Genomic DNA, 71095 nt, shown 5'->3' with positions numbered 1-71095 from the left:
ATAATTTAGTTTAATACTAAAATTATAGTTAAAATTTAAAAAACATGTAATTATATTTAATCAATTAAATTTGAATATTTTCAAAGTTATTTATCTACTAATTATTATAATAACACTTTTATATTTTTAATTATTTTCATTTATTTATTTTTATAAGTGATAATATGGAGCCTTTTAAGGAGAATTTTTTTTTTCTTGAAATTGCCACTTGTTGCCTCTAAAAAAAATTAACTTACTGAGTAATAAAAATTGACTTTCTTAACATGTTATTATATTAACATTTTATTTTTTTTAATCATAATTAATTTATGGTTTAATTAATAAAAAATCTGTTTTTTTTTTCAATATTAATTTTCATAATTATCATAAAGACCATTAATTTGTAATTATTTATTTCCTTTAATATTTGGCCAACTATTGAATACATTGAATAGGTTACTATTTTAAATGGCCATTCATATAAGCCATCATTGATTTATATATTAAAAAGAATTAAATAATTTATTACACTAAAAATTAATAAAAGAATGTACTACTAAAATAAGTGAAAAATTATTAAATTAAATTAGTTAAGAGAATTTTGAATAATAATAATAATAATAATAATAATAATAATAATAATAATTTGTCTTTATTTATAAAGACAAATTAATTGAAAATAAATTTAGATAATAATTAACATATTAAATTAAAAATAAAAATTATATATTATCATTGTACGTAGCAGCATGGATATTCCGCTAGCATATATGTAAAACAGTTAGGTATTTTTGAAAGACTAATACGTGGCATTCTCTTGTTATTATCTCGTGGCATTCTCTTTTTAGATATTATCACGTGATATTTCTATTATATGTAAGTTATAATTCATTTAATAGTTACCTTCTCATTGATATAATAAGTAGTCATTATTGTAAGTTAAGTTATAAGATATTAATATATATTTATATATTTATACATATTATATATATTTATATTTATATTATTTTTTATTATGAAAATTTTATTAAAAAATTTGAGAAATGAAAAGTAATAAAAATAAAATATGAAATAATTAACATAAAAAATTTAAGATATTATATTTTTTTATATTGTAAAATAAAAATAAAATATGTATAAATTAAAATTATTAATAACTATTTGTATTAGTACGTACAATTTCTTAATTAATCATAATAATAAAAATTTATATATTAAAAAAGTACACAACAGAGTAGAACTGAACAAGCCAAAACTAAAGAATCAAACCAAATAAAAAAAATTAATTTAATTCAATTTGATATCAAGCTGACCCAAACCATATTGGCACTCCATGAGCCTTACGATATATCCATGTTCCTTTCTTTAACACATGTTGTCGATGCACATTGTGTATTTCTCACCCATAACTGAGTTGGTGAGTGCTTTCTCGCGATATTCCTCAAGTGAGATCAATCCATGGTTATCAATAGATAGAAATGTGCATTCCATCGGTTTGAAATCAAAACAAATTTGAAAAATTTGAAAATTAATTTACATATGATAGACAATTCAACCAAACCAAATTAAATCAAACCAAAATTTAAAGCTTAATTAAATAAAAATAAATTTGATTCAATTTAATTCAATTTACTATTATAATTTATAGCAATTAAATGATGTCTATAATCCACCCATTTCATCCTGACAAAATAAAACCATTAATTACATTTCTTTTAAGCAATTTCAATAATTAAATAAAAAATGAAACCTAATAATTTAACAATCGATACAAAACCAATCACTTTTAATGGTCAAATAAAATTACTCTCGTAAATGAAAAATAATATTCAAACTGTTATAATTTATATGATAGCTGATTCGAATTTATTTTTATTTAAATTATTTATTATTTTAAAATTTATTAATTATAAAGTTTTGTGTATTAAATTTAATTTTTATATTAATAAATTATTTATTATTATAAAAAGTAATAAATAAATATAAAATATTATAAATAATAATTAAACGAATTATAACGGTCATTCTTATATAATAAAAAATATATATACACATTACAAAATAATTATTTGTTAAAAATTATATTTATTTTTTATTATATAATAAATTAATAAATATATATTTAATTTAATAATAAAATAAATAATATAATATACACCAACCCAAAGGGGATGAGTTTTACAGATCGATAGAGTAAAACGTCACTGTGTACGTGTTTTTAGTTTTTAAACCTCTTTTTTGGCCGATATATATTTCGATATCTTCAGTGTCAGTGTCACACTCACAGTTCGCTTGACTCTAAGACCACTGTTGCTCTGTTGCCCGGTAAGCCTATTTTTTCAAATACCGCTTTCCGATTCTTCTATACTGCGATCAATCCTTTTTTACTATCGGAAGCTATTTCTCTGCTTTCAATGTGTTTCTGTTCAAGTTTGTTTTGATTCTTTTAGGGTTTCTTTTTTCCTTTTTTTTTTTTGGGTTTAATGAAAACTACATTCTGCTTGTTTGGTATTTTTTGGCCCTTTTCAAATTTTGTTTTCTTTTTTAACTTTAAGTTTTGGCTAGCGTTTGGTTGCCCAGAAAATGAAATGAGGAAATGAAACTGATTATCGATAGTGGTCTTTTACTTTTCTTGGCTTTACTAAACTTTGGTAGAGCTGGGATTTTGGTTTTTTGAGTGGAAAATGACTGGTTGAAAATGTTTTTTAGAGGCTAAGTTGAAGGTGTCTTTTTTCTTCTTCATTGTTCCAGGGAGGTGTTTGTGTGTGTGTGTGTGTGTGTTTATTTATTTATTTATTTTTTTAATATTCTTGTAATTTGGGGTTCTGAATGTTTGAATTGGTTTTTTGGGGATTTTAGGTAAACTTTGGTATTTTGTTATCTGTAAATCTCTCTTGGTACTTTTGTAAGGACTAACAGACTTTTAATTAACCTCCTCTTTGGATTATTGAGTGCAGTATGTTTTTTTTAATGTATCGAATCAAATCATATGGAATGGTTTTTATTGTTAACATGTTTGGAAAGATAGTGCAGTATGTTTTTTTTAATGTATCGAATCAAATCATATGGAATGGTTTTTATTGTTAACATGTTTGGAAAGATAGTATTATATGGTATAGTTTTTATTGTTAACGTGTTTGAAAAGATAGTATTGTATGGTGCCGTCTTTATTGTTAAAGTGTTTGAAAAGATAGTATTGTATGGTATGGTTTTTATTGTTAACGTGTTTGAGAAGATAGTATCCTATGGTACGGTTTTTATTGTTAAGTTGTTTGAAAAGATAGTATTGTATGGTACTATTTTTATTGTTAACGTGTTTGAAAAGATAGTTTTGTATGTTATGATTTTTATTGTCAATGTGTTTGAAAAAGATAGTGTTGTATGCCATGGCTTTTATTGTTAATTTGTTTGGAAAAGATAGTATCGCATGGGATGGTAAAATAAATATGAAGATTACTAAAATACACTTTATTACGGTTTAAACATATAAATAGTTTTAGAATATTTATTTAAATAAAATATTAATTTATAAACAATGTTATTATAATAATAATAATAATAATAATAATAATAATAATAATAATAATAATAATAATAATTAAAGACCTATTTAATTTTTTTAATTAATCACTAAATATACCTTATAAATCTATAATACTTTCATCGGAGAATGAATTATGCAAGGATAAAATGAGAATACAAAAATTTAAACCATTCCAAACCACTAATTTGGTGGTTCGAAAAATTGTGGTCAAATGAGAAAAATGATTGTTCCTTTTAAAATCATTTTACAAACTCATAATGAAAGGGAAGGCACATACTTGTTCTTTTGTCAATCATCATCAATTGCGATCATCACTGGTCAATAGCCACCACAACTTTTGCTATTCTGTTATCAAAACCAAGTTCACAAATATATTCTTCATGGGCCCAAATATTAACCAGCTCAAGATATAATTAAGTTTCTTAGAAAATGTTTTGCATAGAAAGTAAGCCCTTTTGGATTGGATCCTTGAGTAATAGAGTTAAAATTTATATTTCTGTTTGTTTCCGTTTTTCATTTTCAAGTGTTCCAATTTTACTGTATTATTATAATTTATTTTGAAATTATCTGCTAGTTACCTTATAATTTTGCATAGAAAAAAGTGCGTTTAGTCTTGCTCTTCTTAATCCCCCCTTCTTATGAATATGGGAAAATGTAATAACTACATCTGATGTTTCAGAGCTTCTTGCAAGCTTAGTTACCATTCAACATGGCGCCAAATCCCCGAGTTTTGAAGGCCTTTCGTGCAATGAAGGCTATTGGCATAAATGAAGATAAAGTGAAACCAGTTTTGAAAAGACTTTTAAAATTATATGACAAGAATTGGGAACTTATAGAAGAAGAGAATTATAGTGTTCTTGCAGATGCCATATTTGATGAGGATGATTCTAAGGTGCAATTCCCTTGTTTTGTTACCTATTTATCATGATTACCTGCCTTTTATTCTGACAATTTTCCTTTGATGTTAATCTAATCTACTAGGTGTCGGAGGAGAAAGAGAATGTTAATGTAAGCGATGCTGTGTTTTATATTTCTTGTTCTAAAATTTCTGCTTTATCATCTGTCTTGTCTTTTTTAACTAGCAGGGAGAAAATTTTGCTGATGAAGCAGAGGTGCATGATGAACCTGAACGGCCATTAAAACGATTGCGACTAAGAAGCCAAGAAGGGCAGCCTTCTTCATCTCTTAATATCAGCAATTCTATTGGGGGTGGAACTTCATTAAGAACACCTAAATTGGAGGATGAAGAGCTGCAGGGCATAGATTCTCTGCAGAGATCACCAGACGTGATGAAATTGCAATCTGGGCCTGATTATGATACTAGAAATATGGGAAAGCGACCAGAATCACCTATTCGTTTGGGAGCACAAGGAAGCTCTAACCCATCTTTGGACAGAACTTTGCCTTCTGATTCACAGTCTCCTCAGGTGCAGCATTCTTACAAGGGAAAAGAACCTTTGTTACCTCAGGTTGCTCCTAGAGAGAAGAGACCTATTGTAGGGAGGCCATCTCAGGTGGTGCGGTTCAAAGATCACGTAGTTGATCCAGACAGTGTACCAGTGCCCAAACAAAAAGTGCTTGATTCTCATGCTTTGATCAAGCCTAAAGATGAGCCATTTACTGATGACTTTCCTCCTGATGACTTACCTCGTTATGAGGTTCCTATTGCGGTGATCCGACCAGGTAAATCAATTTTATCAATAGAATCCATAATTCTGATGGTAATATTGTTAACCATCAAAGGTACAGTATATGTTGCATGTTGAGGCTGAAATGATGCCTTTGTTAGGAGGTTATTCTTGTTTTCTTCTGTAAAATCGTCAAATGAAACTCTGATTTGTTCTTTTTTAATGTTTTGATTTCTATTTTTTTTCTGCGTTTGCAGATTCCTTAAGCAAAGATAATAATTCAGTTAGGATGTTTTTAAAAGCAAAGCCAGATGATCAGGAGCCTCCAGCATCCCATTTTGTAGCAGAAGAAGATAGACGTGATGGCATTCCGGCTTCATCAAATAACACAAGAACCAACTCTGAGCTTGCAGCTGTTCCAAAGGACTCTCCTGCTAACTTAGAGATTGCTTCATCATCATTGGGAGAGGTGAAGATTTCTTTATGTTGCAACTCTATGCTTGGAAGACCAAATTTTCACATGCCTAGTCAAGATGAACTTCTGAAATCAATGCAGGAGAAGTGTCTCCAGTCCTATAAAATTTTTGATCCCTACTTTTCTGTCATGAAAATTCTGAAAGATATGTGTGAGTGCTTCCTGGAATTGGCAACTGATTCCTCTCATGAATCGCAGGAAAGGTTAATGAACGTAACACTATCTGTTGATGCATTGAAGAGATCAGCTGCTTACAGTGCTTTGGGAGTAGGGGGCATTGGAGGAAGTGATTGTATACCAGTCAATATTTCAAATGGATCAGTTGATAGCCATTACTTTTCTGAGGTTGGGGCACTTCAAATTCCAGGGGAAATACAACCTTTAAGTGAGGACATACATTGTGTTGTGAATGGTTCTGTTGAAAGTAATGGGGGACAGGAACTGAGAGGCCCTGACCCTGAGTCACATAGTTTGGTGGTTGTTCCACAGCATCAGCTCACTCCTGAGGAGCTAAGATCTCTTCAGCAATTCAATGACATAACTAAGGGAGAAGAAATAGTTGAGATTTCATGGTTAAATGAAATCAACAATGAGTGTCCTCCATCTTTTATCTACATACCTCAAAACCTGATTTTTCAAAATGCTAATTTGAGATTCACTCTTTCTCAAATTAAGGCAGAAGATTGCTGTGCTACTTGTATTGGTGATTGTCTATCCTCAAATACAGTTTGTGTTTGTGCCCATGAAACTGGGCACAAGTTTGCATACACATCAGAAGGCCTCATTAGAGAAGATTTCTTGGAAGAGTGTATATCTATGACCCGTGATCCTCAACGACAACGCTTTTCTTATTGTAAAGCTTGCCCTCTTGAAAGATCAAAAAATGATGAGATCTTGGAACCATGCAAGGGTCACTTGAAGAGGGAACATATTAAAGAATGTTGGAGTAAATGTGCCTGCCAGAAGCAGTGTGGCAATCGAGTTGTGCAGCGGGGTATAAGGTGCAAATTGCAGGTGTGGATATGGTCCTGCTTTTCTAAATTTTTTCGGTACTGATATTCGAGAAATATCATCTATGTTCCAGTGATATGATAAGTGATAAATATGATCCTGTAATGTATTTCATGAATTTATATTTAAGTGTTATTTAAAATTTATACTGCAAAGACATGATAGTTATTCCTAAGAGGTCTCCTTTTGTACTGATTGATTTTGTGCTTTAGGTTTTCTTTACACCTGAAGGAAAGGGATGGGGACTTAGAACCCTAGAAAAGTTGCCAAAAGGGACATTTGTGTGTGAATATGTTGGAGAAATACTGACCATCAAAGAAATGCACGAGAGAAACATACAGAGGACAAGAGGCACCAACAATGAGCGGCATACCCATCCAGTTTTATTGGATGCATATTGGCGCTTGAAAGGAGCTTTGAAGGAAGAAGAAGCTCTTTGTTTGGATGCAACATTCTATGGGAATGTTGCTCAGTTTATTAATCATAGGTAACTCCGTAAAGTTCATGCGCTTTGCTTGGATCATGTGGCAGTGCTTATTTCTTTTTGTACTTTTTAAACTTTAGTTGTGTTTCCTAATTTTAGACGTTGGTTTTTGGGGGAATTCAACTTGCTATATGGAAAAGAGAAAATCTTTTTGAGTTGGCCACTCCTGATAAATTTTTTTTCCTTCTGCTAGGTGCCTTGATGCAAATTTGATTGAGATCCCTGTTAAGATGGAGACCCCGGATGATCATTATTATCATGTATGAGTTCCTGCATTCTTAGTTTGCATTATTGTTATCTTTTTCATTGGTGATTGGACATAATTTGTTATATTCTCAATGATAAGATGTCTTACATAGAACCAATTGTTGTGCAGCTTGCCTTCTTCACGACAAGAGAAGTAAATGCCTTGGAAGAGCTGACTTGGGTGAGCAATACTAGTTTAATTATTCTTATTGTTCTGCTCAGTTGTGCATATCTTGTTCCTTAGTTGCTCTTCAGTAATATTATGGCATGGTTCAACTGTGTCATGAATGAAATGAGTTTTTCATCATGTTTGCCAAGTTATGTTCTATTGGCATGTTATCATTTTTTCCATTTGAAATGATGTCAAATTTCAAACTTCTGCTTAAATTATGAAGATATCATGGGTGAATATTTCTGTCTTTTGGGCCAATTGTCAGTGTTGGCTTTGTTTTACAAAGATTTTAAGTAATTGGAATTTGGTTTGCACTTTTGTTGTATGCTTCATAGATATCTGATGTGTTGGGTTTACTGATACAATTTTTAGTTTGTTCTGAAAACTTGAGAGTCATTCTGGTGCAAAATCAACATATTCTGATAGAATTTGTCTCAGGTGCTCAATTTGGCTTCCTTCTTCCTTCAGTCACACCATATATGTGCTTGTGACGATAACAACACCTCATTGGTGGAACCATCTATTTAAACATGTACAAGAATATTTCAGTTACCATTTTGCCTTGTCAGACAATGTTCAGCACTTCAGCTACAATCTTCTAAAGTTGTTATGAATAATATTGGACACAATAATATAAAAAGAGTAGAATATCAATTAGGTTGCCAGTGGAACCATCAATTTAAACATTTAGAAGCATATATGATCACCTATTTGACCTGGTTTGACAATTTGACTTGTCTGAAAATGTGAAGCACAAAACATTGCTTCATTATAATTTTTGATGTATGGGAGCTGTATACTGTATCTGTGGAAAAATAATTATATTGTAAAACAGAAGATGATACTTTTCTTAATATTGCTTAGCCCCTGTCAGGTCTTTAGTTTGAACTTCCTTAGCCATCAAGCATGCTTTTCAGTTTTCAGCATGATAAAAAAACAGGTTTCCAGCTGATTTTATGGTTTCACTCCTAAAGTTTGCCCTTAATCATGTCAGCTAAGTTGTAGTCCTCATAGCGTTTTTGATTTGGATGATATCTTTGAGTTTGTATTGAAAACCCAAAATATATGCTTGCATGCATGATTTTCCGATATAGATAGATCTTTATCATTTTCTTTAAACATATAAACTGTTTGTCATTCCCTTATCTGTGTCATCTACTTCAAATATTTCACATGTAGACCTATCTCTAGTTGCAGCATTGAGTATTTTTTTTGGTTCTTTTCTAAATCAATATTTGATATATCTCCAGGATTATGGTATTGACTTTGATGACAATGATCATCCTATGGAGGTGTTCCGGTGCCTATGTGGCAGCAAGTTCTGCAGGAACATGAAACGTCCAATTAGTAAGTCCATTCCAAATCTTTATGAGGCTTTATGTTGCAATTTGGAAACTTCACCTTTTTCCTGAAAGTAATTATTGAGTTTGAGCTTTGAATGTTATGTGTATTTAAGCATTTGCTAGGCTTGAGATCCAAAATTATTGTTTTTTAGTTACAATCATAGTGATGCTGCTATGAGTCTCCGATGACTAGTTAGAATGTCAAATCAACCTATAAACAAAGAAAACCGTGAGGTCGGTTGCCTATTGGCCAACCGCCAACATAAGTTAGAGATTTGATTGAGAATGGGAAATTGAATAATACAAAGTTTCAGTAGAAAAATTGGTAGAGTAAATGTTCTCATATTTATAGACCATGGGCTAAAGAGCCGTTGTAGCTGTCTGCGAGAGCCTATGAATCTACCTTGATTGTTGACCTTGAACTGCTGATATTTGGTAAGGTTGATGCTCGGCTTGTCAGGCGAGTGTCCCTTGTTTCTTGCTGAGATACCTCTTGCTTGCATTCGCTCGGACTAACCAGGCTAGCATTCAAAAGCTTAGTTTAGTTAGTCCGAGCTAGGTGATGTTCGGGCTGCTCTTTGGTTATAACTTCCTCACTTTTAACCTTTTGACTGAGTTTTGACTTTTGACTGCCATGTTGGAATCTTCGACTGCCATGTTGGATTCTTTGACCGAACATTGACCATTTGACTCGATTTTGGGCAGATAGTATCATTAGTCCCTCCTGAGCCCCTTTGAATCTTTAGGTTCAATTATTGTGTTCGTCCAGTTGCTTTTGCAGAGTTCCCTTGAAGCACGTGATTCGAGATTTATGGTGTCAAGGCCTGAGAATAGCTATCTAGCGCACTTCTTGCATAATGTCTCTTCGATATTGCGCATTGCCATAATTATTATCTCAAAAACACCAACTTGGCAGCACTTTTTGGCGGCTGAAAATTGTGAAATAATGGCATTTATTGCTCCACTCTTCCATTATAAATACCTCGACACTCTCGTTTCTTTCATTTTTTTGCTTTCTGAGTTTTTAGTTCTCAGTTTTCTATATTCTTCTTTGTTATTTCTTAGATCCGATTGCTTCTTTCTACTTTCCAACAACTTCACTAGGCTCCACTGTCCTTCAAGTAATCTATTATTTCTTCCTTTTCCTTTTCTTTTTGCCATGACTGAAATCATTGAGAATCGGGGGTCCAGCGCTACCCAGCAATCGTCGATGGTGGTTTACAGTGGTGATTCCAGCAATCGTCGATGGTGGTTTACATTTCGTTGTTTAGGATCGCGAAGGGACCCCTTGGCCCAATCACCGTGGACATTGCCGAGACAACTGCTGAAACTCCTAGTGTTCGGAATGCACCGAGCATGGCTTCCAGTGTCGGTGAGACTGTATCTTGCTTTAACAGTTGGGATCTCCTTCGGCTTAGCAAAACCTATGGAATTGACAAAGATTGATTTTGGATATTGTTTGCCAGCGGGAAAGGACGGGCGGGCCGAACTTTTCTTCAGCCGGTGAGGATATTGATCTATGAGGAACAGCTAAAGTTGGGCTTAATGCTTTCGCTCGACCCACTTAATATCAAAGTCCTTCAATACTACCAACTTTCTGCACATCAACTTCACCCGAACTCATGGAGGATGCTATCCGCATTTTGAGCATTATGTCAGAAGAAGAGGTTACATGCGTCCGCCTAGATTTTTGCATTATTCTTCCAACTGAAGACCAGGGAAAACAAGAAGTATTGACATTTTCATGCCCGGAAAGGGATGGGGTTGTTTGCCGACCTTCCATCATCTTTAGAAAAATGGATAGATAGATTTTTTCTAATGGAAGATACTCTGGACGAGCATTGGGGCGGTCTCCAGGTGAGCTGGAACTGCTTTGAAAATAAGAGAAAGGGGAAAATGAGGCACAACTTTGAAGAAAATGCCGTAATAAAGGAGCTGAAGGCCATTGTTCAGCATGACAAGATTTCAATTGGTGAATTGATCGAAGTCGAAAGCAAATGGTGGGATGCCACATATGTGACGGGGGATCTAGTGGAGGCCGAACATTAAAATAATATATCGATAGAGGGTAATAACTTGTGACTTTGTCTTTCATTAATTTTTCTTACTGAGATTCTTTTGTTGGTACAGAAATGTCGAGTCGGGCAAAGAATATTGAGAAACTCATTGGGAAGAAGAAGAAAGCTGGGCGAACTCTAGCTAAAGAGAAAGAGATTGATACTCCTGCGTCAAAGAAGGCTACGATCGCTACTCTTTTGACCTCGCTAACCTCCAGCAAGCAACAAGCTGAGACTCCAGCGACTGCCTCGGAGTCGAGAGAAAGAGAGACACAAGCGCGCGATCCTCCCCAACATCCACCTCAAACTGTTGAGCAACTTTTGGATGGGCAGTCTGTTGTGGATAACCTCAAGCTTGCCAGTTGGTTTGGCAAGAGATACACCCTCCCCTTAGATCGAGCTCGATTGGAGGGCGAGCATGATGAGGAATTGGCGCTCCGAGCGATATCCCTTCAACTAGAGCAGATTGCATGTACCCAGCTCTTGAGGGAGAGGGCTGGGTTGCTGCGAGGACATATTGGCACTCAAGAGGCAGAGATCACATTGCTGAATGAAATGGTCTCTGTCTTTGAGAAGATGATTCAGGACTTGGAGGCCGAGCTGCAAATGTCGAAGAAGAGGTCCTCTGCCCTCGAAGGAGAGCTGCAAATGTCGAAGGAGAGGTCCTCTACCCTCGAAGGAGAGCTCCAGGGCGCCCTGGAGAGGCATACTGTTGAGCTAGCCGAGCTGAGGAAAAAGGTTAGGGAGCTGGAGGCCGAACTTGCCTGCTCTGGCGACCAGTTGGCCAAGATCTACATCAAGGTCCAGAATGACATTTTGGTTGAGCTACAGAAACGATACCCAACAGATGACTTCTCCTGGGTTGAAAATCTCGGTGGGGCCTAGGAGGAGGAGGTTGAGCATGTACATGGGCAGAGGGACAAAGATGAAGATGTAAGATAGCTTGGGACTTTGATTCGAATAAGACAAATTGCTAATCAATTTGCTTAAGTAGGATAGCTCGTAATCAAAGTTCGAATGAGATAAATTCAAGATAAAAAGCAGAAGTAAGATTGCTTGGAATTTCAGCACAAATAAAATGAAGGATAAAATAAATAAGTGATATCGCTCGGTATTTTTGTTCGAATGGCAAAGCATTTTGCTTTAAGTAGTGTTGCTTGTAACCTTTTTTTAAACTTAATTATAAGCAAGTTGATTTGCTGAAGTATGATTGCTCGTAATCAAATTTCGAATAAAATGTACTACAGGATAATGTGATTAAGTTAAATTGCTCGGAATCTTTGTCCGAATCTAACGAACAGCAAAATATTTTGCTCAATTAGGATTGCTCTGGACTTTTATCCTAAATAATCTCCAAAATGTTTTTGATCAAGTAAGGTTGTTCGGAACATTGATTCAAGCTTTACTCGGCTAATTTTCTGCTTAATTGCTTTGCACGCTATAATTGTTAATGGGCTAGGTACCCTTTAATTTATTTAGTCTAGCGGACTATCACCCTGGATGATGTGTTAAGTACCGTTAATTTAATTAGTTTGGTGGGCTATCACTTTGAATAAACCAAGTACCCTTAATTTATTTAGTATGGTGACTATTGTCGTGGATAGGTTAAACATCCTTAATTTATTTAGCTTAGCAGACTATCGCCGTGGATGGGCTAAGCACTCTTAATTTAATTAACCTGACGGACTATCGGCGTGGATGGGCCAAGTACCCTTAATTTAAAACAATAAGATATTCAAAAAATTATCTTTATTGATAATATTTGCGAAGGTTACATATATTCCAAAGCTTGGGGCAAAATTATGCCACTAACTTTGTCTAGCTTGTAAGAGCTTGGGCGAATGATTTTTGAAACAACGAACGATCTGACCTGGTTTCTTCCTAGCTTTTCAGCCTCGGCAATACCGCCAGTGACATCGTCTCTTTTTAGCACTAACTCTCTGACTATAAATGCTTAGCCTTTGACTTTCTTACTGTACATGTTGATCATCTTTTGTCTGTATGGTGTCATTCGAACAAAAGCTTGATTCCTAAACTCTTCTGCTGTATCAATGTTGAAATGCTGATTTTCCTCTTGTGAAGCTTCCTTGGGTGCTCTATTCGGGCAGATAGCACTCTGATTTCCGCAGGAATTACTGCCTTTGACCTGTAAGCAAGTGATGCTGTTGTGAGTCTTCAATGACCAGTCAAAATGCCAAATCAGCCTATAAACAAAAAAAAGCCGTGAGGTTGGTGGCCTATTAGCTAACCACTAACGCTAAAGTTAGAAGTTTGATTGAGAATGAAAAATTGAATAATAGAAAGTTTCAGTAGAAAAATTGGCAGAGTAAGCATGCCTGACTGATACTTGATTTTCATATTTATAGACTATGGGCTAAAGAATCGTTGTAGCTAGCTGTGAGAATCTTGCATTCTCTGCTATTGTTCCGACATTCTTGCCTATGAATCTACCTTGATTGTGGACCTGGAACTGTTGATGCTTGATAAGGTTGATGCTCGGCTTGTTGGGCGAGCATCTCTTGTTCCTTGTTCAGATAACTCTTGCTTGTGTTCGCTCAAACTAACCAGGCCGAGCATTCAAAAGCTCGGTTTGGTTAGTCCGAGCCAAGTGATTTTTGGGCAGCTCTCCGATCATAACTTCCTCACTTTTGACCTTCTGATTGAGCTTTGACTTTTGATTGCCATGTTGGATTTTTTAACCTGGCATTGAATATTTGATTCAGTTTTGGGCGGGTAGTATTATATAGCCTACCAAAATTAACTTGATTAGTGCTTTTGGTTGATTAAATGTATCCAAAGTTGGTAATTAATTATAACTTATTAGAGTACCAATATGGTGTGTAATTAGTTGAGAAACCTGTGAATGGAAGTTCTGAAGGGAAACCATTATTGTGCAAAACATTGCTGATGTGCATAACCTTCCTCTACAATTGATTAGTTTGTTAATTTTTGTGATGCTTCTGCTTTTGGTCACCCAAATTCTGCTTTTGTTTCCCCACTAATGAACAGCCCTCTCTTTGCAGGGTCTAAATCTGCATTATGATTACTAGATTCATGGGGATTATGAGACTTGGCCCTTTTGCTGTGATGTTCTCTCCCTTTAACGAGGAAAAGTTCATCGGCTGGATTTTCCTGCAACTCTTCTCAGTTCTAGCAACTATTGCGTCAACTGATACAGATTAAGGTGTTATTCTGTGAAGCCAGGGGGGGGCATTTTGTACTGCTACATAAATCTGTTATGGATATGTACATAACAAGCATCTGTTTTTTTTTTTTTTTTTTTTTTTTTTTTTAGTCTCAGACAATCCAGCTTCTCAAGTTCTGTTCTTTTATTTTTTGGGGCGAGGGTGGAGAAGGGGGCCAGGGATTTTGGAAAAGCTGGTGTTAGACATCCATCACTTGCTCTTTATGCTCTATATAATGAAGCAACTTGATAAGATTCAGGAATTCTCCTGAATACCAACACGACCAATATGAAGTTTAGATTCCAATAAACCTTTTGGAAGGTTTATTATTGATGCATGCCAAATTGCCAATCATTCTGTCAAATTCTTGACAGAGTCCTCTTATGTCAAGAGGTGAAAGTAATTAATCTATATTTTTAACTTATATTGGACAGCTTATTAGCTGTGGAAAAGGTATACAATCATTAAAAATCAATATCCACCGAACCACATTGGAACAAGAATGTCAGTAGTCTGGATTTATCCGCATCCAGTAGATGATTATGAAAGTTGAATGGCTAGATAGAATAAAATTTTCAATAAATGGTAATCCTGAGGGGTGAAAGAGAAGCACTGGAGAAAATTGTTTCTCTACTCCACTATAGTTTCTTCATCGGTAAGCATCTTTTTCTTGTTCAGAAACCGAGTGCTAGCCTCGTTCAAGAACGAGTAAGGAGATCAGGTCATATTTCTTCAGTCGCTGTTTCACCTCATCGCTCACAAAGGGTGACACAGAACCATCTTCGTAAGAAGCGTAGGGTAATCTCTTCTATCTGTTTGGCTTATAGGTATGGAATTCTCTTCTCTTGGTGTGAACTCAAAATTGGCTTGCAAGTTTTCGTTGTCCCATGTGCTTGACCAATCCATCTTGAATCCTTTGCTTCAGTTTAGAACTTCTCAAGGCAATCAATCTCAAATATCAGGGCCTGTCACGACCCAACCTATGGGCCGGACCGGCACTAGGACCTGGGCCAGCCTAAAGCCCCCGAGGTCCGTAGTAAGCCTAACTATTCATTAATCCAACTCTAAGGCCCATTTGGGTCCAATATCAAGAAATCAACCGGACAGAGTCCGGCCATAAAATGGACCTACCAATGGGGAGTTTTTAGCTCATTTCGACTTTTGGGCTAGATTTTTCGAAAACCGTGAATTCCACGAGAAAACCAAGGGTACCAACACGCTCCACTCGTCGAGAGCTTCGCGGCGACATAAATTTCAAATTTTTCCGACACCGTTTTTCGGTGGGTCCCACGGAACTTCGCAGTGTTTTTCCGAGCATTTAATGAGCTTAGAAAATTCTGAAAAATTTATGTACTAACCCCCGTGTTATGGGCTTCGTGTAGGTATCCTCGATTCGCGGAAATTCGACAGTTGACCAGGTCTGCGAAATTCCGGCCAGACAGACCCGTTACCGGAAAAGTCTCCGAATTGGACCGAGGTTTTGGCTAGCCCCCCATTTTCAGATGTCCCGAGCGCGTTTCCGAAGTCGGAATTGGCAAAGGTAAACCCGAACCTTGCTTTTTCGTAATTTTCTAGTGCTTAAATAGGATTAAAAATCCATAAAATATTCGTGGTAGCTTAGAAAATTATGATTCTTTTTGCAATAGCTTAGTAATATTGCTAAGGACCGCGGGGCAAAGTTTTAGAATTTTTAGAGTTATTTGGGCAGTTTTTGCAAAAATGGTGAATTATAGGGACTAAATTGAAATTTTACATGTTGTGATGGATGATTGATTTGGTGGGCCCAGGAGGGGCTGTGTGATGTGATTGAGTTGTGGACATATGGATTGTGAATATAGAAGTGTGTTTTGAGCCCTTTTGCAGGTTGGGTAGGTCCTAGGTATAGGAGACTCATCACGGATTTTGACGACTTAGGACGCAATTGGTCTTTTCTTGAATTGTATTGAGTCAATTATATTAAATAATTATAATATAATTGTCAGGTGAGTCGGGACAGCCTTCTTCCTCCGCCCAGCCGCCTCAGTGACCACTGTCAAGTCTGTGAGTAAAATATTAATTTTAATTGTAATTTCACTATTATTATATGTTCAAGCATGCCCATGCATCACTTATATGCATATATTTATGTAGTTAAACTCTATGCACGATTTATGTTGCATTGATAACTGTTAAAGTGCCATGATGTTGTTGTGGTAATTTGGAGCAGTGTGCGTGTGATGTGGTGTGGACTATGGACAGGACGGGTAGTCAAGGCTTGAGTTCTTCGCTGGGACCCGATCCTTCGAGGGGTAGTCACGGCTTGAGTTCTTCGCTGGGACCCTCGATTTGGTTTATTAAGTGAAAGTCCGGCTTGAGTTCTTCGCTGGCACCAGGTTGGATTTAAGAGAACTGTATAGGGGATCAGCTCCCATATATTATGATTGATGCTACAGGGTGCGTGAGTGCTCCAAATTACCTTTTTGATGTTATGATGTGAAAATGTTGTTGATGTTGCATTTTACTCTACAGGGTGCATTAGTTTTAGATAGTTATAGAGATTATGGTTAAAATTGATATTTTACTCTCTGAGTCGAATGCTCACTCCTGTTCAATATTTTTCCAGGCCACAGGAGGATATTTTTGAGGTTAACCTGCTTCCTTTCCTCGCAGGTTGTTTATCAATATTTGTGTAATTTTATTTACTCCTAGAATTTCCGCATGTGTTAGAAATGTTTATTTGATTTAGGTCTGTAACTAAATTATTATTGCGTACCTATAAAATTATTATATGCATGTTTGATGGACTGGATGAGGGAGCTGAGTTCTCATTTATCATTATGATGATATGAGTATGTGGAGGGTGAGCTGAGCTCCCCAATGGATTGTTTATTGTGTTTACAGGTCGGGTGAGTCAAAAACTCCCCGTTGGTAGGTCCATTTTATGGTCGGACTCTGTCCGGTTGATTTCTTGATATTGGGCCCAAATGGGCCTTAAAGTTGGATTAATGAATAGTTAGGCTTACTACGGGCCTCGGGGGCTTTAGGCTGGCCCAGGTCCTAGTGCCGGTCCGGCCCATAGGTTGGGTCGTGACAGGGCCAGTGTGCTAAAACGATAGATTCATCATCCTATTCCAGCGACTTTGGTAAGTAAGGAATTGCACTTTTTTTTTTGGATAAAAAGGTAAATTTCAATGGGTAAATTTTATAGACATTATTTTAACTAAGGTATTTAAACTTTAATTTGTAATATAAAACTCCCTAATTTTTAATTTTAATAGCATAAAATCCTTTAATGACTTTTGGTAGTTGATTTTTAGGTTATTTATTTTTTACATGATATTTATCAATTGATAAATTATATTTTCATAGATTAATAATAAACAGATTATGAATTATTGAAGTGTCAATTTGTACAATTTGAATAATTAAAATTATTGGTAAATTTAATGAGTGTCAAATTAATATAGAGAAAAAATAAATTTTATTATCACAAGCATCACTTCAACCAAATTAACTTATGAACTGCCTACAGAATATTATAAAAAGAGTTTCATGTTAGTTAAATTAAAAATTAGAGATTTTGTATTACAAATTAAAGTTTAGATATTTTTGTACTAATCTTAAAATTTCAATATATAAGCAAATTTAGGATAAATTTTAACAATCGTTCCTGAATTTATTTAGTTATAACATTACAGTCTCTCAATTTAAAAATATAACATAAACCCCATTAGCTTTCACATTTTGCACAGTAAAATTTCTCTAACCTCTAATTATTGATTTTTCAGTTAGATACTGATCTGAACGGTTTCAACATAAAGTTTAGTTAGTATTTCTCTTTTCTCTTTCAAATCATGTGTAAATTGAATTATTCTCTCTCCATAGATAGAATAATTTTTCATATGTAAAAAGAATAATTTTACATTTTACATAAGAGAAGAAAGAGAAATATTAATAAAATATTATGTGAAAGCTGTTCACATTAATTTTTAATTAAAAAATTAATAATTTAATGTTAGAGAGATTTTATTATATAAAATTTAAAAAATTTTATATTATATTTTAAAATTAAAAAATTATAATATTATAGCTGTATAAGTTGTCGGCCACTTGTTAAAATTTATCTAGCAAATTTAGGAATTCAAATGCGGCGTGGTGATATATCAAAACGGCAACGTTCGACAAATACTCCAAAACCCTAGAGCAAATATACGCGACAGATATAATATATACATAAGACATCATTTCTGCCTGACCAGTGAGCCAAGAGCTTAGAGGGCACACACAGCCGATAAAAATGTCGAAGCGAGGTAGAGCTTGATTTTCCTACATTTTCTCATCTGCCAAAGAAGAAATTATCACACTATATGTGATTATTATCATTTTTAAAAGTTTTTGTTGATATTTTTCAGGCAGAGGTGGATCTGCTGGGAACAAGTTCAGGATGTCGCTGGGTCTGCCAGTTGCAGCGACGGTGAACTGCGCCGATAACACTGGAGCGAAGAATCTGTACATCATTTCGGTGAAAGGAATCAAGGGCCGCCTCAACCGCTTGCCGTCGGCTTGCGTTGGAGACATGGTGATGGCCACCGTGAAGAAAGGGAAGCCGGATCTCAGGAAGAAGGTCATGCCAGCCGTCATCGTCAGGCAGCGCAAACCCTGGCGCAGAAAGGATGGCGTCTACATGTATTTTGAAGGTTGGCTCCCCTTTCAGATACAACTGCCCGGTTGCTGCTTTTCTTGATTTGAGATTTTCACTTTTGTGTCTGGTAGATTCCGCGTTTAATAGAACATTTTGTGGAGATTGAGCATACTAGCATTTTTTTAGTTAATTTTCTTGTTGCTTCCTTGATAATGGAGTGGCCATTTTAATTTATTAGTCACTGATAATAATGAGAAGCATATATAAAATAAACTGCCAGTTTTAAACAGCATGATGTGCTTCATAGCATTGTGCTACCTGCCTCCTGGTAAATTCTCCTATCGCTGTAGGTTTTGTCCTTAATCAGGATTCATGAAATTAAATAGCCTTTAAAAAGTCTATTAAGTGAACTTGGTTTTCTAGTATGTGTGAAAATTAATGAAGTGCATTTGGGTCATGCTCCTCTCCTTCATAGGTTGCGTTAGTTTTCTTTCTGCTAAAGACTTGCTGCTTCCATTTTTTAAGCTTCCATTTATTCTAATTGGTGTTTGATCGAGTAATCTTGTTTGTCATTCTGCATTACCTGGACAAAAGAAAGACAATTAGATTCATTGCTTCCATTTGTTTTCATTCTGCTTTTGTGTATGTGGTGTAGGACTTTGTCATGGGAAGTAGTAGTATTGGCTGCACGTTTAATTTGGTGCTGTTATTTATGTTGGATACTATGCTTTTCTGTATTCTGCCGTTTTCTTAAAAGAAATTTCTTCTCTTAAAGGTTGAAAATTTTTAAAATTCTAAATCCAAGCTTATTGTTTTTGCAGACAATGCAGGTGTCATTGTGAATCCCAAGGGGGAGATGAAAGGTACTGCATTTTGTATATCATGATAATAGAACAATATCATGCATTGGTTTGCTGATACAAACCATTAATTTTGATCAAAGCTAGTTACGCATGCCACTAATTTATTTTCGTTTGTTTGCATTGTAAATAATTTATTTTTTTTGAAAATGATTGTAGGATCTGCTATTACTGGGCCCATTGGCAAAGAGTGTGCTGATTTGTGGCCAAGAATTGCTAGTGCTGCCAATGCTATCGTCTGAGAGTGAAGAACAACTGACTTGTTTTCATAGTTTGTTTGTGGCATTAGGTTATATGATGCCCTGGATGTATTATTTTGCTTTTGAGGTTTCTTTTATGTTAGGGCAGAATGAAATGTGTCGGATAAGCAATTGTTTTCCTTTTATAAATTTATGTTGGCGTGTTTCAGATGAGAGATTGTTAAGATGTCATGATCACTCTAGCCACTGGACTAGGATGCTGAAAATGATTTATTTAGATCAAAACCTCCTGGCATCTTCTCGTTGCAGTAGTGTAATGGGGATGACTCGGCCCGATCCATCATGTCTTAAAGCCGGTGAGGTTATTATGGATCAGTCTGGAAATGCTGGAGCTTCTGGGGCTGTCTCTTTGGTTGGCATCTGGCACTGGCAGGGTCCTCCAAAAGGGTGCTTTCAAGGTCAACGTTGATGGTAGTTTGAATGGATCTGTGGGTATTAGCTAATGCTGGTGGGTTTGCAAATGATCGTGAACTTGGATTCCTGTGAAATTCTTGCACCAAATCAAGCCAAGGATGGAGTATCAAGTGGAGGTTAACCTTTATAGTACTCGCAAATTTTGGCAATTGCTTGTCCATTCACATTTAATGTTGATAAGTATTTTCCAGATTCTTGGTGTGGGCAGTCGAGGTTCTTGCTGGGAAGTTGGAATTCTGTTCGGTGGTGATGAGGGCCGTGAAGGTTGTTGCTACTGGCTACTAGTAAGCAATTAATAACGTATGCTCGTTAAAATCCAACTTGTCGCGCGCTCGCTCGCTTGGGCTTGGGATGAGGTAAAACGACTGTCGTTAGTTTTAGGTATTATTATGGCCCATTTTTCCTTCTCTTATTTTCGAAAAATGAAGATTTGACGTTTTGTGCTCCCATTCCCCGCCTTTAAACATTTTGATCAAAGATTATCAAACAAAAGATAACAGGGACCAAGAATCAATCAACGAAAACTAGGGGTGGCAAAACTTCCAAAGCTCGACCTGTTTGGTTTCGAACCTGATTAATTTTGTTATGATCTAACTCTATGAGTCAGATTGGCATTAAAACTTGGATCAACCTAAAATTTTTGAAGTCCGTAATAAGTCTTACTATTTTCAGACTCATGATTGCATCAAAATAATGCCTAAAAATAAAAAATAAAATAAAATAAAATATTATAAATTTATTTGGGTTAATTCAATTTGATATATATTTGAAATTAACTAGGGCAATCAGCTCAATCCTGATACCCAATAAGCATAAATCACATAAGACTATTAATGCAATATATTTATAAAATAGAGTTACAACAGACTTTTAAATATAAAATAATTAATCAAAAAATAAATAAATAAAAATTCCTAATTAACAATATTGTACCATTTGGGGAAAAATATAAGTTAGACTCTGAAACAAATTACTCCTATGATCTAAGAAAAAAATTATTAAAAATGAATGAGTATTTTACTCAAAGAGTTTAGATGTTAATTACATATGTAATTTCTGCAACTATCTAAAATTAATGTAACTCTACCATGAAATGCACATCCAACAAACAATTTACCTATACTCGCACGAGAAGATAATTTGGAACTATTTATGCACCTGGTGTATTATATCAATGTATAAATATGGGAATTGATCTCCTATACAGTTTTCTCAATTCAAATGTCGCCAATGAGCTTAACTCAAGATAGACTTTTGCTTAAATCTATGTGTAGGGATCAACAAGATCAACTCAAAATCGTGCCCTACTCTAAATTTCTATATCCATAAGAACTAGGTTTCAGCAAGACTAGCTCAAACCGTGACTACTGTCTAATTCATATCCATCATATACCATATGTAACATACACACACAGCTTAAAATTATCCTCAAGGCACAAATATAAGTAATTAATAGTAATTAAATATGTAACAATTGTAACACCCTCACTGTAGCAATTCCGTACATTCTACTGTTCAGGTAATCGGTGTCGGTCCGGATAGTTAAAACGTCTAGAAAAATATTTAGACTAAAGGGAGAAGCTATAATTAACTCAAATATTAACAAGAAAAATATAAGAAAAATTTTAGAAATAAAATACAACCAAGTTAAATGAGCCGGTGCCCTAGCGATGGGTAACCCAGTGGGAAGTTGCGGTCTTGGCGACTAGAAGCCCTAAACCCAAGGGGAATCCTATGAAATAATTTTTGAGATGCCAGAAAAGAGTTAAGGCGCCCTAAGTAGCATTAGAATGCTAAGAAATGTTAGGAGAATTTTTAAGATCGGTACAGATAGTTTTGGCTTCTTAAGCCAAACGGAGGGCATTTTGGTCATTTCGTCTTTAAAGATGATTTTTGATCAACTTGTCCAATTAAGTAAATAAAATATAATACATAAAATGTGAATAAATATTACTAAAAATTAAATTAAAAATGATTGAAAAGAAAAAAGAAGAAAAAAATTGAAATGGAAAATGGAGTTATGACATCACCTAGATGATGTCATAAATGTGAAATAAAAATTGTCCACCAATTGGACTTCAACAAATACACTTAAGAAGACTTAAAGAGGGATAAGAAAAGAAAAAAAAAGTCATCTTCCACCTTGGGCAGCCGAACCATAGAGAGAGAGAGAGAGGAAAGAAAACCACCATGGAAGCTTTGATCAAGCTTGAGTTCACCCACTAAATCACCCGAAAACCCTAGCTTCCCTTTACAAAAATTTATCCTTATACCTAGTGCAAGTCTTGGACAGCAAAAAGAAAGAGAAAAAGAGGAGTTCTCAATCTTTTAGAATTAGCTAAATCAAGGTTAGTGCCAATTAATCTTAATTATTTTGTGTATATATCATGGAGAACATGAATTGAGTGTGAAATTAAGCTAATTTAAATAAATTTTGCATGGTTAAATTTCACCAAATTTTGGTAGCCTTATGGTACATTAGAGTTTCTTTTAATTTGAATGAATTATAGTTGTACATGGCTGCCATTGAACATGAACTTGATGCCTTAACTCATTGATTGCATATATATGAAGCATTGAAGTTGTTGGAGTTAGGGTTTAGGGGAAAACTTGGGACTTTGTTCATGTGTTGGTGAGTGAAAGTTCTAATGGTCAATTAGTGACCATTTGACTAAGTATAATGAGGAATTGAAGTGAATTGTAGCTTTGGATTTGAGGTTGGATGTGCTGCCTTGAGTACCCTACAGGTCTAGATGTGAGTCCAGCATGTTTGGGCAGCTATAACTTGGGTTGTGTAGGTTCAATTGGTACAAGGCCAATTGGACATGAAATTAGACACATAATGGCATAACTTTGATGAAGGAAATCTGTCCAGAAAATAAACTTAGGATACCCTAAAAATTGACCAAATTCGGATAGCACCAATTTTACCTGGGCAAAATGACCAAATAAACAATGTTCATTCATTTGGTCATAACTCAGTGTAGAAAGGTCCAATTGACCTAAAATTTATATCAATGGAAAGCTAAGGCAATTTAGAACAACTTTCATGTGGAATGCAAACTCAAATTCTGGACTTAATTAAATGAAATTGCTAGCCAAAGTTGGACTACAAAATCTGGCAGAACCAAAAATTGTTCAGAAATTCTGGATAAAGGCAATCCGATCAGTTATGGTGCAATAGCCATAACTTGAGCTAGAAAACTCCAAATGGGGTGATTCAAAAAGTGAAATGTAACTAGACACAATAAAGAGCAACTTTGATTAAGAACACTTGGCTAAATTCTTACTGTATAATGGCCTAATGGAACAGTGAACTCTAACACTCAAAAACTGAAAATTTGATTTATTCTCCATTAGTTAGAAGTATGGATTGACAACTAATGCCAACACTTTTGGAAACCAAAATCTATGTGATTAAAACTCATGTAACCATTATATATGAGAAAGTCAATATTTTGACTTAAATGACCAAATGAATAGTAACTTTACATATTAAATACAAATGTTCAAGAAATAACTTTGTAATATGCCCTAGTAGGCCTAGTGTGATTGGTTTGGATAATTTGATATGCCAATAGGGTTCTGATAGCAGTACTGCATATGACTTCATGCCATTCTGTGATATGATAGCCTATGGCTATACTGATTATGATGTTATACTTGGCTTTATGCCTTATTGCTTTTATGACTTATTAGCCATTATGTCTGCACACCGGGAGACACATTATGACCAATGGTGTGACGGCTCGGGGCATCTGGTACCCAGTGCTAGTTTACCCATTTATCCAGTCCAATCAATTTGTATAGGTTACTTGGGCATGGAAAAGTATAAATGTAATTGAATTGATTATTAAAGGAAGTAAGGAAATTAAATATCAAGATAAAGAGCAAGTATGATTACAATAAAAAGAGGCTCAAAATCATCAAGAAAACGATTAATAAAATGCTAGAAATAGTTAATATCATAAGATGTAATTAGCCTTCGACTAAACAATAAGTTAAGAATATTAGCAACAGAAAATATTAGCAATTAAATAAATGAGTAAGAATATTTAAAATAAATTAGATTAGTTATTTAGCAGAAAGAATTGAAATAAATTGGAACGATATAAAAATTTAATTATTATGAAAGAATTGAGCGCTTCTGAAGATGAATAAATTAGAAAAAATGATACTTAATACTAGAAGTATTATATGAAATTATATTAAATTCTAGAGTATCCAAATTTTGATCCATTTCTTTTTTATTGTATATTATTTTTTTGTTATATTATTACACCATTAAGCAGCAATGCTTAGCGAGATAGATTTGTTTCCTCGCGCAAGTACTGAAGGTAAAGCCTAGTGAATATTAAACAGAGATTTTGGAGTTCTGATATGCAGAAGTGTTTGAAGTATTCAATGTTGTCACCTCCTCAGCAATGCATGTAGATAGGGCTCATATAGGTCATAATTTATATGTTGTATAAAATGCTTAGTTATAGTATTGTAATGTAGATTATGAAAATGTAATTAATAGGTATGTGATGTAAATTAATAAATTGGTTAGTTCATATGTGATTAAATTGTATATTATGTAAATTAATGAAGATTTAAAATTTTCATATATGAGTTGAGCATAAATGGGAATGTATGGAAATGGATATGAATGAAATTGTATGGATTTGAATACGGAATTGAAATATATAGATGATGCATGAAATGATGAGATTTTTTTTAATTTTATTTAAAAATATTATTAAAAATTTTAAACAGGTGAATAGTAAAACACGTCAAACGATAATAAAATAGGGGAAATTCCGTTAGTTTCTCCGTCGAAAAATAATTGATATTAAATTAAATGAATTCAAAATTTTTAAAGAAATAAAGTAAAATAAGTTAGGGTACTCTGGCACCGAATGTGACATGCCTTGCTCGGCTACACTGTAGTCAGGTGAGGGGTGTCACAACAATAATAGTGCCTCTAATTTATTTAAATAAGTATGTAAATATATTTATAAAATGTATGAGCATGCCAAAAATATAAACAATATTGAAATTACAAAAATAATCAATATTCAACTTACAGACTAGTCGACTCGACTGTAGCTGGTCCAGCTAGAGAAAAGAAGATGGCAGACCCAATCATCTATATAGGCACACAGACCTCTATCAATTAAATTAAATATAAAAAGCAAGAAATTAATCCTAAAGTTTTACCGAAATTTTGGTAGAGTCTCCTCTAAAATTGAATCTGACCTCCTGCAAGACAACTTAAACAAACATAGCACATAGGGCCTCAGGCTCACAATAAAAATTTCACATGCCCATCCGAGGCTTACAAGAACCTAATCTAAGTCAAATCATCCAAACTCTAAGTCGTTCTAACTCCTCTACGGTCTAAGCAAATATTTTCAATATTTTAAAAATTATAAAAATATTATTGAAGATCCTCTAACTCATCCTTGTAGTAATTAAATTCATTTTACTTAATTATACTCAACCAAGAATATTTTATAGATTTAACCAGCTAGTTTAATCAAGACAAAAACTATTCAACCTGAGTTAGAAACTATCTTTGCAAATTTTCCTATCTGAAACGCATCCGAAATGTCTGAAAATAATTATCTTAAGTGATCACCTTCTGGAATTGCCTGTTGGGCATCCAAACGAAGTGAAAAACTTGGTCCTAAGCGCTGATAAGCTATTGCCAATCCGATCACACCTAAACAAAGCCTATAAATTATTTATAATTATCATAATTTTGGGTGTCATTCTCTCCTCGCGCTTGCTTGCTGGAAAAAGCCTACTAATTCCGTTCAACGTCTCCAGGTGGTTGTCAGAACTCGCTTGGGTTGCCTGAAGACTCACTGGTCGTGGATCATGGTGGCCCGCCATAAAACATGGTGAAAAAAGGAGAAAGAGAGATGGGGAGAGAGAAAAGGTGGTTGGGGGTGGGGGTCTACACGTTTTGGATTTCATTTTTTATTTTTATTTTTTTTTTTAAATCACTTCACTGAAATCACGCTGCTAATTGAGCAGCAGTTGTCATTTTCAATTTTTCAAATTTCTTTCCTTTTTATTATATATATATATATATATATATATATATATATAATATAATTATAATATATAAAAATAATTCTTTTAACTTTTAAAAACATAATATTTTTTTTAAACACTTTTATTAAATTCCTAATCAAGATGTATTAAAATACTATTAGTATTTATAATAAACTTACTTAATAAATTAATTAAACATAATAATATTAGTAGGAACAATAGTAGTAATTATACTAAATTTAAAAATATCAAAACATAAAAGTATAATTAAAATTCAATATTTCAAAAAATAAAATTTAAAATTTCAAAATAATCTTATAAAATATATTAAGATAACTAAATAAATAATATTGAAGCAATCAAATATATAAATTATTTATTCCTCAATTAAAAATAAGATTAAAAATAACTTAATCTTGTAACATAATTTATCAACTATAAACTAAATAAACTTATTAATAACTTTATGATAAATTATTTAAATTAATTATACAATATTAAAATACTATCAATATTTATAAAAAGAATTTTTTAAAAAAAAAATTAGAGTATTACAAATTTTTTCTAACCTCGTAATGATCCTGATTTGTGAGGGACGGGATGAGAATATTTTTTCTTTACTCCGAACTCTCGTGATCTGTCTCGTATAGTAATATATTATTATTTTTATTAAAAAATAATTTATTTTTTTATATATTTATATATATTTAAATATTATAATTTTAATAAAATATATAAATATATTATTAAAGTAATATATAAAACTTGTGTTTTTAATTATATTTTATTTTTTAATAAATAAATTTATATTATATAGAAATGGTAAGAGCGACTCCCACTCCTGATCTATTCTGTTTCCATTCTTATCGAAGACATGAAAGTTGTATAGCTTATTGTGGGGTTGAAGATTACACAGGGCAACAGATAAGCCTTTTTGCTTAAACTGTCTAAAATATATATATATATATATATATATATATATATATATATATATATATATATATATATATATATATCATGTCTCTGTGGATGCTAAATATTTTTTCAAAGAGTCAACAGTAATGCCGATAGTATGATCGTTGGCATTGTTTACTGTTAGTTTCCTTATTGGCTAGGGTATTAAAAAATTAAAAAAAAAAGTGCGGCAGAGTTTGCGTGACTAATAAATTTAATTAAATAGCTTTAATTTAATAATTTAATTTAAATTTTAAGATAATTTGATTTTACATTTTTAAACTTTTAGTTATTTTAATTTAGTTTAGTTTTAGAGAGAAAAAAAGATTGAACCGAATTACTTTATTTATTTTTAAATTAATTTATTTTATAAAAAATTTATGAATTATATGTGATTATATATATATATATATAAAATTTATTTAATTTATTTTATTAATGAATAGTTATTAGGTCCAAACCAAGGTTAAAATGAGATTAAATAATTTAAAAATTAAGTCTAAATTAAAAAACTCATCAAAACTTAAAAATCAATCGATTTGAACCAAACTGAAATAGAGCAGTTCGGTTCAGTTTGATTTTTTTATTTATTTTAGCTTGATATAATTTTTAAAATATGATAATTAAGTTTTGATGATTTAATTTAATTCAATTTGAACTGAATGCTCAGCTCTAGTTGACTGCACTATGACAAAAAAACAGAGTTACCTACACTAAACGTAGGCAATTGCAAGAAATCTTGCTAATCAATAATTAATTAATTAAAAAAATATAATTATAACCAAATTTAATTATAATTACTTAAATTAAACAAAATAACAAAGCAAAGGTTTTTATATTAAAATAATAAATGTACTCATTTTTTTATGATTTACAAAACTAAATTATTATTCTTATAATAAGTTAAAATTATTATTTTTGTATTTTTATATTATTAGTGACCGTAGCTAAAAATTAATTACAATTACACATTCATAACAAATATTTTTTATTTTTCAAATAATTATTAATACTTAAAATTTTATATTAATTAAATTTACTTGATTATTTTCATTTTTATCTACTCAATTAAATTTAAAATTAACATTAATTTCAATATTGCTCTCTCTTAAAATTTTTTAAATATTTTTTAATATAATATTTATTATTTAAATATTTAAGTATACGTGTTGTACATTATTTGTATTCGTTATATTTATGATTTAATTTTCTTTATATATAATTTTAGAAAAATTTCTATGTTAATTAATTAATAAACCTTAAAATTAATAAAAATTTTCTTTCAATAATATAACAAAACTAAAAAATAAATAAAAATCTAAATTAAAATTACGCTAACATTCAAAAATTTTTTTTAAATAAACAAGATGTATTCTTATCTATCAATAATATCTTTTATTTGACCTAAGCCATATTCAAAATATATTTATTATTATTAGGTATAATATTTTTTTACTATTAAATTTTTTTAATTCATAATTTTTTAAAATTTAAATTAGTCGTGATAATAAAAATTTTAAAACTTTTAGCTTTTTACTATTATAGTCAATTTTGTAATTTTTAAAATTTTAGCTTAATTTTAAATATTTACTGATTTTAGTGAATGGTGAAAATTGAAATAAATTAGTCATAAAAAATATAATATATCAATTGATTGTAAAAGAGATCAACAATTAAAATTACACCATGTTAGCTAGCTGATTCTATTAGTTATTTTAACCATATTATCTCTATACATACCAGTGGTACGTGGTATATACTACTTGATTTTGTCAGCATGGCCATTTTTACCCTGATTTGAGAAATTTTTTTCCCATGCACACACAAATGGGAATTTTTTTTTTATACAATTTTAGTAAAAAGCTCGCAATGCGTGGTCATCTAAATTAACAAGTATATATGTAATTAAAATTCCTAGATTTTGCCTGCAAAAGATTTATGACTCGTTATCAAGTGAGTTTCTTGGTACCTATTCTTGTATGGTGTTTCATTTGTGTTCCTTCTTGAAATCTTTTGATCAGTGGTTTCATCCAATGTGACTTATGATTTTATGTATCGAGTAATAGTTTGATATGCCCTTTGCAAAACTCCTTTGTGAAGTGGTGGTTGTTTCTGTGGAGTTTGATTCCAATCTAAATTATGCCAAAATAAGATTTTCTATGTGGGTCTACAGAGAATTACTTATTTGTATTCTGATTTCACTTCTTGCTTATATAAGAAAAACTAAATCATAATATCATGTGGGATGGTTTCATTTTTTATTATAATTTTATGATGCATCATTTCATCTACCTTACGTTTAGCTTGATTTGATCCGATAGCTAAAGGTATATTACTTAGTTAGTGGATGTCAGGTTCGAGTTCTTACTTTTCCAATTTCCTTATAAACAAATAGATTGTCTACCTCACAAAAATATTTTTCCAATAATCTTTGTGGTCCCTTCAGAGTAAGCCAATTATCAAATGAAAAAGCCATAAAGTTCTTAAACACATGAGTGTGATTATTTCAGGTCTCTCTCACTTTTTAGGTATGGACGGTGTGAGCCTTTATGTCAAGAGCAAACCTCATCTTACTCTTTTTTTCACGGATGCTTCCAGGTAACTTCACCAACCATGAGTAAAACACAAGGAAAACCAGGAAACAGATAAACACTAGCTCCTTTTTGGAAGAGTGGCCAGAGTAAAAGTGCATACACATCATCACAATTGACATTACATCAATAGGTGCATGTCTCAATCCTTTCTTCATGCTGGGCCCCAAAAAGACTAGTGGTTGAAGCAAAGTTGAATGTTCCCTTGATGATAATGTATTTTGGCCCCCACTAATGGGAGAGTGACATCTGATAATGTCATTGATAATGCTGCCTACAAATGGGCTTTGATTCTTGAAAGCTCAAAATATGGTTTTCTCTTATTCTTGTAGAGAGTTCTATTTTTATCTTGGCATTGAGTCGAGAAAGAAGCTAGCAATGAAAATTTTGTGGCTTCGAAGTGTAAAGAAAAACCAGTTTCAGAAGTGGAGAAAGAGAATTGCAAGCACTGAGTCTGCGATTACACTTGGTAATGCAAAAGGTCGAGTATCATTTAGTTGTTGCTGTGGGTCGTTTGTCTTGATCAGGCAACTTGTATTAAAGCTCAGGACAAAATGGAAACAAGCTTTGGGGTGGCACTGGCAAAGGAGCAGTGTTCAATACAGCTATGCCTATGATATTTACAGCTATTCTCTTAACTTTGATGATGGTCTCTACCATGGCCATCTCCCATCAAAGGGTTCCCAATGAAAGTTTTATCTCCTTTTCAGCAATAAGTGATCTGGTTATTATCACTTGGTTCACGAGTTCATTTGTCATATAAACAAAAGTTTTCTAAAGATACTGCAGTGGGTATTTTCTTAATCAATCTGTTGCCCATTACTTTGAGTCATATATAGTTTCAATAATGTTACTTTGCTTTACTGTAAGAGTTTTTGATGGCTTGTTGTATATCATCTGATGAGCCATGTCGTTTTAATTTCAAGCACTTTGGAGAACATTCTGTTCTTGTTTTCAATTGTTCTTCATTCCTTGCTGTTGTTCTTTGTTTAAAGATTTTGTTTATAGAAATGGATTCCTGATCCAGTTCTGTATTTTGTTGCACCATTTCCTCATCCTTGGCTGAGCTTAACAATAGCTATCCTATATAATATCACGGTGATAATTTATAATTACTCGAAGTACTGAGTAGAAGATACCGAAATTGAGAAGTGTATGTAGTAAAATATTCTAATGAAATCATATTTTGAAGATCAATTAATATAATTTTTAAAATATATGATTTTATTCGTAAATAATAATAATATTTAGAGACTAAGTATATAGTAAATTTTATTACAAATATTTTGGATTAAGAGATCTATCAGTTGATGAAATTAAATCTCATAAATTTAATTAATGCAATTATTAACATGAAATTATTAAATAATAAATAATGATAATACTAGTCTCTTCCTTTCAACAAATTATACAATAAAATTGATATATGTATAATAGTTTTATTGTAACTGTTAATTATGATGGGTTTCACGTGAATTTCACTATGATCAACGATTATAATTTTATATATATAACAGTTTCATCAAATAAAAAATCATTTCTTTAATAAGATAACTCATTTTTCATATACTCATATCCTATTTTCCTTGAAAAAGAATTAGGGGCGGAATTAGAAATTGGTTATTGGAGACTAAAAATAAATAATAAAAAGAATTTATAAAAATAGAGGAATTAAAATGAAAATATAAAATATTAAAGATAAAAATAGAGGAATTAGGGCCACTCAGGGGGTGTTTGGTTTACCTGTTGGGTTCAGCTGATAGCTGATAGACACCCAAACAGGTAAATTGTGGTGTTTGGTAAGCTTAAAAAAATACACCGATAGGTGATGGGCAATCGATATGATACCCATCACCGTGATTGTATCACTCTATTTTAGAAATTGTTTCATCACCATAACTGATCTGTTTTTATTTTTTATTTTGACCATATTATCCTTTTTTATTTAACTTGAAAATTAATATTATTAATATTTTTATTTTTTTATTTATAATTTTAATATTTTAATTAATGTATTTCAACTTTGTTAAAATATTTTTTATTAATAACATAAAATATAAAATATTTATTTATATCCAAAAACTTAAAATTAATTATAAATTTTTCTATTAATAATAATAATTATTTTATTATTTTATCTATATTTTTAAAATTATTTAATTATCTTAAAAAAATAATTATTTTCTTATTTCAATAATAAAATAAATGATATAATATAAAAGATTAATAATTATATATTTATTTAAATAATATAATATATTAATTTAATAATTATATATTTAATTTAATAATAAAATAAATAATATAATATAATAAATTTATAATTTTATATTTATTTAAATAATAAAATAAATTATATGATATATACCCTTATTAGTCATTTCACATATTAACATATTAACAGCAACAGCTAAATATAATTTTACCAAACACTTAATATAAAAATTATCATCACTATCGCTATCACTATCACTAACAATAATTTATCACTAATTTATCAGTTGTATTCAACAGTTAATCCAAACAGGCCCTCAGTCACTCACCGTGCCACCATCCATTACTTTAGGTCCTATTTAGGATTGAGTTGAGGTTAGAGGTAAAAAATTACTTTTTAAAAAATATCATTTTAAATATTCTCAATTTTTTTACTTATTTAAAATTATTATAATTAAAATATATCAATTAATATATTTAAAGATATATTTTTTAATGATATTAAATAGGTTTTTTTATTTTTTATCGATAAAAAATAAAGGATACAGATTGTATTTTCTATAGAGAGTTAATGAATGATAATTTTATAATTTAAAAAATTAAAATAAAAGATAAATTTTATTTCAAATTCACCTATACTTTACAATTGATAATTTTTTTTTCTATAAATTACAGTCATCTCTTAATGAATGATTGAAATTCTCATAAAAATTAATTAATTAATATAAAACGGAGATGATTTATAGTGTTTATAGTTAAAATATTGATAAGTTATATATTTGACCTAATAATTTAGGTTTTTGGATTGCTCAAATGCCATTTTGTATTAACAATTCGGCCATAAGTTGATAGCTCAACTTAGACACAAATAAATTGGTTTGGCCATAAGAAGATTAGCTAGTTCGGCTCGGCTACAAGTATATCAGCTTGCTTAGTTCAATATAAATAGACAGATTCAGCCATAAGTAGATCTGCTCTGCTATAAGTAGATCGACTAGTTTTATTCAGCTACAAGTAGATTAGTTAGATCGATTCAACCATATGGAGACAGAGAGCTCATCCAAACGGGTAACTCAACTGGACACATTACTGAGGATAATGCTTACGTTTTCCAAATAAGAATATATCCCCTCAGAGAATATTCTCCACAATTTATCATAGAATATGCCAAGAAATATACTCTATTATTTTTCCTATATATATGGCTAAATAATCATTTTTTAGGATTTTTTTTAGGTTTTTGGATTGCTCATATGCCAAATTGTATTAACAGCTCGATCATAAATAGATCAGCTAGCTCAACTTAGACACAAATAAATCTACTTGGCCATAAGAAGATTAGCTAGTTCATCATTTCGGCTACAAGTATATCACCTTACTCAATATAAATAGATGATTCAACCATAAGTAGATATGCTCTGCTATAAGTAGATCGATTAGTTTTATTCAGCTACAAGTAGATTGGTTAGATCGATTCAATCATATGGAGATAAACAGCTCATCCAAATGGGTAATTCAACTGGACACATTACTAAGGATAATGCTTACGTATTCCAAATAGAAATATACCCCCTCAGAGAATATCCTCCAGAATTTACCACAGAATATGCCAAGAAATATACTCTCTTATTTTTCCTATATATATGGCTAAATAATCATTTTTTAGGATTTTTTTTTCTCTCTTTCTATCTCCCTATTTTTTAAACCAACTTTAATTTGAGTATTGGAGGGTTATCATAAAAAATATTCTAGTAGACCTTTATTTATTTATTCTTTATTTTATAAGTCCATACCCTACATTAATTAATCTCTTTGAGATTTAATTCCATCAATTAGTAGGCTTTTTTATCTAATTTTGATAGTCATGGGATTAATACTATCCAATTTGCTGTTTGTGTGTTTCTATTCTTTCATTATGTATTCTTATTATTCGTGAGTTAATTCTCATATTTTGAAAATTATATTAATTAATACACCAGATTTAATTTCATCAACTAAATAATTCATGTCTAATTATTTTAATTAGTCACAGACTAACAATTTAATCTCTCACTTTTATTTCTCTTTTTCTATCTCTCTTCTATTGCTTTTTCAATTTCACTCAAATTTTATTTCTTTTCATACTCGTCATTGGATTTGACACTTTAATTTCATTGTTAATTCGTGAACCTTACTCTTTTTCATTATTAGTTTTTTTTTTTTCAGTCTTTTCTTTTGACAAGATTATAGTCTAGTTACCCTAGTGAAAATGGAAGCATGTGACCCTCTGGCTTGTAGGTTTCTCTAGAGCCACCCACCATCCATTATTTTAGGTTCCATTTAGGATTAGCTCTTTTTTTTTTAATAAAAAAAACAAGGGATTAGGTCTACTTTAAGAATAAGGTTAGAGGTAAAAAAATATTTTTTAAACATTTTAAATATTATTAAAAAGTTATTTAATTATTTTATTTATCATAATTAAAATATATTAAATTTACTTTTAAATTATAATTTAACACTCTTTGATTAATATATTTAAAAATATATTTTTTAATAACACTTCTCATAACAATATTAAATAAATTCTTATTTTTTTTATCGATAAATTTTTTATAAATTACAGTAATTTCTTATGGTAAAATTGAAATTCCTGTCAATTTCTATAAAAATTAATTAATTATTTAAAAAATAAAAAAAATAAAATGAATGTTGATAAATTAAATGTGACAATAATAATAGCAGCAATAATGATCATTAATGATGCGTAATAAATACAAATTTCAAGGATCCCAAGTTCCCAATCATTGCGTTTGAAATCTATATTTAATTATTTTTTTACCAAAACAAAATAACAGTGATTTTTTAATTCATTGAATTACTGTTCATGTGATAGATATTTATTATAAAAATAAAATATTTTTAGCATAAAGATTAAAAACTCAAATCTTAATTAAATAATACAAACTTTTATTACTTTAACAACTCTATTAGTAGAGTATGAATTAATTTTAATTTTATTTTAAAAATTTAATATGGTGATTTAATGAAGCGTCATATTTTTTTTATTTTTTTATATTTATAATAATTTAAAATTTAATAAAAAATCATAGTAAATTTATTTTTTAAAAAACAAAAATTAAATAAAAATAATATGATTAACATAATTTTAGTATTAAAAAATACATTTAATGAGATTTTAATTTATTAATTACATTTTCATTTTAAATTATTCAATGCTAATTATTAAATATTGAGCGTAATAACTAAATCAAATGAGTAAATAATTAATAAAAAAGTTGTCCATTTTGCTTAGTTTGCTTTCTTCTTCAGACAATAAAATTTTCCACCGTAAAGTAAAAGCACGAAAGAAAAGTATAAAACATTAAACGACAAGAGCCCGTGTTTGACGGCAAGAACGGTGCGACTGCTTAATCATGCAATTTTTCTTTTTAAATTAGCTTTCATTATCATTGAAATTCAAAACTTCCAGATATTTAAAAAAAAATAAAATAAAATTACTTAACACTCATTTTTTTTCTTTATTTTTTAATATAAATAATTACTGCTCTATAAATATTAATCATATAGTTATCATTTCATAATTATTAAATTAGACCGAATTAATTCATTGAATCGATAAATTAATAAATTAATTTAAATTTATAATTAAATTAAATAAAAAAATAACTTAATAAGATTTGATCAATTCAGAGATGAAATTAGTGAATTGATATGACCCAATTGATCTGATTGATTCAATTATGTAACACCCCTGATTTTTTATATATTATTATTGGGTTTCGTGTAGGTATCTTTAATTCGCGAAAATTCGACGAATGTCAGTGAATTCCAGGCGATTCAGGACCGGAAAAATTCTTCGAATTGGATCGAGGTTTTGGCTATCCCACCATTGTCAGACGTCACGAGCGCGTACCCGGAGTCGGAATCGGCAAATGTAAACCCAAACCTTGCTTTTTCGTAATTTTCTAATGCTTAAATGAGATTAAAAATCTGTAAAATATTCGTGGTTGCTCAGAAATTTATGATTCTTTTTGCAATAGCCCAGTAATATTGCTAGGGACCGCGGGCAAAGTTTTAGAATTTTTAGAGCTTATTTGGGCAGTTTTTGCAAGAATGATCAATTATAAGGACTAAATTGAAATTTTACATATTGTGATGGATGACTGATTTGATGGGCCCAGGAGGGGCTGTGTGATGTGATTGAGTTGTGGATATATGATTTGTGAATATAGAAGTGCGTTTTGAGCCCTTTTGTAGGTTGGGTAGGTCCTAAGTGTAGGGGAGACTCTGCCAGATTTTCAGCACGACTTAGGACGTATTTAGTCTTTTCTTGATTTGTATTGAGTCATTTGTATTAAATAATTGTAATGTAATTGTCAGGTGAGTCGGGACAGCCTTCTTCCTCCCAGTACCGCCATGATGATTTTTCAAATCAACTGTGAGTAAAATATTAATTTTAATTGTAATTTCGATATTATTATATGTTCAAGCATGCCCATGCATCACTTATATGCATATATCTATGTAGATAAACTCTAGGCATGATTTATATTACATTCATAACTGTGAAAGTGCCATGTATGTTGTTGTGGTAATTTGGAGCAGTGTGCGTGCGTTGGCGTGCGTGTGATGTGGTGTGGACTATGGATAGGACGGGTAGACATGGCTTGAGATCTTTGCTAGGACCCGGTTCTTCGGGGTAGACACGGCTTGAGTTCTTCGCTGGGACCCCGATTTGGTTATTAAGTAGAAGTCCGAGTTGAGTTCTTCGCTGGCACAGGTTGGATTTAAGAGAGCTGTATAAGGGATCAGCTCCCATATATTATGATTGATATTATTGGGTGTGTGAGTGCTCCAAATTACCCCTTTTTACTGTTATGATGTGAAAATATTGTTGATGTTGCATTTCACTCTACAGGGTGCATTAACTTTAGATAGTTATAGAGATTATGGTTAAAATTGATATTTTACTCTCTGAGTCGAACGCTCACTCCTGTTCAATATTTTTCCAGGCCACAGGAGGATATTTTTGAGGTTAACATGCTTTTCTCCCTCGCAGTTTGTCTATTAATATTTGTGTAATTTTATTAACTCCTAGAATTTTCGCATGTGTTAGAAGTATTTAATTGATTTGGATCTGTATTATAAATTATTATTTTGGACCTGTAAAATTATTATTACATGTATGTTTGATGGACTGGATGAGGGAGCTGAGCTCCTATTTATTTTTATGATGATATGAGTATGTGGAGGGTGAGCTGAGCTTCCCAATTGATTATATATCATGTTTACAAGTCGAGTGAGTCAAAAACTCCCCGTTGAAAGGTCCATTTTATGGCCAGACTCCGTCTGGTTGATTTCTTGAAATTGGGCCTTAGAGTTGGGTTAAGGAATAGTTAGGCTTACTACGGGCCTCGGGGGCTTTAGGCTGGCCAAGGTCCTAGTGCCGGTTCGGCCCATAGGTTGGGTCGTGACAAGTTCAATTTTTTATTTATTTTAGTTCGATATAATTTTTAAAATATAATAATTAAGTTTTGATGATTTGATTCAATTCGACTTGAATTGAATGCTCAGCTCTAGTTGGCTGCACTATGACAAAAAAACAGAGTTACCTACACCAAACGTAGGCAATTGCAAGAAATCTTGCTAATCAATAATTAATTAATTAAAAAAATATAATTATAACCAAATTTAATTATAATTACTTAAATTAAACAAAATAACAAAGCAACGGTTTTTATATTAAAATAATAAATGTACTCATTTTTTATGATTTACAAAACTAAATTATTATTTTTATAATAAGTTAAAATTATTATTTTTGTATTTTTATATTATTAGTGACCGTAGCTAAAAATTAATTGCAATTACACATTCATAACGAATATTTTTTATTTTTCAAATAATTATTAATACTTAAAATTTTATATTAATTAAATTTACTTGATTATTTTCATTTTTATCTACTCAATTAAATTTAAAATTAACATTAATTTCAATATTGCTTTCTCTTAATTTTTTTAAAATATTTTTCAATATAATATTTGTTATTTAAATATTTAAGTATACGTGTTGTGCATTATTTATACTCGATCTAAATTAAAATTACGCAAACATCCAAAAATTTTTTTTAAGTAAACAATATGTATTCTTATTTATCAATAATATCTTTTATTTGACCTAATCCACATTCAAAATATCTATATTAATATTAGGTATAATATTTTTTTACTATTAAATTTTTTTAATTCATAATTTTTTAAAATTTAAATTAGTCGTGATGATAAAAATTTTAAAATTTTTAACTTTTTATTATTATAGTCAATTTTGTAATTTTTAAAATTTTAGCTTAATTTTAAATATTTATTGATTTTAATGAATGGTGAAAATTAAAATAAATTAGCCATAAAAAATATAATATATCAATTGATTGTAAAAGAGATGAACAATTAAAATTATACCACGTTAGCTGATTCTATTAGTTATTTTAACCATATTATCTCTATACATACTAGTGGTACGTGGTATATACTACTTGATTTTGTCAGCATGGCCATTTTTACCCTGATTTGAGAAATTTTTTTCCCATGCACACACAAATGGGAATTTTTTTTTTATACAATTTTAGTAAAAAGCTCGCAATGCGTGGACATCTAAATTAACAAGTATATATGTAATTAAAATCCCTAGATTTTGCCTGCAAAAGATTTATGACTCGTTATCAAGTGAGTTTCTTGGTACCTATTCTTGTATGGTGTTTCATTTGTGTTCCTTCTTGAAATCTTTTGATCAGTGGTTTCATCCAATGTGACTTGTGATTTTATATATCGAGTAATAGTTTGATAAGCCCTTTGCAAAACTCCTTTGTGAAGTGGTGGTTGTTTCTGTGGAGTTTGATTCCAATCTAAATTATGCCAAAATAAGATTTTCTATGTGGGTCTACAGAGAATTACTTCTTTGTATTCTGATTTCACTTCTTGCTTATATAAGAAAAACTAAATCATAATATCATGTGGGATGGTTTCATTTTTTATTATAATTTTATGATGCATCATACCATCTACCTTACGTTTAGCCTTACGTTTAGCTTGATTTGATTTGATAGCTAAAGATATATTACTTAGTTAGTAGATGTCAGGTTTGAGTTCTTTTTTTTCCAATTTCCTTATAAACAAATAGATTGTCTACCTCACAAAAATATTTTTCCAATAATCTTTGTGGTCCCTTCAGAGTAAGCCAATTATCAAATGAAAAAGCCATAAAGTTCTTAAACACATGAGTGTGATTATTTCAGGTCTCTCTCACTTTTTAGGTATGGAAGGTGTGAGCCTTTATGTCAAGAGCAAACCTCATCTTACTCTTTTTTTTCACGGATGCTTCCAGGTAACTTCACCAACCATGAGTAAAACACAAGGAAAACCAGGAAAAAGATAAACACTAGCTCCTTTTTGGAAGAGTGGCCAGAGTAAAAGTGCATACACATCATCACAATTGACATTACATCAATAGGTGCATGTCTCAATCCTTTCTTCATGCTGGGCCCCAAAAAGACTAGTGGTTGAAGCAAAGTTGAATGTTCCCTTGATGATAATGTATTTTGGCCTCCACTAATGGGAGAGTGACATCTGATAATGTCATTGATAATGCTGCCTACAAATGGGCTTTGATTCTTGAAAGCTCAAAATATGGTTTTCTCTTATTCTTGTGGAGAGTTCTATTTTTATCTTGGCATTGAGTCGAGAAAGAAGCTAGCAATGAAAATTTTGTGGTTTCGAAGTGTAAAGAAAAACCAGTTTCAGAAGTGGGGAAAGAGAATTGCAAGCACTGAGTCTGCGATTACACTTGGTAATGCAAAAGGTCGAGTATCATTTAGTTGTTGCTGTGGGTCGTTTGTCTTGATCAGGCAACTTGTATTAAAGCTCAGGACAAAATGGAAACAAGCTTTGGGGTGGCACTGGCAAAGGAGCAGTGTTCAATACAGCTATGCCTATGATATTTACAGCTATTCTCTTAACTTTGATGATGGTCTCTACCATGGCCATCTCCCATCAAAGGGTTCCCAATGAAAGTTTGATCTCCTTTTCAGCAATAAGTGATCTGGTTATTATCACTTGGTTCACGAGTTCATTTGTCATATAAACAAAAGTTTTCTCAAGATACTTCAGTGGGTATTTTCTTAATCAATCTGTTGCCCATTACTTTGAGTCATATATAGTTTCAATAATGTTACTTTGCTTTACTGTAAGAGTTTTTGATGGCTTGTTGTATATCATCTGATGAGCCATGTCGTTTTAATTTCAAGCACTTTGGAGAACATTCTGTACTTGTTTTCAATTGTTCTTCATTCCTTGCTGTTGTTCTTTGTTTAAAGATTTTGTTTATAGAAATGGATTCCTGATCCAGTTCTGTATTTTGTTGCACCATTTCCTCATCCTTGGCTGAGCTTAACAATAGCTATCCTATATAATATCACGGTGATAATTTATAATTACTCGAAGTACTGAGTAGAAGATACCGAAATTGAGAAGTGTATGTAGTAAAATATTCTAATGAAATCATATTTTAAAGATCAATTAATATAATTTTTAAAATATATGATTTTATTCGTAAATAATAATAATATTTAGAGACTAAGTATATAGTAAATTTTATTAAGCACTAATGGAAAATTACAAATATTTTGGATTAAGAGATCTATCAGTTGATGAAATTAAATCTCATAAATTTAATTAATGCAATTATTAACATGAAATTATTAAATAATAAATAATGATAATACTAGTCTCTTCCTTTTAACAAATTATACAATAAAATTGATATATGTATAATAGCTTTATTGTAACTGTTAATTATGGTGGGTTTCACGTGAATTTCACTATGATCAACGATTATAATTTTATATATATAACAGTTTCATCAAATAAAAAATCATTTCTTTAATAAGATAACTCATTTTTCATATACTCATATCCCATTTTCCTTGAAAAAGAATTAGGGGCAGAATTAGAAATTGGTTATTGGAGACTAAAAATAAATAATAAAAAGAATTTATAAAAATAGAGGAATTAAAATGAAAATATAAAATATTAAAAGATAAAAATAGAGGAATTAGGGCCACTCAGTCACTCACCGTGCCACCATCCATTACTTTAGGTCCTATTTAGGATTGAGGTGAGGTTAGAGGTAAAAAATTACTTTTAAAAAAATATCATTTTAAATATTCTTAATTTTTTTACTTATTTAAAATTATTATAATTAAAATATATCAATTAATATATTTAAAGATATTTTTTTAATGATATTAAATAGGTTTTTTTATTTTTTATTGATAAAAAATAAAGGATATAGATTGCATTTTCTATAGAGTTAATGAATGATAATTTTATAATTTAAAAAATTAAAATAAAAGGTAAATTTTATTTCAAATTCATCTATACTATACAATTGACAATTTTTTTTTTCTGTAAATTACAGTCTTCTCTTCATGTATGATTGAAATTCTCATAAAAATTAATTAATTAATTAATATAAAACGGAGATGATTTACGGTGTTTATAGTTAAAATATTAGTGAGTTATATATTTGACCTAATATTTTAGGTTTTTGGATTGCTCATATGTCAAATTGTATTAACAGCTTGGCCATAAGTAGATCGGCTAGCTCAACTTACACACAAATAAATCGGCTTGGCCATAAGAATATTAGCTAGCTCGGCTCTGCTACAAGTATATCAGCTTGCTTAGTTCAATATAAAAATACAAATTCAGACATAAGTAGATCTGCTCTGCTATGAGTAGATCGACTAGTTTTATTCAAGTACAAGTAGATTAGTTAGATCGATTCAACCATATGGAGACAGAGAGTTCATCCAAATGGGTAACTCAACTAGACACATTACTGAGGATAATGTTTACGTATTCCAAATAAGAATATACCCCCTCAAAGAATATTCTCCATAATTTATCACAGAATATGTCAAAAAATATACTCTATTATTTTTCCTATATATATGGCTAAATAATCATTTTTTAGGATTTTTTTTAGGTTTTTGGATTGCTCATATGCCAAATTGTATTAACAGCTCGATCATAAATAGATCAGCTAGCTCAACTTAGACACAAATAAATCTACTTGGCCATAAGAAGATTAGCTAGTTCGGCTCAGCTCGGCTACAAGTATATCAGCTTACTCAGTTCAATATAAATAGACAGATTCAACCATAAGTAGATATGCTCTGCTATAAGTAGATCGATTAGTTTTATTCAGCTACAAGTAGATTGGTTAGATCGATTCAATCATATGGAGATAAACAGCTCATCCAAATGGGTAATTCAACTGGACACATTACTAAGGATAATGCTTACGTATTCCAAATAGAAATATACCCCCTCAGAGAATATCCTCCAGAATTTACCACAGAATATGCTAACAAATATACTCTCCTATTTTTCCTTTATATATGGCTAAATAATCATTTTTTAGGATTTTTTTTTCTCTCTTTCTATCTCCCTATTTTTTAAACCAACTTTAATTTGAGTATTGGAGGGTTATCATAAAAAATATTCTAGTAGACCTTTATTTATTTATTCTTTATTTTATAAGTCCATACCCTACATTAATTAATCTCTTTGAGATTTAATTCCATCAATTAGTAGGCTTTTTTATCTAATTTTGATAGTCATGGGATTAATACTATCCAATTTGCTGTTTGTGTGTTTCTATTCTTTCATTATGTATTCTTATTATTCGTGAGTTAATTCTCATATTTTGAAAATTATATTAATTAATACACCAGATTTAATACACCATATTTTTTTTTTTATTTTTTTATATTTATAATAATTTAAAATTTAATAAAAAAATCATAGTAAATTTATTTTTTAAAAAACAAAAATTAAATAAAAATAATATGATTAACATAATCTTAGTATTAAAAACTACATTTAATGAGATTTTAATTTATTAATTACATTTTCATTTTAAATTATTCAATGCTAATTATTAAATATTGAGCGTAATAACTAAATCAAATGAGTAAATAATTAATAAAAAAGTTGTCCATTTTGCTTAGTTTGCTTTCTTCTCCAGACAAGAAAATTTTCCACCGTTAAGTAAAAGCACGAAAGAAAAGTAGAAAACATTAAACGACAAGAGCCCGTGTTTGACGGCAAGAACGGTGCGACTGCTTAATCATGCAATTTTTCTTTTTAAATTAGCTTTCATTATCATTGAATTTCAAAACTTCCAGATATTTAAAAAAAAATAAAATAAAATTACTTAACACTCATTTTTTTTCTTTATTTTTTAATATAAATAATTACTGCTCTATAAATATTAATCATATAATTATCATTTCATAATTATTAAATTTGACCGAATTGATTCATTGAATCGATAAATTAATAAATTAATTTAAATTTATAATTAAATTAAATAAGAAAATAACTTAATAAGATCCTATCAATTCGGAGATGAAATTAGTGAATTGATATGATCCAATTGATCTGATCGATTCAATTATTTAATAAAATTAAATTTTTTTAAGTATTGATGAAAAATTAAATTTAAAATCTTATTAAAAATTTTTAAAATTAAAATCAATTGAACTAACTTGATAATTATGTTTTTTTTTTAATTTTAAGATATTTATTTTTTAATATATAGTTAATATTTTATAAAAATTAAAAAGATAATTATACATTTATATAAATTTGTATGTATTATATTACTTGAAGATTTTTATATAAAATTTAAAAACACTATTAAAATTTATTAAATATAACTTAATAAATATTAAAATTTAATTAAATAATTAAAATTTAATTATTATATTTGTTTATTTGTTTATATTTATTATATTTAATTAATTTTTAATGACCAACTGGTTTATTGATAGAATCACTAATCCATTCACTCAATTTCTGTAAACTTCTGAGCTTGATTTAATAACATTGATTCATTTATAGAAATATTTTTATTTTATTTGCTAATAGTGTTTTATTTAAACATATTCAAACTTTATAATTATAAATATTTTTATTTTAATTAATAAATTTATTTTTAATATTTATAAAGTATTATTTATATTTTAAAAATAAAGAGAGAAATCTTTTAGGAAGAAGATATTTAGGTAATTTTATCTTTTAGTAATTAAGAAATTTACTTCAACAGTTAAAAGATGTAAAGAAAGCTTTGTAATACTAAAATTGAAGTTTAGAATTTTTTGTAATAATAAATTGAAATTGAATTGCTACTATGGAATACCTCCTAAAGTTTATGGACTACAAGTGCAAATTACCAAAACTCATTGATTACTTAATCATGCAATTTAGCATTTAAGAGCTTAAACGCCATTTATTTCCAAAATTAATAAATAGAAAAAAGTGCTTAAAAGCCTTTTATTTTGCATAATTTCATTATGAAGAATTTAAAAAAAAATTGCAAAATATTTTTATTGTCACAAACGTAAATTTCTTTACAATTTAATTTTTCTATAATATATAAAATTAAAAAAAAGAATAGAGACAAAAAAGTATGGTTAAATTAATAATGACAAATTACCCTTTATTTTAATTGGATAAAAAATAACATATAATTTATTATTACTTAGAAAATCTTTAATTTAATTAGTTATATTAAATTTTATTTAAATTTAAATTTTATAAAAAAATTGAATAATTAAATTAATGAATATATATTCCAAAGTTTTCATTGGCCAAGAATGAGTATTCTTCATGTTAATAAATCAGTTGCTTAATTTCTTCTGTATAAAGTAATAAGTTATGATTTGATGGATTCATCATATGTAGGTGATCAATCATGTTGTGTCTAAAAACTTAAGAGATTGGTTGGGGTAACTTGACAGGAAAGTTCAAATTTTCACAAAGTGTGAATAAATCAATCTTATTTGATTAATATTTTAACACAATTTTTTGAAAAATCAAGTCATAAATTAACTTATATAAGGATAAGTTGCTTTTTGAAAAGTGAATTTCCCCAAAAGTAAATAATTTAAACCAAATAACATTTATTAAGAGTGTGCAGGAAAGAAATCATTAGATCCCATAAATTATGGTATAAGCTCTAATGTGACAGTAGGGAAGGCACGCACTAATGTGAAGAAATTATCTTAAACAACTAATATATAATGATTTGAGACATGTTTATGTTGGGCAAGCAATAATTTTTATTTTTATTTTTGAAAAAAAAAATAATATACACAACTCATTTGTCCTTGTGAATATTCATCAATCAAATTGATTTACCACCGACTAATTGTTTTAATTATTATTACAAATTATGAATTTCAAAGCAAGAACATGTCCAATCGTCCATTGTACCCCACATACCCATGTGACCAATAATGCTCCTCCATCAACTGCTTAGATTTAATCAATCAAATATCTAAATCCCATTCTACCAAAAATAAGAAATTGATCTCTCTCTCTTTCCTCTGCAAATGGGAAGAAATCTTGCGCTCACATTGGCTTTGACAAGCCTCTGCATTGGACTAGTTGCAGCAGATTGGAACATTTTGAAGCAGAAAAGGAAACATTATGGATTGAAGTCTAGCTTGAAGAACTATTGTGAAAGTTGGAGGATTAATGTGGAGCTAAACAACATTAGGGAATTTGAGGTTGTGCCTCAGGAATGTGTGGCTTACATCAAGCATTACATGACATCTTCTCAGTATGAAGCAGACTCTGAGAGAGCAATTGAAGAGGTGAGACTCTATCTCAGCAGTTGCTGCACTCTGGAAGGTGATGGTAAAGATGCTTGGATTTTTGATGTTGATGATACCCTTTTGTCTACCATTCCTTTCTACAAGAAACATAATTTTGGGTAAGTTCATGATGATTTATTTATTTATTTTTTTTATTTGCTATCATATTTTCATTCCAAGTTGCATATACCTAGCTCATAATGTATGTAATGGAAACCATAGGGGAGAGAAGTTGAATACAACCTTGTTGGAAGAATGGATGAAAGAAAGCAAGGCACCAGCTCTAGATCACACCTTCAATCTTTTCCATGAGATAAAAAATAAAGGGGTCAAAATCTTTCTTATCTCCTCAAGAAGTGAAACCCTAAGATCTGCTACTGTGGATAACCTTATCAATGTTGGGTATCATGGATGGTCTAGTCTCATATTAAGGTATGTCCACTCACCATTATCAACAAGTTTTAACCTTAAGCAAATGATCTTTATTCCTTTTTGTATCAGTAACAAAATGATCATATACAATTCCATTTGATTCGAAATAGAACTGGCCGATTGCATAGCCCTAATATTCTATTTTACTACAGGGGTCTTGAAGATGAACTCACAAGAGTGCAAGAATACAAAGCTTCAGCAAGAAAAAGATTGATGGATGAAGGGTACCGCATTTGGGGAATCATTGGAGATCAGTGGAGCAGTTTTGCAGGTCTCCCCACTACTAAAAGAACCTTCAAGTTGCCAAATTCCATGTACTACCTTTCCTAGAGCTAATTAATTAAAACTTTAATTATTATTATTGATTAAGATACTAAGACATATGTAATTTGCATATTTAAACTCTCCAGTATATGCTTGTTAAAATAATCATCCTACATTCTTATTGTTGCATTTGTTCTGTTGATTTGCATAAGATGATCAAATATCTTATGCAGAAAAATGGTGAAAGGGGGCTTTGGATGTGGAGATGACAGGAAAATCGACTACATTTTAAAAATATGGCTTGTTTTTTTTTTTTAATTTTTTTTATTTGTGGTAAATAAAGTTAATGTGTTGCTCCTTTGAGTTAGTAACGGAATCATTGATGTGGGGTGCTATTGCACAATTCCTTATGCTATGTTTGGATAAATTATAGGAGGGGAAGGAAAATAGAGGGAGGAAAATATTTTTTATTTTCCATCCTTTATTTTCCCTTTTGTGTTTGGGAAAGGGAGAAAATAAATTTATTTTCTCTTGTAAAAGAGTGAAAGTAAAATAATTAAAATTATTATTTTATTCTTATCTTATAAATTATTTTTTTATGTGAATAAAAATTTCAATTTAATAAACACTATATTAAATATATAATTATGAAAAAGGGTTCATAAAATATTACTCCACTATTTTATCATTGATGTTAAAAATATTAAAAAAAAATGTAAATAACTAAAAGACATAAATGAATATAAAAGTAAAAAGATTATTATGTAATTTTATAAGTTAAAAATGTGACTTTACTCCACACTGTTTCTTTTCTCTTCAAATTGGGAAGAACGAGCTCAAAGGAAAATATTAAATATTTTTCTTTCAATCCTCATTTTTCCTTTATTTTCCAAATAGGGAAAAATATCACATCATAAATATTTTTCATAGTTTATTTTCCTCCCTCCCTCTTTTCCTCCAATCCAAACAAGCTCTTAAAGTACAAGGTGTAATTGTTAACATTTTTAATTTACTGTCAATCTGAAAATTTAAGATTTTTTTGATATTATTTTCAATTAAAATTTGAAATTCTACAAGAATGTGAATGAAATTTATATAAAAGTATAAGGATCAAAATAAAGTATTAAAAGAGTAAATAATATTTAATAAATAAATAAAATTATAAATAAAAATTTAATTTAAAAAATTTTTGGCTCCCAAGCTTTTCCTGGGATAGGACGGAGATTGTGGTGGCATGTGTTACCCCAGTGGGAGACAAAGTCAACAAATGATCAAAATCCTATTCTTTGTCAGGTGCCACGTGTATACCTTTTCTCAAACTTTCGGCTCAAGCCTTATTTGAATTTGCAACTTGCAATAGAGTTATATATATATACACACGCGCAATTGTTATATTTTACCTATTTATTGATCATGTTGATATTCTTCTAAATTAATAATAATAATAATAATAATAATTATTATTATTATTATTATTATTTTTATAATAACTATTTATTTCAAAGAAATATTTAAAAATATTTAATATTGTATCATTGTATATTTCTTTTTATGCTTTTTAAATTATAATTGATAATATTAATAGTAATTAATTATTAGTTATTAATAGTTAGTTAATGTATAATGATTTAAAATATGAGTATTTGATAAAAATAATTATTAGATTAGTTATTAAAAATAAGAATAATAATAATTTTATTAAAATATTTTTTTAATGTCTAAAAATTAAGAGAAATAATTTTTTTATTAATTATTTTTAAAAATATTTAATATTGTATCATTTCATATTTCTTTTTATGCTTTTTAAATTATATTTGATAATATTAATTATTTTAATAATAACTAATTATTTTAATAAGAGTTAATTATTAGTTATTAGTAGTTAGTTAATGTATAATGATTTAAAATATGAGTGTTTGATAAAAATAGTTATTAGATTAATTATTAAAAATAAAAATAATAATAATTTTTATTAAAATATTTTCTAAATTTCTAAAAATTAAGGGAAATAATTTTTTATTAATTATTTTTAATAAAAAAAATAATATTTTATTTATAATATTAAATATTATTTTAAAAATTATTACTAAATAAGATAATGTGATTTGTCAAATAAATGACTTTTAATTTCTTTAATTCAGAGATGCAGACAATTCAATTAACCAAATAATGATGATTTTTTTAATATCAATTTATTAACATTAGTTAACTTATCAATTCAGTTTGTTGTTAACTCAATTTTTTTTATATAATTATAATATTATTTTATTAAAATTTATTCATATGGCATGATTTTATATATAAAAATAAATTTAATAATAGCTTTATAGTAACCGCGTATTTCATAGGCGAATAACTAACTAATTCGACTACTCGAGCAACAATCTGACACGTGTATACCAACTCATGTGAGTGTGTGAGCAGAAATAGACCGAAGAGAATTTTTTACTAAAAAAGAAAATTAATAAATAAATAAATAAAGGCCGATGATTGTATCTGTTTTGGCCTTTTGGGGAACTGAAGGAACAGAACTCTAATCAGATGGCAGTGGCTAATCCCACGTGCAACCAACCCATCAGTTCTTTCATCACCCACTGCAGTATTCTCTACACCTCTCTGGTGATTATTCCACACGCTCCCTCAGAGGCGCGTGAGCAAATACTGTTCCTTATTAACTCTGAGAGACCCAAAAGGAGAGAGCAAAGCCCAGTGCTCACCGTTCACTTCTTTGGCGCGCCGGTGACGGAATTTAAGAACGATCCGCCCGTCTCTCTAGAGAATTGTTTCTGTCGTTCCTTCTCTTCAGCTAAACTGGATTAGAGATTGAGCGTTCTGGGTTTCGATTTTTCTGCTGTTTCCATAAAGTTTTAGGTAAGACTTTTGCATCCAAATAGATAATTTTTATGGCTTTGCATTTATTTTGATAGAATTTTGAGTTTTATTGTGTTTCTGGAATAATCATGTGGTGTTTGCTTCAGTTATCATGCTTTCAGTGTTTTCTAGCTCAAAATTGAATTGGGTATTTCTTTTTCCATGGTCATTTGCTTTTGGTTTGGTCTGTTGATTGGATAAAGTGTTGCCTATAAATTATTTTTTTAATCTTATGCATGTTTGAAATTTTTACATGGGAATAGTTTCTCGTTTTGGATTGTCTGTCTTGTTTTTTGGAGCTTCATTACTATAATTCGAGAAATCGTTTCTTGGTATTGGGTATATTCTGAGTGTTGTGCCATATAGCTATAGAGTGTAAATCGTAATCGTGAGAATAAATTAGCTTGGTGGACCCCAGATACAGTTGCATTTAAGCTTAGGCAATTGAGACAAGGTTGGATGGTAGGCAAAATATTTTGGTGAACTTCAGACAGTTGCGATGATTAACTGATCACGGAAGTAGCTGTCTCATAGGTGTTTCAATGTCAGACCGACAGGGGCATTGATATATGGTTAATGGAAAGATTGGTTGATTTTGCTTGAGAAGAAATGATATAGAGTTTTTAGCTTGCCTAGATTTTTCTGTTGCTGGGCTCCAATATGCTGGTGGGGACTTAACTGCCTGCAAACTAGGTTGGAGAAGATCCCATTCTGGAAGTTGGATAGCGACATTATTGCATAAACAACTCCTCATTTTATTTAATTTGCCTATCATGATAAGAAGTTAAACAGCAAGCGGAACCTTAGACTTAAAAGGATCCGTGCACTATCTGTAGTAATATCTCATTAATGGGATGCTGGCCTTTGATTGGGAATGGCGAACGTGGGGATAATTTTGTTCTAATAATTATAATTCTTATTCCATTCCTCTATTACCTATATTATTGCCCCAACAAGTTCAGGGTCCTTTAAAGGGTAGTTTGGATGCAATAAATCTTTCAGAAATTTTGCATATGGTGGATGCTGTCTTGTCTCTATCTGCAATCTCTTGGTTGCAATTGCAGGATTTTGCCTTTACAATGGTTGAGAAAAGGGAAATTGAGACGGTTTGAACACATTTGATGCGAATATCAAGAACGATGCCTTAAAACTCATGAACAGGTTTGATTTACAATCCCAAGAAAGCCAAAATCAAGTTCAAACACCAAAAAATATCTTGACCTATCAATTATAGAGAATTGAAAATCAAGATAATTCAAAGGTAGAAATTAAGGATTCTTGATCTAAAGTTTATAATCAAACAAGAACCAAGAATATTAATATTGTTAAACCCTACAAGATTAATCACTCTTGAAGAATTTAATTTAGTTCAAGAAAGAACTTAGAAAAAATCCCTCTCTTGTATTAATTTAATCAAAAGTAATATTCCCCTTAAAAAGTATTAAGTTAGCTTTATATATGCGGCTGAAATCCTAATTCCCTAAACTTAAAAAAAATAAATAAAACCCTAAAACTAATAAAAAACCTGGAGTGGGCTGCACTCCTACTTAAGGCCCAAAAAATACATAAATAAGGCCCAAAACACATATCTGACAAAAAATAATTAAATAAAACTATTCAGATTTGTCCTAGGTAAAAAGAAGACATAAAATTTGCATAACAATCCATCAATTCTGTCCAAATATTTCTTGATCATCACTCACGCAAACTTGGATCAAATTAAGCCACTTCCCATCTTCTTGTAGCCCCAATTTATTGGTTGTATCTCCATATTTAGTTTCTTGTGCAACTACTTCCTCAATCAACTCTTACATTTTCTTAACTCTAGTCCTTGTGATTGGAGCTTCTTGTGTAATTGCATCTTGAATCATCTCACGAACATTCCTAGGATCTTGTTGTTCTTGTTGATTTCCATCATCCCCTCCCTCTTCAAAAGGATTCGTCGTCGAATCTTCACCTACATCAAAAGGGGAAAGATCAGCAACATTAAAAGTAGCACTCACATTATACTCACCAGGAAGATCCAACTTATAAGCATTGTCATTAATCTTGGCCACCACTTGAAATGGACAATCTCCTCTAGAATGAAGCTTAGACTTCCTTTGAATTGGAAATCTTTCCTTCCTCATATGCACCCAAACCCAATCTCCTAGTTGGAAAGTAACTCGCTTTCTTCCTTTATTGGCTTGGATAGCATATCTCTTATTCTTCTCCTCAATGTATTGTTTAGCTTGGTCATGGATCCTTTTAACCAACTCAGCCTTCTTCTTTCCATCTAAACTTGAAATCTCATGCACAGGCAAAGGAATCAAATCTAATGGAGTTAAAGGATTAAACCCATAAACAATCTCAAAAGGTGAAAACCAGTAGAAGAATGCACACTTCGGTTATATGCAAATTCAACAAATGATAGACATCCTTCCCATGATTTCAAATTCTGTTTAACAACAACACGCAAAAGAGTTGTTAAAGTTCTATTAACTACTTCAGTTTGTCCATCAGTCTGTGGGTGACACGTAATAGAAAATAGCAGCTTAGTACCCAACTTACCCCACAATACTTTCCAAAAGTAGCTTAGGAATTTAACATCTCTATCACTAACAATGCTCCTAGGGATGCCATGCAACCTCACAACTTTCCTAAAGAATAAATCAGCAATATTTGTGGCATCATCAGTTTTATGGCAAGGAATGAATTGTGCCATCTTAGAAAATCTGTCCACTACCACAAATATAGAATCTTTACCTTCCCTAGACCTAGGTAGCCCCAAAATAAAGTCCATAGACAAATCAACCCATGGTTCACTAGGTACAGGTAAAGGTGTATATAAGCCTTGAGGTAAGACCTTAGACTTTGCTTTCTTACATGTTATACACCTAGAACACACTCTCTCCACATCTCTCTTCATATGAGGTCAAAAGAAGTATTCTCTCAATGTATCCAAAGTCTTAGTAACCCCAAAATGTCCCATGAGACCACCACTATGTGACTTACGCACAAGTAACTCCCTCATAGAGCAATTAGGCACACATAATTTATTCGCACGAAATAAAAACCCATCATGCCTATTAAACTTTTGAAAAGTAGTTTTCTCACATGCATCATAAACAACAGCAAAATCGGAATCCTTAGCATACAAGTCTTTCACATGCTCAAAACCTAACAATTTAGCATTAAGAGTAGAGATAAGAGTATACCTGCGTGACAATGCATCAGCAACTACATTTACCTTACCTTTCTTATACTAGATAACATAAGAAAAAGTCTCAATAAATTCCATCCACTTGGCATGCTTATGGTTGAGCTTGTTTTGCCCTTTCAAGTGTTTCAATGACTCATGGTCAGAATGAATCATGAACTCCTTTGGCCACAAGTAGTGCTGCCATGTCTTCAATGCTCGCACCAAGGCATAAAGCTCTTTGTCATACGTTGAGTAGTTTAATGCTGCACAATTCAGCTTTTCACTAAAATATGCAATAGGACGTCTTTCCTGCATCAAAACAGCACCTATACCAATCTCAGAAGCATCACATTCTATTTTAAATGTTTTAGTGAAATTAAGAAGACTCAGTAATGGGTAGAACATAACTTATCTTTAATTAAGTTAAAAGCACGGTTTTGTTCCTCACCCCATGTAAAGCCAACATTCTTTTTAACAATCTTCGTCAAGGGTGCAGCTAGAGTACTGAAATCCTTAACAAACCTTCTATAAAAACTAGCTAAACCATGAAAACTACATACCTTAGTAACAAATGTAGGAATCGGCCAGTCACGGATAGCTTTCACCTTCTCTTCATTCACCTCAATACCTTTTGCACTAATCACATAACCCAAAAAACACTACTCTTTCTATGCAAGAAGTACACTTTTTAAAATTAGTATACAATTTCTCTTTTCTAAGCACTACAAACACACACCTCAAATGACGCATATGTTCTTCTATTTTTTTACTGTACACTAATATATCATCAAAATATACCACCACAAACTCACCAATGAATGCATGCAAAATGTGGTTCATTAATCTTATGAATGTACTAGGTGCATTAGTCAATCCAAAAGGTATAACTAACCACTCATATAAACCATATTTTGTTTTGAAAGTAGTTTTTCACTCATCTCCTACTTTCATCCTAATCTGGTGGTATCCACTTTTCAAATCAATTTTTGAAAAGATACAAGCACCATGCAATTCATCTAACATGTCATCTAGCCTAGGAATGGGATATCTATACTTTACCGTAATCTTGTTGATAGCTCGACAGTCAATACATATCCTCCAAAAACCATCCTTCTTAGGTACTAATAGCACTGAAACTGCACATGGACTCATACTTTCTCTCACATACCCTTTTGTCAATAACTCCTCAATTTGCCTCTGAAGTTCCTTTGTTTCCTCAGGATTACTTCTGTATGCTGGTCGATTAGGAATTACTGCTCCAGGAACAAAATCAATCTAATGTTTGATTCCTCTAATAGGTGGCAACTCATTAGGCATATCCTCAGGAAAGACATCTTCAAACTCCTGTAAAAGAGAGACAGCAGAACTAGGCAAAGAACTGTTAAGGACAGCAAGATTCAAATAACCGTCCTTGTACGTAAGTACAATCATTGGCTTTTTAGCAAAAAATGCACTCTTAATATCTCTTTCTTTTGCAAATAAGCTCATTTTTCTCTCTTTGCTCTCTTTTTGCACTGGATTTACTCTCTTTCCAGTCTCACTCAATGACTTTTCACTCCTCTCTTTATTTTTCTCTATATTTTTACTCTCAATCACTCTCTTCTCCTCATTAGAACTCTGGGCCTTTTCTTTTTCTACACTTTTACTCTCAGTCTCACTAGTGTTTTCCTTCTCAATTGATCTCCCCAATTTCACTTGATCCTCATATACTTGTCTAGGAGTTAACGGAGCCAATTTTATCTTTCGGCCATCCTTTTCAAAAGAATATCGATTTCTGTAACCATCATGTACCACTCGCCTATCCAACTGCCATGGTCTATCAAGTAACAGATGACTAGCATGCATAGACACTACATCGCATATAACCTTATCATGATATCTACCAATGGAAAAAGCAACTAGTGCTTGCTTAGTCACTTTAACTTCTCCACATTTATTCAACCATTGTAACTTGTATGGCCTAGGATATTTCAAAGTAGACAACTTCAATTTCTCAATTAATAGTGTACTAGCTACATTGGTATAACTACCTCCATCTATTATCATACTACATGCTTTATCCTGAATGAGGCATCTAGTATGAAATATATTTTCCCTTTGCTCCTCTTCACCAAACTCTCCCTTCACTTGCATATTCAATGCTCTCCTAGTGACTAATGCACTCCCCTCTACAGCATACTCCACATTAGTAGCATGTTCTAATGGAGGCATAGAATCACTTTCTTCATCACTCTCAGTCTCTATATCTCCATTATCCCTTAAGGTCATTGCCCCTTTATTGGGGCATTGTGAAGCAATATGATCTGTCCCCAAATATCTAAAACACTTTATATCCCTATTTCTTTGAGATTGGAAAGAGTTCATACCTTTATCTTTGTTATCCCCATGAGGCTTACTCTTACTTTCTTCATGCTTAGGCTTAGAAACAACCTTATTCTCCTTCTTAGGCCAATTCAGTTTCCATGAGCTCTTAGGAACTGAACTTGTGTTACTCCCATACCTCGGCATCGCTTTCTTCCTAAGCTGCTTTTCAATTTTCATGGCCATATGCACCATGTCCTCAAGCTCAACATAATGCTGCAACTCAGCTAAACCAGCTATTTCTTTATTCAAACCACCTAAGAATCGAGCCATTGTGGCTTCTCTGTCTTCCTCTACATTTGTCCGAATCATAGCCATGTCCATCTCCTTATGGTATTCTTCTACACTTTTTGTCTCTTGTGTTAGTCTCTGCAGCCTCTGATGTAATTCTCTGTAATAATGGTTAGGGACAAATCTTCTTCTCATGATAGCTTTCATCTCATCCCCGGTATCAATGGGCCTCTCTCTGTTTCTTCTCCTGCTTAAAATCATTTGATTCCACCATACAAGAGCATAGTCAGTAAATTCAACAGCAGCAAGTGGTTTTCTCTTCTAAATAGTTGTGATTGTTAAAGACTAGCTCGACTTTGCGTTCTTACTCAAGGTAAACATCTGGATCATTCTTCCCTTGGAAAGATGGAATTTTCATTTTGATGCTACCAATGTTTCGATCAACACTATCTCTACCCCTGTCATCTCTCCTTGGTCTTCTTTCATGCCTTTCCCTCCTCTGATAAAATCTGCCATCGTTTATGATTGAAGCCTGATCATCATTATTCTCATCTTCAAACTCTTCAGGGGGAGGGTTATTGTTGTTGTGTCTAACTTGCCTCTTAGCATTAGACCTCTCCCTTTGCAAGTTACCTATAGTAACATCTTGCTTGTTTAGTCTAGCCTCTTGTCTTTCCATTTGAGTCCTTATTTCTCCAAGCATCAAAGTCAACTGCTCATACTGTTGTTGAATAGCTTGTATTGTGAAGAATTGGTCTGGTTTCTCTTCTTCACTATTTTTGTGCGACATAATTGTAAGACCTACAATAGAATGTTAGCAAATATTCTCACAACGCTCCCTCATGTGTTTACACTCAATCAATGTCACTCCACTCGTGTTTTACACAATTTAGGCTTTTACCTTCTTATGTGCTCACACACTCTTGCCTTTTTTTTTTTTTTCACTCTTTAAATTTTCCTTTTAGCTCTTTAAGGAACTAACCAAACTCACTCAAATAATCAACTTGTAATATTCAACAAAATTAATATTCAAGAAAAGACTGAAGACACGAAATAAAGACAAGCAACAGAAAAAAAAATGAACAAAAAAAAAGATGATAAAGGACTCTAGAATTCAAAGAAATGGAATTAGATACCAAATTATTATAAACTGAAACAAACGAAATAGTAAAGAAGCAAAAGTTTAGATAAGAATTCAATAATTTAGGATGTGTAGTGAACCCTAGTTGTGTCACACCAAATCTGCCTCTTTTTTTTTTTTTTTTTTTGCTGCTGCAATTCAATTTTTTTCTCTAGTCCAGTGGCAGATCTGAAATTCTGCATTTTTTTTTTAAATGGCAGAACTGAAATTCTGCAGAAAAAAATGTTTGAAATTCTGCAGTTTTTTTTTTAAGCGGCAGAACTGAAATTCTGCAGTTCGGTTTTTTTTTTTTTTTAAATGGCAGAACTGAAATTCTGCAGAAAAATAAAGTTTGAAATTCTGCAGTTTTTTTTTACTGTAACGGCAGAACAGAAATTCTGCGGAAAAATTTGCAGTTCTGATTTTTTTTTTGGCAAAACTGAAGTTTTGCAGAAAAAAAATCTGCAATTCTTTTTTTTTTAATACTCAAATGGCAAATCTGAAATTTTTGCAGAGAAAAAAATCTGCAGTTTTTTTTTTTTGAAGCAAGAGACATAAAAGGAAAGGAAGGAAGAAAAAAAAATTGAGATTAAGAATTACTAAAGAAAACGCAAGACATAAAGGAATAAGGAAATCGATGAACAAGTCACAAAACGAAATAGTACGATGAACAAATAACAAAAAAAAGAAAGCACAAAAGGATAGATAGAACTTGATTTGGAGCCAAAGCTCTGATACCAAATTGATGCGAACCCTAAGAATGATGCCTTAAAACCCACGAACAGGTTTGGTTTATAATCTCAAAAAAGCCAAAATTAAGTTCAAACACCAAGGAATACCTTGACCTATCAATTATAGAGAATTGAAAACCAAGACAATTCAAAGGTAGAAATTAAGGATTCTTGACCCAAAGTTTATAATCAAACAAGAACCAAGAATATCAATATTGTTTAATGCTACAAGATTAATCACTCTTGAAGAATTTAATTTAGCTCAAAAGAAAGAACTTAGGAAAAATCCCTCTCTTGTATTAATTTAATCAAAAGTAATATTCCCCTCAAAAAATATTAAGTTAGCCTTATATATGCGGCTGAAATCCTAATTTCCTAAACTTAAAAAAATAAATAAAACCCTAAAACTAATAAAAAAACCTGGAATGGGCTGCACTCCTACTTAAGGCTCAAAAACACATAAATAAGGCCCAAAACACATATCTGATAAAAAATAATTAAATAAAACTATTAAGATTTGTCCTAGGTAAAAGAAAAAAAGACACTAAATTTGCATAACAATCTATCAATTCTGTCCAAATATTTCTTGATCATCACCCACGCAAACTTGGATCAAATTAAGCCACTTCCCATTTTCTTGTAGCCTCAATTTATTGGCTGTATCTCCATATTTAGTTTTTTGTGCAGCTACTTCCTCAAGCAACTCTTGCATCTTTTTAACTCTAGTCCTTGTGATTGGAGCTTCTTATGCAATTGCATCTTGAATCATCTCACGAACATTCCTAGGATCTTGTTGTTCTTGTTGATTTCCATCAACATCATCATAGACCAGCCAATGTGCTGGTATAGAAGGTTGAGCACATTGAAGTTGGATATAAGCAAGCGAGGAGTAGACTAAAGATGACATGGAGGAAAGTAGGGAGAAAGAATTTAGTGGCTTTGGCTTAGATCTTTTATGTAGCCCAAACTTGGGTGGAATGAAGGAAATGGATATATATATCACCAATCCCAACATGTCTGGGATTAAGTCTTAATTGACTTGAGTAGAGTATTGGAAAATGGTCCTTCCTCCATTATCTTATATGAAGTTTTTTGAGGAATATATGTGTGAATTGGCATTGTTGGCATTGATGTTTTCACTGTTATGTTTATTCCAAATTTTGGAAGGTGTTATTGGAATAGTTGAAAGCATAAAATGTGTTCCCTTTTGATAGTATCTTGTATTAATTAATTTATTCCTGTTTCCAGATGCGTAAATTGATGACCTTTCTGGAGGCACGATATTGTGAACCATTGAGGGTGCTTTCAAAAGGTATTTACTTCGTGATATTTACAGAACAGAAGCTTATTATGAATTGGCAAATAATGGATACCTCTTCCCTATGTTGATTTAAGGACAATCATGGAGGCACGCCCTGCTTTATCTATTCAGAGATCGGGTGCGAAGCAGCTAAGTAATCATGGGGCGTCTGCAGCTCTGTCTTCATCTTTGCCAGTCCTGCCAACCTCTCTAGAAGAGACATACCCCAAATTATCAAACTCTCAACAGGTTTCCATGGAAAACAGTGTTATGACAAAGCCTACTGTCCACGCAAGTCAATTACCCTCTAACAGTGGAGTAGTTGGCCATCTATTTTCATCATCTGCAGGCTTCTCATCAGACCTTCAGTACTCTTCTGTTTCACCACAAGAGAAACAATCTAGGAATGCTCCTTTCATTTCTCAATCATCTAATGTGACAGCTGTTACTTTGCCACAATCTTCGCATTCAGGATTGGTTCAGTCCACAACATCAAGTCAGTATGCCAAGGAAAACAATGCTTCATGGTGTCCAGAGTCACTGCCTGGTTTTCTTGATTTTCCTGTAAATAACCCTGTACATAATAATCAAATAGAAAGCAACAGTTGTAGTGGTGTCATTGCATCTGAGGAATTTAGTAAACGAAGTGATTGGCAGGAATGGGCAGACCAGCTTATCACTGATGACGATGCTTTGGCATCTAATTGGAGTGAGCTTCTAATTGACACCAGTGTTGCAGAAATGGAACCAAAGGTTGGGGTCTTCTCATGAGATAAGGCAATTTAGTTATCTTTTTGTATGCTTTATGTTGTTTCCTGCTCTCATCTTCTTGCTTCAGATGGCATATCATGTGTCGAAAACATCTTCAAATATTCCATCTCAGCAGCTCCAAGTTCATCAACCACTTCCTGCTCCATCTGGAGAGATTCGTCCTGTTCTTACCCCTACTTCCTCAGCCAATAGTGCCCCATCCAAACCACGCATGCGTTGGACACCAGAGCTTCATGAAGCCTTTGTGGAAGCTGTCAATCAGCTTGGTGGTAGTGAAAGTGTGTGATTCTCTCAGCCTCAGAATTTACTATAAATTTATAAGGTTTCTGCTCCAATTGATTTGCCCTTGTTTGATGTACAGGAGCTACTCCAAAAGGTGTGCTGAAGCTCATGAAAGTTGATGGCTTGACGATCTATCATGTAAAAAGCCACTTGCAGGTATCTACATTTATCTCTTTTAGTATGAGGCTGGTCATCTGTATAAACGACCTTTGCTGATGTGTCTCTGGTAGGATTTTTAGATTGTTCTTTTTTTGGCCCCTAAATGAAGATCTTGTTTCTTGAATTTCAGAAGTACCGGACAGCCAGATACAGACCAGACTCATCAGAAGGTATGTAATATTTAGTAAGCAGTATGTTGCATTATTCCTTTATAGTATATTATTTACTTCTGCCTCAAAAATTTCAATTGTTGTAAGACCATGTGTGTCTGTATTTCCTTTGGAGCTTCGGAATGGGATGCTACTTTCTTCTGTATTTCTCGTGTTGTAACTCATGGCTGCATGGCCTTTTTTTTTTTTGAGTGATGTGTATTAGCTGCAATTTCCCTTTTTAAGTGGCATTCTCCCCCTCCTTTTTTCATTGAATCACTCATGATAACTCTTTTAGTCAAGTTGAATTGATATTCATCATGAGAGATGCTTTCTTGAGAACAACACGAGTGATTTAATTTTCAATCTAATAATTCCTAATGGTTTTTTTCTATCATCTATTGTTCATTGATACTTTGAACATTCCAAATGGCATTTTCCTATCATTTAGTCCTCATTGCTTTATGATCTAAACTTCCTGAAACCCTCTTTTTTTCCCCTCAGTTTTATGCCTGATGCTGATGCTATTTGTATTTGGTATAGATTTCTTGACTCATTTATTGCATGTGGATTGTGACACACGTAAGGAATTTATGTTGATATGTCTAGTTCTTCTAATTTTTGCTTGCAGGATCGTCAGAGAAAAAATTGACTCCTATGGAAGAAATATCATCTCTTGACTTGAAAACGTAAGTCTATCAATCATTAATACATGCATTCAGAGTTATCGATTTTCATTAATTCTTTGGTTTAGTCTTAGATGTTTGAAAACTTGGTTGCAACTTCTAATAGAAAACATAAGATTTCTAACCATTGGAAATTGCCTACTCATGCCTCCCCATTTCTTTAACTGTTTGCTTCTGTCAATTCAGAGACACGCTGGTTGTGAAAGGGCGATTTTTAACTGTCTTTTTCTTTAAGAGATGATTGTTAACTGTATGAAATATGGATAATTGGTTTAGATTCAGGATCTATGTCAAATCAAATGTGTAGGGAGTTCGTGAAATTGAAAATTATTTGACAGTATCTTGTTGCGCCAGACTGCTTTTCCACTTCCAACTGATAGGAATTCAAATGAGAGTGCATATATGTGAGGTGGGGTCAAAATTTCAATGACTGTTACCAGTTAGTTAAACTCAAACCAATAGTAATTATCTTCTTTTTTGTTAGCTGTTGTAAATGAGAGCAATCTGAATTGTAGAAGGGACGATCAAACAATTACAAATGATACCAGAATTTCTTATCTATCTGGAAGGTTCTCTTCCTTCTCTTATATTTTATTTGTCTTCTTTCCATTCAATTCTTCTAAACCATCATTAAATCAATAAACCAATCTCCATGTTAGACCAAATTCAATAAAATCTTCCTGATGTCAGATCCTAAGAACTACAAATAAAATATTGGCCAAAAACTATAAAGAAGGTTTTTGCTTGGACCTAGTATTAATATCTTCTCCTGAATCTCATCTCTTATGAAATGCAGCTGAATGAGTTTGTCGTGTATGTTCTTCATTGAAGGTTATAGTTGTGAATATTAGGACACCATTCAGCATTTGCATTTCTTGTTGAAGAGTAATGCGCCTAAAATGGGGGAAGAATGGAATTCTGCATGATGACAAAGCTTACTTGTAGTTTTTGTGGCATTTAAAGTCTCTTGTTTGTACCCGTTATCCTCCCTTTTGAGCAGTTCAACTCAGGAGCATAATTCATCTACCATGCATAAATTGGATTCCAATTTTCAATTGATGTGCTTCCTGAAAACCAACTAAATTATGACTTTGAGGGAGACCTTAAAAATATTGAGTTATTATGTTTGCATTTGAATGTTTTCTGGTGGGAATAAGCTGTCATTCATTGATACCTATATATAACTCAAGCGCATTTGGCAAATCATTGACTGACAAGTAGAGTCAAGCATCTCCAAATGAGACTTTACAAACTGAGTTTTACTAACTCTATTTTAATATCTATAAAGTGGCAGAGACGGAAAAATTGGGATGCCAATTGTGTTAGGTTTAGAAGCTTGAATTGCCTTCTGATGGATTGACATTCAACACTTTATCTTGTTTTATTAAAGACTGTCACATTATTCAAATAGTTTCAGTTTCTGAATGAAATCTATTTACAGTTGTGTGCCATTTCACTTTGAATTATCCTGCCCAATGTGTATTTGATCTATTTTTATTTTGTAAAAGCAGGGGTATTGAGATTACTGAAGCTCTGCGATTACAGATGGAAGTTCAGAAACGGCTGCATGAACAGCTTGAGGTATAAATTTATTCCTAAAAAAGGAGTTCTGTTAAGATTTGAGAGGTGGTTTTGACTTTGCATCTTGAGTCTATGTGGCGAATTTGTGCATTATAATGCCTCGAACACAAAAATGGTTTGGTGCATTGAAGCATAGGGTTAATCACAACTGTGTTTCTAAACTTATAACTTTATTTCAGTTTAGTTACTTAATTTCAATTTCACAAAAAAATTCTGCAACTATAATTTGTGTTTCAATTAAATCATTATGGCCATATTTAAGCAGATATTTGGTCAGATTCTTGACATAGTAATCAACTAAAAAAAATTCTCATGGGCCACCTTTGATTGGAAAGTTATATTAATATAATATTACTTAACTATTACATCAAAACTCCCAACTTATTGAAATTCTGTTATGGTTGACCTTGTTAAAATACAAACATTAGTTGAGCAACTTTTATGCGACAAATTGAAATCTTGTGGTTGTGTTGGCATTTAGTGATAATTTCAATGACAAATGGATGAAATTAAGTTATGGTGTTTATGATACTGGCATCCATGTATAAATGGATATGGTCCTTAGTCTCTGCATGCATGTACTCACAAATCACGATATGCATATCATGTTGCATTTACGATTCCAGTTTGACACCGTACTTGTTTTGGCAGATTCAACGAAATTTACAGTTACGGATAGAAGAACAAGGGAGGTACCTCCAAATGATGTTTGAGAAGCAGTGCAAGTCAGGTACTGACGTGCTGAAGGCTTCATCATCTGCTATGGAGAACATCCCTGCTCCATCTTCTGATGCAAATGCAATCCATGGTTCCCCTGCCAAAAATGAAGTGGCAACCTCCCAGTCAGACCATGACAAGACAAACACTGACACAGTTGATGCTAAGTCCATGTTGGCAGAAGGATCACATAATCCAAGGGAGAAGCAAAAGATACCTCAAGTTGAAGCTTCTGAGAGTTCCCAGCCAGATAATTGCGAGTCAAGTTCACAGCCTGCTAAACGTCCGAGAACAGATGCCTAAGCCATCAGCATTCCACTGACAAGCGACATTGATTTGGTGGAAGATTTTTAATCTTTATTAGGACAGAACCTAGATGACTTGTAATAGAGCTTTAGAACTTTGAGATCCTACTGCTTCTGTTTTTATCATGTCCTTGCTTATGTACTCTTATTTAATCCATTAACGAGATGGATATATAAGAAAGGGTAAGTAACTCTTTTTTCTGTGTGTTATGTCATAATTAATGCTCGGGTCTTTATATCTTGTAAAATAAATGAAAATGTCTTTAAATTTTGATTTCATAATACACTTCGTTTTTCCATTATTTTTTTCGACTGCTATCATTAATAAAGAGTGAAAATAATTTAATACTCTTCAAGATAAAATATTATTTCCTTCCTGAATTTATATATATATATATATATATATATATATATATATATATTCAATTCATATGACAATCTATAAACAGAGTTATAATTGAATCCTCACTGGGATATGTTTTTCTTTGATGTGAAACCTAACCTAACCCATTCATTTGGATAAGAAGTTGCATATAATTGCCTTAGAAGTTTGGTTAAGTAGGTTATGTATCCATCTTAAAATATGAGGTTCAATCAAAGTAAAGAGCTTTATACCAACACTACATACTGCACTTGGAGAGAGTTCAAATTTGCTTCGTGGAGAAGGTATTGCTAGAAGAGGCAATTACGAAATTTGAAATGATTAGTCTTATATGAATAGTAAAATAGACAAAAAATGAAAAATTTTTGCCTAAACTCGATTCATTATAGTATATAAATTTTAATAGATAAATTTTATCATAAATCTTGTATTTTGAATTCATAGAAAATCGAGTTTAGATAAAGAAAAATGTTAAAAAAAATATCCTCATAAATTAAAAAAAAAAAAGTAAAGAGCTTTATCATTAATTATGCCCCTTCCTATGGGGTTTCCCAACTTTAAAGCCATACAAGTGATGAATTTACCAAAACACATTAAATGCAACAAAAAGGTCTTTAGGCATTACTTGATTTTGAGGCATTGTAAGAAATTAGGACCTCATAATAATACAGTAATTGAAAAGGGAAAAAATTAAGAAAACAAGAGGATAAAACATTGTAAGCTGGCTGTCATTTTTATGATGTTGATGTTCCTAATTTCTGAAATTTTTTTTTCTTGTTAGGGTACAAATTTGAGATTTTTTTTTTCAAAATGTCACATAATTAGGTATCAAAATCCAGGGGAGACCTTCAAAACATTAACAAATTAATTTGGGTATAATTGACAATGTAATCAAAAGCATTTGACCAATTATAATTATTTCCCCATCAAAATTAGAATGAAAATATTAACAATAATCAATTGTAAATCTTTTCCATATTGTAATCAAATTATTTTCTATGTAATTGATAATTTTTTTAGGTTAATCTATAGTTAAGTTTTTAGGTATAACAAAACACATAAACTAGTCTTTGATATGTTTTTAATAACAATTTGGTCCTCAAAATTTAATTTTGTTAAAAAATTAATCCTTACTGTTAAATACTTTTTAATTTTAAACAATTTAATCCATAAAGTTTTGTTCTTTTAGTAAAATAGTCCCTATATTTAAATTTTATATTTGAGTTATTATTTATTTTATATTTAAATAATTATAATTTAGATACAGGGAATATTTTGCTTATATAATAACTCAAATACAAAATTTAGATATAGAAACTATTTTTCTAATAAAACAAAGATTTAAAAATTATTTTATTAATAAAACAAAATTTTAAGAATTAAATTGTTTTAAATTAAAAAAGCATTTAATGGATTTAATGATCAATTTAGATGGTAATAACTAATTTGTTAGTAAGAATTAAATTTTGAGGATCAAATTATTACTAGAAAAACATACTGAGAACTAATTTGTGGTTTTTATTTAGGGATTAGTTATAAATTACACTATTTTTTTTTTTAATTTTAACTGATTTAATAAACCCTCTTGCCAATTAAATTGACCCATTTTATAAAATATAAACCTTATGAAACACAATTTATTTTGGGTACATAATAATGTAATCAAAAGCATTTGACCATTTAATTACCATTCCCTCTCTTTTCTTTTCTTTTGTTCTTCGTCTCTCCAAATTACAGAACAAGATTATTAATTTCATTTTTGTAGCAGATAACATATACAGTCCAACAGAGGCGGAACTGGAAGTTTATTTTTTGGAGCCGAATATAAATACTAAAGAAAATTAAATAAAATTTTAGTAAAAATATAGGAATTAGAATAGAAATATAAAATATTAAAAGATGAAAATTAAATAATATAAAAAAATATAAATGAAATTTACATAAAAATATAGGATCGAAATAAAAATACTTGATGGCCAAACAATAGTTTTTTTTTTTTAAAAGGCTAAAATTTATAAATAAAATTTTAATCTAAAAATTCTTTAAGGGATAAACAGTAATTTTTTAAAAAATATATTAAAATTTAGGAGTAAATTTTTAATCTTGAAAACTTTGGGGACCTCAAGCCCTCGCCTAATTTCGCCCCTGCAGTCCAAATTATTTTTTAAATATAATAATATCACAAATTATTTAATTATTAATTAATTAATAAAATAAATTTACTTACTAATTGGCTGACTCTATTATAATTTGTGCAAGCATATATAATTATTTCAAAAAATTTTATTTAAATTTGATTTATTATAGGCTTAAAATATAAATATATAAAGTCTATATATTTAATAGATGCATCATTATGATATTTAGTTATGGAAAATCCTAATTATCATCTCACTTCTACATTTTCTATAAATATATTTGCTTCCTTTTATTTTACGGGCATGGTGGACGAATGGGGCATGTGACAAAATGCAAGAGAGATGTACTGTGAGATCTATTTGTATAGTTAGGTGACTGAGAGGTTAGTGTCAGCTTCTTAAGAGAGAGAAGCCTTTGAATCTAAGTTATTAGCTAATGTCAGCAGAAGCCAGAACAAGCTATCTCTTTCTTTCTCCATCTTCTACCTATCGCTACTGATCTGGCCACTCCAGTTAACGTCCCTTGGACTCAAACCCACGACTTCTCAACTCACAGTTTGGTACACAATACTAGCTATAGCTTCCAATTCCATGATGATATTTTTGCTCCCTCCTCATACCATCCTTTTTATATAACCCACCTTTCTTCTTCTCTCCTCTTACCATCTTCTTTCTTTTCTATTTTGCTTACTTTCCTTTGCTTGCCGTGGCCTCAACCACCATGGCTGGCCTTGCCACCGGTTCTCATCCTTTGCAGGATTATGACGAGGTATTCATCATCTTCTTCTTCTTCTTCTTCTTCTTCTTGGTTCCTTGGCCAAAGCTTCTGTGTTTCTCTTCTCTTTCTTGGAAATAAATTTTAAATGGTGTAATGTGGCAGCAGCACCAGCCTTCAGCACGCCAGTCTGTGACGTCGAAAATATGCAGAGTTTGTGGGGATGAGATTGGTGTGAAGGAAGATGGGCAGCTTTTTGTTGCTTGTCATGTTTGTGGATTTCCTGTTTGCAGGCCTTGTTATGAGTATGAGAGGAGTGAAGGAAACCAGTGCTGTCCTCAGTGCAACACTCGATATAAGCGTCACAAAGGTTTGCTCATTTTCATTGTCACCTCTTTCTTTTTGATGTTATAACTCCTTTTTAAGGTTCTACATCAATCATGTGATATTAATTAACAGTGTAAGGTTTTGTTGCTTCGTGCAGGTTGTCCTAGAGTTGCAGGAGATGATGATGATGATATTGAGGTAGAAGACTTTGATGATGAATTTCAGATTAAGAAGCATCACGATGACCAAGATCACAAAAATGTCTTTGCTCACTCGGTAATCACTCGACTGATTATTTCTTAATGTGGAATCTAAAGAATTATAGCAGTCTGTTAGAAGAGCAGGAAGATCACTAAACGGCAGGATTGGTGCAGGAAAATGGGGACTATGTTCAAAGACCATTGTATACTGGAGGTGCATTCTCTTCTGCAGGAAGTGGTAAGCAAAATTACTATAAGCTATAACAAATTTTCACATTTGGGCTTCTCTGAAAGAAAATTTATTTTCTGGGGTTGTTGGTGGTGGGGTGTAGTGGCAGGAGGTAAGGAGATTGAGGCAGAGAGAGAGATGTACAGCAATGCAGAATGGGAAGAAAGAGTGGAGAAGTGGAAAATCCGGCAAGAAAAGAGAGGCTTGGTGGGCAAAGATGATGGAGGAAATGATCAAGGAGAAGAAGATGAATACCTGTAAGCGTTATTATTATCTTCATTTCTAAGATATTAAAATACCAATCTCATTGAAACATTAATTCTTTGTCATTCCTTTCACAGTATGGCTGAAGCTAGACAACCTCTGTGGCGAAAAATCCCCATTGCCTCAAGCAAAATCAACCCATACCGCATTGTCATTGTCATCCGACTTGTCGTTCTCTGCTTTTTTCTTCGTTTTCGTATCTTAACTCCAGCTTATGATGCTTTCCCATTATGGCTAATCTCTGTAATTTGCGAAGTATGGTTTGCATTTTCATGGATTCTAGACCAGTTCCCCAAATGGTTCCCAATTGAACGTGAAACTTACCTTGATCGCTTATCAATGAGATTTGAGCGTGAGGGGGAGCCTAACCGCTTAGCTCCAGTTGACTTTTTTGTCAGTACTGTGGATCCTCTCAAGGAACCACCAATAATCACTGCAAATACTGTGCTTTCAATCTTGGCTGTTGATTATCCTGTTGATAAGGTCAGCTGTTATGTATCGGATGATGGTGCTTCCATGCTCCTTTTCGATTCACTAGCAGAAACTGCTGAGTTTGCAAGGAGATGGGTGCCCTTTTGTAAGAAGCATAACATTGAGCCAAGGGCTCCTGAATTCTACTTTTCTCAGAAAATAGACTATTTGAAAGATAAGGTACATCCCAACTTTGTCAAGGAGCGCAGGGCTATGAAAGTAAGCAACCAAACCCTTCTCTTCTGTCATTGATATCCTCACCAAGCAATATCTAAAAGTTCTATAACATGGGGTTGGAATTTTTTGGTGTTGTAGAGAGAATATGAAGAATTCAAGGTGAAGATTAATGCATTGGTGGCGAAGGCGCAGAAGAAACCAGAAGAAGGATGGGTTATGCAGGATGGTACTCCATGGCCTGGAAACAACACAAGAGATCATCCCGGAATGATTCAAGTCAGCAAGATCTATCCTTTCTTGATTGTTTCTAACCCGAAAATTGATAATCATCTTTCATTGCAACTCAGAGCTATACTTGTTCTGCAGGTATATCTTGGAAGTGAGGGTGCTCTTGATGTGGAAGGTAAAGAGCTTCCCAGGCTTGTATATGTCTCTCGTGAGAAGCGACCTGGCTATCAACACCACAAGAAAGCAGGTGCCATGAATGCTCTCGTAAGTAATTCCCTGTGAGTTTCTCAATTGCATATTCCTGTGAGATTCAATTGACTGATTCTTATAATTAATTGCTGCGTTTCAATTGTAGATCCGAGTCTCTGCAGTGCTCACCAATGCACCTTTCATGTTGAACTTAGATTGTGATCACTACCTTAACAACAGCAAAGCTGTGAGGGAAGCCATGTGCTTTTTAATGGATCCTCAGCTGGGGAAGAAGGTCTGCTATGTCCAGTTTCCTCAGAGGTTCGATGGTATTGATCGTCATGATAGATATGCTAATCGCAACACTGTTTTTTTCGATGTGAGTTGAACAAGTTGATGATCATTCTTTTTTGTTATACAGATCAACATTGCAACTATTTCTACATTACAATTCAATATCACAAATTTTTTCGCCTACTTCTTTAATTATGATTTGGTTGTAGATTAATATGAAAGGCCTAGATGGGGTCCAAGGTCCAGTATATGTTGGTACTGGATGTGTCTTCAACAGGCAGGCCTTGTATGGATATGATCCGCCAGTGTCTGAGAAGAGGCCTAAAATGACATGTGATTGCTGGCCTTCATGGTGCTGCTGTTGCTGTGGGGGTTCAAGAAAGAAGTCAAAATCCAAGAAGAAAGGGCAAAGAAGCCTGTTTGGCGGACTGCTTCCCAGGAAAAAGAAAATGATGGGTAAGAACTACATGAGGAAAGGGTCCGGAGCAGTTTTTGAACTTGAAGAGATTGAAGAAGGCCTCGAAGGTTACGAAGAGTTGGAGAAATCATCACTTATGTCACAGAAAAATTTTGAGAAACGATTTGGGCAATCTCCAGTATTTATTGCCTCCACTCTCATGGAAGAGGGTGGCCTGCCTGAAGGAACTAATCCTTCAACACTCATTAAAGAAGCCATTCATGTTATTAGTTGTGGTTATGAAGAGAAAACCGAATGGGGCAAAGAGGTGAGTGGTATTATGCAGTGCTCGGTTAAGTACAAAATGCTGAAACCATTATCAAAATTCCGAGACCTGAGAGATTTCTGAATGTTGATTTGATTTCTTCTCAGGTTGGATGGATTTATGGTTCTGTTACAGAGGATATCTTGACAGGATTCAAGATGCATTGCAGAGGATGGAAGTCAATTTACTGTAGTCCAGAGAGAGCAGCTTTTAAGGGATCAGCTCCCATTAATCTATCAGATCGGTTGCACCAGGTTCTGCGATGGGCTTTAGGCTCTGTTGAAATTTTCCTGAGTCGCCACTGCCCACTATGGTATGGATATGGAGGAAAGTTGAAATGGCTGGAGAGGCTTGCCTACGTTAACACCATTGTTTATCCCTTCACTTCCATTCCTTTACTTGCCTACTGTACTATTCCTGCTGTATGCCTTCTGACCGGAAAATTCATCATCCCTACAGTGAGTAATCCTGAGCCCCATTGCAGAAATAGTTGTAGGAATGAATTATTTCCAGTGAAACTGTAAGAAATAGTTTGCGAAGTATGAGTATGCTTGAATTTCTTGAAAATGAAAATTGCAAAGGTTTTCAACGGTTTAACAAGAAATTTCTCCCTTGCAGCTAACCAACCTGGCTAGTGTATGGTTCTTGGCACTTTTCCTCTCCATTATAGCAACAAGTGTCCTAGAGCTTCGTTGGAGTACAGTGAGCATCGAGGACTTGTGGCGTAACGAGCAATTCTGGGTGATAGGTGGTGTCTCAGCACATCTTTTTGCTGTGTTCCAAGGCCTCCTAAAGGTCCTGGGTGGAGTGGACACAAACTTCACTGTCACAGCAAAAGCAGCAGATGATACAGAGTTTGGAGAGCTCTACCTCTTCAAATGGACCACCCTTCTCATCCCACCAACTACTCTAATTATCATAAATATGGTGGGAGTTGTGGCTGGAGTATCTGATGCAATCAACAATGGATATGGCTCATGGGGTCCCTTATTTGGGAAGCTATTTTTTGCTTTCTGGGTCATTGCTCATTTGTATCCTTTCCTCAAAGGTCTAATGGGAAGGCAAAACAGAACTCCTACCATTGTAGTCCTGTGGTCTGTCCTTCTTGCATCAATTTTCTCACTGGTTTGGGTCAGAATTGATCCTTTCTTGCCCAAGCAAACTGGTCCTATTCTTAAACAATGTGGAGTAGAGTGCTAGTCATGTTTCTGAGGTCCTTTCCTGCACTGGTTTGGATTTCATCTGTATCTGCAAAAGAATTTAAGTTGTTAAGGAGAGTGAACAGTATTCAGTAGTAGAGGTCTTTGATGTTAATATGTGAGGAATGAGAAACTCTACTTTTTTTATAGTATATATCAATTTTTTTTAAGAAAATGTAAATAAAAGTATTCTATATAAATTAAAAATGGAATAGTGTAATTAAAATATATACAATTAAAATTACAAAAAAAATCTTTTAGAGTATTACAAGAAAGTTTAATTTATGAATTCTTTGCATATATTTATCTGAATTATAATAAGTAAATACAACACTATTTAAAAAAAAAATTATAACTTCATGCTATGTCAATGGTTATAGTTTTTTCAAATGCCTCAATTTCATTTATATACAATTTTTATAAAATAAGTATAATAATTACTAATTTTAACAACAGAAAAGCATGCATAGAAAATTATATTAAAAACATTAAGCAATTAAAATAATTTAGAAATACTATTACTTTTAATATAAATCAAATGACTGAACCTCATATTTCTATGAGAACCATAATAAAAAGATAAAGCACTATAACTTTTACCTTTTGATTTTAA

General features: G+C 31.8%; 6 protein-coding genes and 1 non-coding gene across 15 annotated transcripts; 6 read left to right on the top strand and 1 right to left on the bottom strand.

The window, feature by feature from the left end:
- The first annotated feature begins 2154 nt into the window (after positions 1-2154).
- LOC110655645 (probable inactive histone-lysine N-methyltransferase SUVR2) lies at positions 2155-14402 on the top strand. Of its 4 annotated transcripts, none has more exons than XM_058149812.1 (12): positions 2155-2304; positions 4203-4415; positions 4505-4531; positions 4609-5206; positions 5409-5620; positions 5825-6640; positions 6850-7124; positions 7315-7381; positions 7498-7548; positions 8790-8886; positions 11013-13167; positions 13963-14402. In XM_058149812.1, exons 2-11 carry the CDS (start codon positions 4233-4235, stop codon positions 11822-11824), a joined length of 3138 nt encoding a protein of 1045 aa, XP_058005795.1. In that variant the 5' UTR covers positions 2155-2304; positions 4203-4232; the 3' UTR covers positions 11825-13167; positions 13963-14402. The 4 variants fall into 4 exon arrangements, with proteins under 4 accessions (XP_058005795.1, XP_058005794.1, XP_021667742.2 ...); XM_058149811.1 differs by having other exon boundaries at positions 4606-5206; XM_021812050.2 differs by lacking the exon at positions 4505-4531.
- A 3886-nt stretch (positions 14403-18288) lies between these two features.
- Positions 18289-20016, top strand: LOC110655646 (60S ribosomal protein L23). Its single transcript, XM_021812053.2, has 4 exons — positions 18289-18413; positions 18516-18800; positions 19567-19608; positions 19765-20016. The coding sequence occupies exons 1-4, from the start codon at positions 18401-18403 to the stop codon at positions 19845-19847; spliced, it is 423 nt and encodes a 140-aa protein (XP_021667745.1). The 5' UTR covers positions 18289-18400; the 3' UTR covers positions 19848-20016.
- Positions 18943-19081, top strand: LOC131181938 (small nucleolar RNA snoR137). Its single transcript, XR_009150408.1, has one exon. It is a non-coding gene; the product is annotated as a small nucleolar RNA snoR137 (small nucleolar RNA).
- A 25409-nt stretch (positions 20017-45425) lies between the features above and the next one.
- LOC110657602 (acid phosphatase 1) lies at positions 45426-46691 on the top strand. The gene is made up of 3 exons (XM_021814866.2): positions 45426-45925; positions 46029-46238; positions 46391-46691. Exons 1-3 carry the CDS (start codon positions 45543-45545, stop codon positions 46566-46568), a joined length of 771 nt encoding a protein of 256 aa, XP_021670558.2. The 5' UTR covers positions 45426-45542; the 3' UTR covers positions 46569-46691.
- A 2336-nt stretch (positions 46692-49027) lies between these two features.
- LOC110657601 (protein PHOSPHATE STARVATION RESPONSE 1) lies at positions 49028-63148 on the top strand. Of its 5 annotated transcripts, XM_021814863.2 has the most exons (10): positions 49028-49373; positions 58246-58309; positions 58393-58861; positions 58955-59050; positions 59136-59346; positions 59430-59506; positions 59640-59679; positions 60290-60347; positions 61853-61925; positions 62577-63148. In XM_021814863.2, exons 3-10 carry the CDS (start codon positions 58400-58402, stop codon positions 62943-62945), a joined length of 1386 nt encoding a protein of 461 aa, XP_021670555.2. In that variant the 5' UTR covers positions 49028-49373; positions 58246-58309; positions 58393-58399; the 3' UTR covers positions 62946-63148. The 5 variants fall into 5 exon arrangements, with proteins under 5 accessions (XP_021670555.2, XP_021670550.2, XP_021670549.2 ...); XM_021814857.2 differs by having other exon boundaries at positions 49029-49373; positions 58393-59050; XM_021814860.2 differs by having other exon boundaries at positions 49031-49373; positions 58393-59050; positions 61856-61925.
- LOC131181626 (uncharacterized) lies at positions 52288-53663 on the bottom strand. Its single transcript, XM_058150487.1, has 4 exons — positions 53614-53663; positions 53115-53190; positions 52777-52863; positions 52288-52617 (listed from the first exon to the last, which is right to left on the bottom strand). Exons 1-4 carry the CDS (start codon positions 53661-53663, stop codon positions 52288-52290), a joined length of 543 nt encoding a protein of 180 aa, XP_058006470.1.
- A 2898-nt stretch (positions 63149-66046) lies between the features above and the next one.
- LOC110657598 (cellulose synthase A catalytic subunit 4 [UDP-forming]) lies at positions 66047-70629 on the top strand. 2 transcript variants are annotated; one of them, XM_058149809.1, is made up of 12 exons: positions 66047-66236; positions 66351-66552; positions 66667-66785; positions 66884-66947; positions 67042-67195; positions 67280-67892; positions 67989-68126; positions 68217-68342; positions 68434-68646; positions 68771-69286; positions 69391-69741; positions 69902-70629. In XM_058149809.1, exons 1-12 carry the CDS (start codon positions 66189-66191, stop codon positions 70481-70483), a joined length of 3126 nt encoding a protein of 1041 aa, XP_058005792.1. In that variant the 5' UTR covers positions 66047-66188; the 3' UTR covers positions 70484-70629. The 2 variants fall into 2 exon arrangements, with proteins under 2 accessions (XP_058005792.1, XP_058005791.1); XM_058149808.1 differs by having other exon boundaries at positions 66348-66552.
- The last annotated feature ends 466 nt before the right edge of the window (positions 70630-71095 follow it).

The sequence above is a fragment of the Hevea brasiliensis genome, chromosome 7, assembly GCF_030052815.1.
Source record: "Hevea brasiliensis isolate MT/VB/25A 57/8 chromosome 7, ASM3005281v1, whole genome shotgun sequence".
In the NCBI taxonomy this organism is placed as follows: domain Eukaryota; kingdom Viridiplantae; phylum Streptophyta; class Magnoliopsida; order Malpighiales; family Euphorbiaceae; genus Hevea; species Hevea brasiliensis.
The sequence above is the reverse complement of the archived record's forward strand: the minus strand, read 5'-3'. Positions and strand labels throughout refer to the sequence as shown.

Excerpts from the sequence above, each read along its gene's own strand:
- LOC110655645 (XM_058149811.1), top strand. The coding sequence starts at position 4,233 with ATGGCGCCAAATCCCCGAGTTTTGAAGGCCTTTCGTGCAATGAAGGCT. Across the intron at positions 5,207-5,408 it reads TATTGCGGTGATCCGACCAG|ATTCCTTAAGCAAAGATAAT; the intron begins GTAAATCAATTT and ends CTGCGTTTGCAG. Across the intron at positions 8,887-11,012 it reads GAACATGAAACGTCCAATTA|AAATGTCGAGTCGGGCAAAG; the intron begins GTAAGTCCATTC and ends TTGTTGGTACAG.
- LOC110655646 (XM_021812053.2), top strand. Across the intron at positions 18,801-19,566 it reads CGTCTACATGTATTTTGAAG|ACAATGCAGGTGTCATTGTG; the intron begins GTTGGCTCCCCT and ends TTGTTTTTGCAG. Across the intron at positions 19,609-19,764 it reads TCCCAAGGGGGAGATGAAAG|GATCTGCTATTACTGGGCCC; the intron begins GTACTGCATTTT and ends AAATGATTGTAG.
- LOC110657602 (XM_021814866.2), top strand. The coding sequence starts at position 45,543 with ATGGGAAGAAATCTTGCGCTCACATTGGCTTTGACAAGCCTCTGCATT. Across the intron at positions 45,926-46,028 it reads TACAAGAAACATAATTTTGG|GGGAGAGAAGTTGAATACAA; the intron begins GTAAGTTCATGA and ends TGGAAACCATAG. Across the intron at positions 46,239-46,390 it reads TGGTCTAGTCTCATATTAAG|GGGTCTTGAAGATGAACTCA; the intron begins GTATGTCCACTC and ends ATTTTACTACAG.
- LOC131181626 (XM_058150487.1), bottom strand. The coding sequence starts at position 53,663 with ATGGTTTTTGGAGGATATGTATTGACTGTCGAGCTATCAACAAGATTA. Across the intron at positions 52,864-53,114 it reads TTCCTACATTTGTTACTAAG|GAAAGACGTCCTATTGCATA; the intron begins GTATGTAGTTTT and ends GTTTTGATGCAG. Across the intron at positions 52,618-52,776 it reads ACAAAGAGCTTTATGCCTTG|TATAAGAAAGGTAAGGTAAA; the intron begins GTGCGAGCATTG and ends TATGTTATCTAG.
- LOC110657601 (XM_021814858.2), top strand. The coding sequence starts at position 58,400 with ATGGAGGCACGCCCTGCTTTATCTATTCAGAGATCGGGTGCGAAGCAG. Across the intron at positions 59,507-59,639 it reads ATGTAAAAAGCCACTTGCAG|AAGTACCGGACAGCCAGATA; the intron begins GTATCTACATTT and ends CTTGAATTTCAG. Across the intron at positions 59,680-60,289 it reads CAGACCAGACTCATCAGAAG|GATCGTCAGAGAAAAAATTG; the intron begins GTATGTAATATT and ends TTTTGCTTGCAG.
- LOC110657598 (XM_058149808.1), top strand. The coding sequence starts at position 66,189 with ATGGCTGGCCTTGCCACCGGTTCTCATCCTTTGCAGGATTATGACGAG. Across the intron at positions 68,343-68,433 it reads CAGGTGCCATGAATGCTCTC|ATCCGAGTCTCTGCAGTGCT; the intron begins GTAAGTAATTCC and ends TTTCAATTGTAG. Across the intron at positions 69,287-69,390 it reads AAACCGAATGGGGCAAAGAG|GTTGGATGGATTTATGGTTC; the intron begins GTGAGTGGTATT and ends ATTTCTTCTCAG.